This window comes from Python bivittatus, unplaced genomic scaffold, assembly GCF_059951505.1.
Source record: "Python bivittatus isolate LINGU-HERP-01145 unplaced genomic scaffold, Pbiv_v1 ctg000220_np1212, whole genome shotgun sequence".
Taxonomy (NCBI): Eukaryota; Metazoa; Chordata; class Lepidosauria; order Squamata; family Pythonidae; genus Python; species Python bivittatus.
Genome location: NW_028277048.1, coordinates 21,347,411 through 21,418,528, shown reverse-complemented (window position 1 = coordinate 21,418,528; position 71,118 = coordinate 21,347,411). Strand labels below are relative to the sequence as shown.

The following is a 71,118-nucleotide window of genomic DNA, read 5'->3' as shown; positions in this document are numbered from 1 at the left end:
CCCCCCAAAAATGCTCTTGAAAGCCAAAAAAAAAATAAATAAATGTATTTTTATGAATAGAAATACCAGTTTCCTTTCAGTACCAAAAAAAAAATAAACATCATTTTCTTGAATGCATTCAGAATTTTAGGTGTTGCTCTAAAGCTTGATAAATTCTCCAGTTTGAAGTCTTCCATTATGGACATTTTCTTCCCTTAACCACCTCCAACCATGCTCAGTAAAAATGGTAATTTGTTAGCACATCAACTTAATATAACAGAAAGAGATCAAATGTAAAAAGCAAAATCTCATAATTAAACAGAAAAATAAGCAGGGGAAAAGCTATACAGTACTCTTTTCTAGCGATGCCAAAAAAGAATGAGGGACTAGAATCCCTAAGATGATCACATCACAGTGATTTGTTGGAACTCGTTGTGTAATTTTTTTTCTTTTTTTACATCCCACCGTGGAAAACATTACATCAGTTTTTCCTTTAGAAAGGATATTCTTCCCCTCACCAGTTCCCACTTGCTTGGTTACGTGTTTGAAGAGCTGAACAGATGTTAAGGCAAGCAGAGACTTAATGACATCAATTATCACATCTTGTGCAACATAGTCACAATTTCCTCCAGCTATGGCTGGATGAAGACAGAAGAACTGTATTTAAATAAGACATCTCCATACTGCAAGGTTGTCGAGTCTGGACTTGATGCTAGCAAGCAATGGAAAAAAATCCACCCCCTTCCTTGGCAGCTTTTCCAAGTGAAATTAATCACTTTGATTGGGAAACATTTATGAGTTACGGAACATATTTGATTGAGCTTGGATTCCAGTTATTGGGAATAATAAGTTCTTTCACTAAAATTCCTAACTCTAACAAAATGAATTACAAGGAGAACTGGAGGGGTGCATCCAAACTGGAATATAAATTGAAAAGCTTCAGACAAACTTGAATTAGGATTTGCTGAATTTTGCTCTAGCACTGTTATGTACTAATCCATTTTTCCTTGTCTGCTTCAACACAGCCATATTTCTTTTGCCCCATAAGTCCAGGTGACACAGTTTTTAACTTTCTTGCAGGAATTAGCTCAAATGCAACAGCAAGTATCAGATACCTCTGTCATATTGTCCATGGACAACAACAGAAACCTGGACTTGAATAGCATAATTGCTGAGGTCAAGGCGCAGTATGAAGATATTGCCAACAGGAGCAGGACTGAGGCTGAATCATGGTATCAAAGCAAGGTGAGTAGCTAGAATAAATTCATTAAAGGCCCAGAGCAATTTTTCATAAACAGGTTGGACTACAATTCCCAGGATTTCCTGCACCAGAGGGCAGCAGGTTGTAAATGTGCTATCTTCCCATCCTGGAGAAAGTATGCCAGCATCAATTGCGCTGAGCCCCGTTCTGCCTTAGGGCCAGCGAGGGGTGCTGTCCTTCCAGCTTTAATGGGAAAATGAGCTAACGCACTCACTTGGATGCCTTTCCCCACCCTGGGTGTCTCCTGCTGGTGGGAAAATCAGCCATCAATCACTCTTCTGAGCATGTGGTGGCACAGGATTGGGTGACCATAGGCAGGTGCCTGAGACAAAGGGCTTAGTCCCCTTTCAAGTTGCCTGAGGGACAAGTCACAGGTGCACAGATGTGAGCTGTCGGGCAGGCTATTTCTGTTCCCCCTTTTTGGTTTTAGTATTTTTAGGAGTCCTTCTGCAGGAAAGCGGTGTGGAGGGGAGGGGGAGAGAGAGAGAGGGAGAAAGACCTTGCTTAAAAAAAACTGTACTGACAGGTCAGAGGCCTGGAGAAATCTGGGTGAAGTAAGAGAGAGCTCTCTGCTCCAGTGCTCTTCACCAACTCTCCTCTGGGTCTGTGATTTGCATGCTGGATGCAGAGAATGAGTCCAAAGAGCAGAGGGGGCATTCCCCCTGCTTCCCCACATCTGTTGCACAACTGACCTATCACAGGTACAAAGGAGGGGTGCATGATGGAGCAGGAGGCAGGGGAGAAGTCTGTTCCCTCCTCCTTCAACCTGTCTTTGTGACTTGTCCATCAGACTAACATCGGACATAAGTTTAGTACTTTCTCTCTCTCTCTTTCTCGCACATACACACATACACACCCACAGACTCTCTACATAAAGAACTGCAAAGAGTGCAGGAATCAACTTGGGACGATGGACAGAATGCAATCACTTTTAGCCAGCAAAACCCTACCATTAGCGTGGCTCCCTTTCTGCACATCTACTCCCGGACTGCAAGCCCTGGGCATCAGTCTCTGAGCTTGACTCTAGATGCTACATTTCCTCAACCTACAAAGAGTCCTTGAAAGACCTTTTGCTCCCACATAACAGAATGTCTTCCCCAACCTCTGGGCTGGGTGTCATTTTCCATCTCCTCTGTTTTGATGATACCTCTGTTTATTTCTGAATGTCAGTATGAAGAACTACAGGTGACTGCTGGGCGCCATGGCGATGACCTTCGCAGCACAAAGACAGAAATTTCTGAGCTTAACCGGATAGTCCAAAGACTGCGAGGTGAAATTGATGCCTTGAAGAAACAGGTGACATTTTAATGGACCTTACTGTTTAGCTTGTAGGACAGACTAAAGAATAGTTGCTCTTTGCTTTGCCAGAGCAGATCTGTACCACTAGTTCTCATTTGTAGGGAGTGACTCAACAGTCTTCCAAGCACTAATTCAGTACATTGCTTACATATAGAAATATAGAAAAGAAAGGGAGAAAATTACTTTGAATTACTTTCCATGATCCATAGTGAGTTTATCATGAGGAAACACCCCTGAAGTGGTATATTCCAAAAGAAAGAAAGAAAGAAAGAAAGAAAGAAAGAAAGAAAGAAAGAAAGAAAGAAAGAAAGAAAGAAAGAAAGAAAGAAAGAAAGAAAGAAGGAGGGAGGGAGGGAGGGAGGGAGGGAGGGAGGGAGGGAGGGAGGGAGGATGTTACTGTTCTGTTTTGGTAAGTGTATATAAAGGAGAAGTGTCTTTCAAGCCAAGCGCAATTCCTGGTTTCTTCATGAATATGTCCAGGTCACTCAGCAATAACACAGTAGTAGTTTGCCATTGTTTTCTTCTGTAATATTTTGTCAATTACTTATAGCCTTCAGCTGTAGAATTGTCTAATGATCTACCAAAATACCAACCAGATCCAACCCTGCTCAGCTTAAAAGCTAGTGCACTGCAGGAAACATATGCCAATTACATATTTCTAAATCTGGCTTTAAATGCTTCTTTGACCCCATTCCACATCCTTCCCCCTAAATACATGCCAATATTCCCTTTGACCTACTTTTTTGACTGATTGATTGATTACATGCCATCAAGTCAGTGCTGACCACATGGTTTTTCTCCAGGATAGTCTGTCCCCAACCAAGTCCTTCAGATGTTCCAATGGTCGACCCATCACCACTGTTATTGAATCCATCCACCTTGCTGCTGGTATCTCCAGTGTGCATTGCTCAAAAGCAGTTATACAAAAGAACTGAATAAATCTCCAGAGATTGTCCTCAAGTCTCTCCCAGGCATTGTGGATGTAAGCAAGAAACTCCTTTGGTTTTCCTAATTATTGTATTGTTAACCAAAGGTATCACTTCTGCTGACAAAATAGATTCTGGTCAACGAAAAATTATAATCCAGCAAATGTCAGTCTTTCATTCATATATATATGAATGTCATACTATTCATATATATATATTTGTCATACTATTCATAAAGCAAACCAAAACATTGGGATAAGGGGAACCATTTCCACTGCATTACAGAGAATGTGTATTTTCATGACATGCTAAACTTCTGTAGTTGGTTAATGGGCGTAGGCATGCTGCTATTCTTCATGCTACTTCCCTACAGAGTTCTTAAGCCATGGTTTATAAATTACCTACAGTTAAATGTGTCATCTGAACTTCAAGTAGCTGCCATTTCTGGTTAACATTGACTGGAATTAATGATTTTTGATTCCACTTGCTGCTAACCAAAAATGGTGGCCATTCAGCATTCAGATGACACAGCTGTAGAAAACTTAGGGACTGTGGTTAAACAGCTATGCAGGACAGGAAATAAATAGGAGGCATGTGGGGCGCCGTTATACATGCCAAAGACTAATACACTCAAAAAAATTTTAAACATTACATCATTCTAATCGAAACCGCATTTTATTGCTTCTTCTAGTCTGTGGGATCTTGCTAATGAATCCACAGATAATATATCTCTCATTGTACAAATGCTGCAAGGTATCCACACAGTCAAGCTGAACAAGCTGCGGTGAATTGCTTTGCAACAGTTCTTAGGCATTGCAAATTAAATCAGGAATCTCCTCCTTCACCTTACTACAGCATAGACAAGCTAGCAGACAGGCAGGTTATGATATAAATTGTTCTGCACCCTAAAGTGTTCTAAGGAAGACAGCCAGGCAACTACAGTGAGCCAGCCTTTCCATATCATTAAAATATTTCTGTTCCCCTATCATCCATCTAAAGAAAATCAGTGACATAGATCATCCGTTTCAACAGTTGCTTTTGGAATTATTCCATTTCTGTCTCTTTGAAGGAATTGTGTCCTTTGTGAGCTACCCAGAGTCTGATAAATAACAAAGGGATAGAAACTTTGTAAATAAATGCATAAATCATCATGCAGTTGCAGAGAATTCATATGAACATAACATGTTACAAGTGAAGCTTTATAGAATTCTGCTCAGTTCCATTGCATGGACAAATCTGCTGTCACAGGGGCTGGGTTCAGATATTCTGCTTTGCCATAATTGTTTAACCATGATTTTAAGTTGATTTTTGCACATTATGCTAAGGCATACACTTAGATTTGCAAACTACAGTGGTTCAGGTCACAGATCACATTAAGTCGAAACTGAACAACCCATATTATGGCTTAGTGTACCCAACCTTATATATAGTTTGTTTCCCACGTTGGAGAAAATGGACAAACTGAACAATCTGGACCAGAGCTAATGGAGTCACTCGGCCCCATCTACAGGAAATATTAGTGCAATTTTGGCACATCAGACTACAAGTATTTCTTGATTTAGATGCAGATGTGCACTCAGCACCTATATGTCTTATATATTCATAATGGTAGTATACAATGGTCTTTGAGAAGAGATTTTCAATTTTTCTGTGATTACAAGCTGGAAGATATATTCTTCTGGAAAAATTCAGAGAGAACCCATTGTAATAGTTTTCACATGGATGGACTCCAGTAATAATAACAACAATAATTGTTATACCCATTGCCAGTGTGCCAACCTTCAGGGAACCATTGCTGAGGCTGAGGATCGTGGCGAACTTGCCCTCAAGGATGCTAAACAAAAGCTGAGTGAATTGGAGGAAGCTCTACAGAGAGCCAAGCAAGAACTAGCCCGACAGCTGAAGGAATACCAGGAGCTCATGAATGTCAAGCTGTCCCTCGACATTGAGATTGCCACCTACAGGAAGTTGCTAGAAGGAGAAGAAATCAGGTCAGTTGGGAGAAACATAGCACTAATATAATGCTTTTAACTGATTGCTAAACTCATGGCTCATCTACCTATTTTCATCAGCCTTCGTTCTGACTTTCCTCAAATAAAAAAAGAGCATTCCCTCGGATGTTTCACCTGTACAGCTTGCACCTTGAAATGTAACAGTTATACTGATAAAGGCCTTTATAATAGTTCTTGGTGGTCTAACCACAGTATCTGAGGTCTTCTTTTTAAAAAAAATCTTGTTTGTGTATAGCAAGGTTAAACCAAACTGACCAGAATGCTCTTTTTCAGGACTAGTCTCACTGATTGGAGGATGTTGGAAACTGCATGTTTCTGCAATATTAAGAGCAATTTTTCTCCAAAAAGGAGACACATTGCTGTGATTCATTCTTTAATTTGGTTTGTAAGGCCCACAGAGCACAAATCTGGGGACACTTTTTTGGCCCATTCTTTTCATGTTGGGGAAATAAGATGGGAAATAAATGCATTAAGACTTTCATAGGCATCTGTAGCCAACCACAATGACCCCCCCCCCCAAAAAAGACGTACATGGGATGACCTCACAATGGAAACCCCGCCCTGCTGCACTTCTGTGCCAACATCTGACACCAATCAGTCAGTCGTGACGGTTGTGCTGTGATGTATGACGCATGTTTCATCATTTGCCCCTGACCCTGGGGACACATGTTGACTTTATATTTCTGCCATCACAACACCCCTTCTTATATTAAAACATGGTAATTTTACTGTAAGCTGAGGCATTAACTCCAATTATTATATTGTTTCTTAGGCTGGCAGAAGGTGTTGGAAATGTGAGCTATTGTAAGTATCATCTCTATTTATACATTTGTGTGCATATTTTTTAAAGGGACCCTGACATGAGTTTTTCTTTAGGAGTTACGGAAGGAGCTGAACTTTCTTTCTCCTCTGTTTTCCAGCTGTAGTCAGCAGCACCACTACCGCTGGATACGGCGGCGGAAGCGGCATTGCGTTGGGAGGAGGATTCAGTGGAGGATCTGCTGGAAGACTCGGAGGAGGATTTGGAGTTGGAGTCAGTGGTGGTGGTGGTGGTGGTGGCGGCGGCTATGTCATTAGCTCCGGCAGCAACTATGGTGGAAGTGGGTTTGGCTCCATGATCAGCTCTGGAGGTGGGAGTAGTTACGGTTCTGGAGGAGGTCGCCTTTCCTCAGGTGGAGGAGGAAGTTCCAGTGTGAAAATTGTATCAAAGACCAGTACAAGCAGGAAAACTGCCTATTAAAGTTGGGCCTCCTCCTGAATGACAATTTGTACGACCAGATGCGAGTAGAAGCTAATCAACCCCATTGTGTAAATAATGCAAAGGAAAAAAAAAAACGCTTTTCCTCTCTGACACGGTCACCTTTTCCATAAAGATCTAGGTCTAACATTAATCTGGACATTTGCACCCAAATCCAGCACACTTGATCTGTTCCACTACTGGAACCTGATCTGTCATGGCTGAAACAGTTTCTCCACCTAGAACTGCTATAGCAGGAAGACAAGAGGTTGGTTTACAGAAGGAAATGCAACCACATTAAGTGAACCATTTGTATAATCGTTTCAAGAAGGGTCTCAGAACAAGAGAGTCTGTGTAGATCAATGGGAGGGCTGTGAATATATATAGAAAAAAATGTCTATGCCATTTGTTTGAACGTTAATTCTACGATTGCAGCATCAGCCATTCTATGAATATTAGACACCTAATGGAGGACAAATATTGTGCTGAACATTTTTCTAACAAAATCAGTTTCTGCAACCTAACCATATTCAACTGCATCAATATCCTTATTGTGTGCAAGAGACATTCCAGTTTGCCAGTTCCTGTACTCCTGGACATGTGCAAAATAAATTGGTTTTAGAGGAAAAACATGCAGAAAACCAGTAATTTTAAGCTCCTTCTTGGTTTCTTCGATACAATGCTATAGCATTGGTATAAAGTAGATACAATGGGGGTTTCTAGGCTGGCAAACTTCATGGACTTGTCTCATTCCAAGCACAATTTCTGAACTCTTTTCTGTTTTTTGAGCATATTTTTGGATTTTCAGATGGAGACAATATAAAGCTACAGTATTTTAACCATGCACTCTTCTACAGGAAATTAGCTTTGAGACACAAATGATAAGATCTGTTCCCTTCCCACATCCAGTTGCAGTTCTCATTGGCATTCTTTCTCTCTTTGCTGCAAAACCTCTTGGCTGCCTTTCTTTAAAGCGAAAGCAAAGTTGGAAAAGGTGATTGTTTCTGCTGCTGCTATTTTATGAATTGTAACGCTTGATTCTGATGCCTATGAACCTATGCAAGTTTGCATGACAAATAAAGAGCAATTTTAATTTTTAAATGTGCTGTTTTCCGTCATCTTTTCCTCTGAAAATCAAGATAGTCCCCAATCTGCTAGAGGTATTTCCACACTGTATTTAGCTTTTTTAAAAAATCAAGCATTCCCTTTTAGCGTACTTGATCTAGTGCCAATCCTACCATTTCATAGATAGTAAGTGGTAAAGTTTAATTTCTTCAGGAATGGTGCTGTAAGCTCCATTAACTACACCTCATCCAAATCTCTGACTTCAAATTTTTTTTTTCCAAAATCCTTAATGGGACTGTACTCATGTGAAACACGGTTTGAAAGAAGTGCTACAGATCTCGAGCAAGCACAGCACCTCTCCGTTATTTCTTAAAGCACTCATCCTTTTTCAGATTAGGGCACGATCCTTACAAAAGATAAGGCTGCTTAAAGCAATGGATTCATTAAAGGTGCCACATTTTTTCCCTCAAACATCAGAGAAGCCTGAACAAAGTCGGGCTGACTGAATGAATAGAGAGATGCTGTGCTTATATGAGGTCTGAAGCACTTCTAACTTATTTTCAAAACATGCACAGCCCTAATTTTACTGTGTGTGTGGAGTATTTAAGCTATGATATTTGTGTGAATGACTTAAGGGTACTTAAATGGGACGATGGCAAAATTAAGTTATTCTTTACTTAAAGTACAGGCTGCCCTTTTAATGGCTTCACACATATGTGAGAGGTTAGAGGTTCTTCTAACCTCACTGCAAGTCTATTCTAGGAAAGTATACGTTGCATTTCTCCCTATTTAACTATCATGCTCTTAATATCCCAGGCAAAATAGGCAGGACTATACATTCCCAGACGAGCTAAAAATCAAAGACCTTTCTAATCTCCTTCTGCATGCCTCCTTCAGATCCTATTTTCAGCATGGTGGCATGGCCAAGGGCCATTGAATAGGATTAAGATTTATTTTTCCTTGTGTGAAAACTAGGAAACAGTGTTAAGATCTCCAGTGATATGAAGATATGAGAGGCAATGTGGTGTAGTGGTTAAGGTGCTGTACTAGAAGTGGGGGGACCTAAATTCTAGACTCCATCCTTAGGAATGGAAGCCAGCAGGGTGATCTTTTGCCAGCCGGAGTGACAAGCTGGCTAATAGACATACACCCACATATACTCCATCATATCATGCACTGATAGCTTCGCTCTATTGTTGTGAGTGCAATGCAAAAACTAGCAGACTGTGCCATCATACAGATCAAACACTAGAAAACCAACAGCATTAATATGAATAGTAGGAAGGAGGGTCTGGCAAACCACTTCCGAAAAACCTTGCCTTGAAAACTGCAAGGACTCGTCCAAGCAGTCACTGCAGAGTCGGTAACGACTGAGCGCAGATTTTTTTTAAAAAAATTGAATTTATAGGGTATAATGTAGACTGCCAGTCCTTATTTTGGACAATAATCAACCTTATGTGTTTTGCAGACATGCCAATATGAATGGCATTAATATGGGATATCCTTTTATAGCCAATCTGAAATGCTCTGTCTCTATGCAACATTCAGCCCTGCATATTTTTTAGCAAAGTAATTAAGAGGGTGACATGTTGATACAGTATAGGTGAACACATGCAAAGTAGGACAAAACTCTTCTGCCTTTTATTAGGTATGTAGAAGAGATCATTTTAGCAAGAACAGTTTGTTCTGGGAATACAGGAGCCCTGCCCTCTTTACATTTGGCGACAATTCTGGCTGATCCAGTATTGACTCCTGAGGCTTTCAAAGGAAACTTTTCTAGCCCTACCCAGAAATGCCAGGGACTGAACCAAAAATATTCTGCCTTTACTAGCTGGAAATCTCCACCTGTGTGGGCTTCAGTTCCCAGAATTCCACTGCCAAAGTAGCCATTGCTAAGAATTCTGGGAATTTAAGTCCACTGAGTAAAAAGTGCCTAACTTGGGAAAGAGCGTTCTGTATGGCCTCTCACTTTCCATCCTGATTCATGTGAAGAGAAAGTATTGAACAATCAATAAAAAATTAATTATACTTAAAGTTCTTTGCAGATAATACCTACATTGTAGTAAAATCTCAATGCCTATAAAACAGATATTTGGGTAGTTTTAAGCTTAACAGACATACATTCAAATCTTGACTCTTAATCAGGAATATCTGATTAAGGCTTTTATAACTTATAACACTTAACGGGATAAAATTATGGGGAAGAAAAGAGGCTGATAATAATTAAATTTAGAGCTATGAATTCAGTCATTGTTGCTAGACAACGTTTCAAATACTGAAGCAAAATCCCATTAAGTTAAAAATGGCCAATTCCTCATAAGAAAGTAAAAAACTGCAGTCTCAACCCCACTTCTAATTAGGAGAAGAATGGAGATTTCCGGTGGAGGGCACAGTGGATTGATTGTCTTTGAGACTCCAGAGATGGCATCTCAGCTGTTCAGTGCCCCGCGGGCATCCAGGACACTTTAACTTCCTCTGGACAAAGGAGGAAGCTTGAAATCAGCCTATCCGATCTCCAGATGGCCATTCCTCATGAGTAAATGGCAAAAATGGAAGTTTTTGCAAGCGGCTTATGAGTGGAGTGGCCGGGGAGCAAGGAATACATCATTGTTCAGGGCTGAGATGTAGCCTGTATGTGGACACTGGAACTGGCCAACCACCATTTCTACAGCACTTTTGGATTTTAATTATTCTTCAGTTTAAGCGAGAATTTCTTTTACATCAGATAAGGATTTCTCTTGATGTTTTTCTCATTTTGGGGGGACTATATAACTGTGGGAAGATCTGAGAACTTAAAGTAATTAAAGTATTTTAAACTTCACAAAAAGCGGGATAATTAAAGTGATATAAGAAAGTTAACAATGGAGAAAAGGGAAGATTTATTTTTAAATTTGTAAAAGTTTAATCTTTTATGAATCTGCACTGTTAAAATTAAAACTTTTAATGGGACTCTGTTCTTCTATGGGAATGTTTTTTGTTTTACTTTAATTGACTCGATAATTGGCTGGGATCATATATCAGAAGAACACAGTAATCTGACAGCCTATTTTTAGCAGAGACGTCTGCCTGCAATTAAAGCTTTAAAGCCACCAGAGGGAGTGAGGTGTTTGCTTTTTTCTCTGCTTTGTATTTTTACTTTTGTACTTTTACTTTTTTATTATTTTACAATGACATCACGTAGAGTGAGATTGGAAGTTAGATGAGGGTCTTCGGAACAGCTGTTACAGAAGGAAGATAAAGAGAAAGAAAATAAGGCAATTTCTTTCCGTTTACTTAAACCGATGTTTGATGAATTAAGATTTAAACTGGCTCAGTCATTGGAAGCTAAATTTATGACCCTTGAAAAAAGATTGGATAAGACGGATAACTCTGTAAAACAAATGTCTGGAGATATGAAACAAATTTCTGGAGAAATAAAACAAATTAATGATAGAATGGAAATTTTAGGCAATAAATCAAGAATCTGAGATATAGAATTTGAAAGAGGAATGGTTAATTTGGCTCTTTTGGAACTTAGAGAGAAAGAATTTTGTTTGAGATTTAGAGCCATTCCAGAAGTTCCAGATGAAGACAGTAGGAGAAAGGTGGTTCAGGCAATGTCAGATTTTTTAGGCTGGGAAGAGGATGACACTGAAGAGGAGACTGACAAGGTGTATTGGATTAATTCACATTTTGCCACAATAAGACATGTTCTACGAGATGCCTTAGTGCATTTTGTAAGGAAGAGGGCAAGAGACCGTTTTGCAACAGCATTTCAATTTAAGATTGAAAGTTGATAATGCAAATATAATCATCTTCAAATAAATTCCTATCAGAATTTTACATAAAAGAAAAGTTTACATTCATTCATTTATTTATTTATTTATTTATTTATTTATTTATTTATGACTGAGGTATTAAAGCAGAAGAAGATTCCATTTCATTGGGAGAAATTAGAGGGTGTAATTTTTACTTTTCAACAGAAAAGATTTCGATGGAATACAGTTCAAAAGGCCAGGTAATTTTTGAAAAAATTTAAAGAGACTTGGAAGAAGCTCAAATGGAGATTTCACAGAAAATTGACCAAAAATCACAATAGAAACAGGATATTGAAAAAGATTATTCGGAATTAGGTGCTACTGGTATAGAATTTTCTAAAGTATTGGCTTAATCTTGAATTATAAGTACCTAACATGGAATATAAATGGGGCAAATTCCCCCCAAAAAGAAAAAAAATATTTCTCTGTTTAAAAAATACTAAAACAAGATATAATTTGTTTACAAGAGACTCATATCAGAAATAAAGACATGAAGTATTTAACTTGTAAAAATTTGGGAGAAAAATTTATTTTGGCAGGACCAAAAAACAACAACAACAGGGAGTTAAAGTCTTTGTTTTGGGACTTTATGCTCCAAATGAAGATAAAGGGAATTTTTATAGAATTACTAATGAGAAAACTAAAAGAATTTGGTGCACTAGCTGGTTTTAAGATTAATAAACAAAAGACCAAGATGTTAACACAAAATATGAAGATACAAGATTAAACAGAATTGATGAACAAAACTGGTTTCAAGATTGAGAAAAAAGTGAAATATTTGGGTATTAATCTGATAAATATGAATTGTATGTTGTTTCAAAACAATTATGTTAAGACACAGAATTAAGTTTAAAGAGACTGGGAGAAATTACAACTGTCATTGTTGGGAAGAGTCTCTGTGATAAAAACTAATGTTTTACCTAGAGTATTATTTTTGTTTCAGACAATACCTATTTTGACTACTGATTTACCATTTAAACGATGGCAGAAAGATATATCTAAATTTGTGTGGCAAGGCAAAAAAAACCACAAGTTAAATCTAAGGTGTTGTAAGATGCTAAAGAAAGAGGAGGTTTGGCTTTACCTGATTTGAATTTGTATTTTGCAGCTTGCTGTTTAGTCTGGATGAAGGAGTGGGTGACACTGAGAAATAGAAGGTTATTGGACTTAGAAGGGCATGATTTGGGTAGCACGACTATTTATGGTATGACAAAGTTAAAGTTAATGTAGATTTCAAAAATCATTTTATTAGATGTGCCATTCTGAGAATCTGGAATAGACATTAATCTAGATTGTGTCCGAAAATACCTTTATGGCTATCACCACAGGAAGCATTTTACAGAAGAGAAATGGTAACTAAACAGAAATGGTTAACTTATGCTGCCATACTAGATTTCTCCCGGGGAGAATTTAAAATAAAATCAAGAGAAGATTTGATATTAATGGTTTTCACGTGTACAATTAGTAGAAAGATTTAAGGTGGAGAAAAGGATTTTTGGTTTTGAACATGGTAATACTGAATTTGAAATTGAGTTATGTACTAATGATGAACATCTTATTGCTAAAATGTACAAACTTTTGTTGAGATTTGAAATAGAAGATAAACAAGTTAAAGATCATATGATAAAATGGGCTAAAAATGTTGGACATAATATACAAATGGAATAATGGGAAAATATGTGGACGAAAAGGCTGAAATTTGTATTATGTTATAATCTTAAAGAGAATTTTATAAAATGATGTATTGATGGTATTTGTCATCGTAAAGATTGTCAAAAATATATAAAGGGTCTTCAAATATATGTTGGAAATGTGAACAACAAGAAGGGACTTTTTATTATCTTTGGTGGACATGTAAAAAAGCTAAAAAAAATTTGGACTCAAATACAGTACATATATTGATTCAGAAGATCAATATGCAATCGAAACCAGAGACATTTCTTTTGGGGTTGATGGTTAAACAACTGGAAAAATCTCATGGGACTTTGTTTTTATATATGATAATTGCAGCAACACTTTTATATGTTCAAAGGTGGAAAGACTTGACATTACCCACAATGGAAAATGGATGATAAAGTTGATGGAGCTGGCTGAGATGGCGAAATTGACAGCTTTGATTAGAGAAAAGACATTGACTAATTTTAATGCTAATTGGAAGCCCCTTTTGGACTTTTTACGTGAAACAGAAAAAAATGAAATTATGATATATGGATTTGATGATTAGTAATGCTAGTAGACAGTAGAAAAAATGGACCTTATGTTGTAATCTTAGAATAAGAATTTAACATAAGTTTTACTTATATCCGCTGTAAAAAGTCAGAAGTCATTCTTTTTTTGTATTTCTGCTTCTGATTTCTTTTTCGTTCTGCACTCTGTTTTCTTCTTTTTTCTATTCTTTCTTTTTTCCATTTTTTCCCTTAATTGTTAGTTCTTGTTAGATTTTATCTTTTTCTTTTAAAATTTAATAAAGTTATTACTTAAAAAAATAATTAGGAGGAAAATAATGGAAGAATCATCAAAATGACTTTGGAGAAAGTATGCGAAGACCTTTAGCAAACCATGAATTCAGCCTGGGAAGGGAAGAAGGTATTAGAAAGAAACTGAAGGATTTCACCTAGACTCTATTTGGTATAAACACTGTCAGGCTTTCAAGTTCCTGTTATTATGGCCTATATCAATAAAGTAGAATTCTACTACTTTTTGTGTTGTCTGTTTCCTGACCTGGCCTACCTCAAGGGCTAACAGGGAAGCCTATTTTAAAATATATTTTACTATCAAACTCAGTTAGGTTTGATACTGTCCTCAGAAATTCTGAAAAAAGTATAGAGAACAGTGACAAGGGTTACTGAACTGCAAAAGCATGCCTGAAAAATGTAATTCTCCAAGGAATTCCACAGGGAGGCCCTCTTTGCCCTGGATTTTTAGCAGGCTTAAGTATTATTTGTTTTGGCTTCAAAATATTGCTAGAAGAAATACTGAGGCAAGAATGACTGCTGACTGACAAAAAGGAAAGAGAAGCAAAAGAAAAAAGAAACAGAAACAAAAAGCACACCTTCATTTAAAATATTTTCAAAAATGTTGTTTTGGTACAAGGTTCTGTTAAGTTCTTTGTTTTGATACCAAAGGGAGCAGGGAATCTTTTCATGGCCAGATAAATTAAAACCTACCCTCTGTATTACAAAAAATAACAAACCTTCTTTGAACCTTCATCCAAACTTCTTATTGTCAAGACACAGTGATTCTTTGCAAATAAATGAAAGTATTTCCCTCCACCCACATTTCCCCTGAAATATAATATTATGGAAGAATTAGAGTATGTGCCACACCTTTCCCACGGTTCATGTCTGATCTTCAGTATCTAAGCAGACCAGTCCTAACTACTTCCTTGATACTCTCAACATCAAAGGCTCCAAGATTTCTAAGGACCTTGTTATTATAGACCTGCTACAGACAGAAAGATGGAGAAATATTTTATGTGGAGTTCTCACTTGATTGTTTGCTTGCAGACATTTCAATGCTATCCAGGAGTAGATTCATTCTACTCCTTATCCAGGAGTAATTCGTTCTACTCCTGGACAGCATTGAGAAGCTCCCATGGCAAAAGCTAATCTAAATCAGCAGATGGTTATTCTAATTTTCTGGCACAGTTGTTTTGTGAGACTAGGCAGAAACTGCCATAACTAAAGATGAAGCAGGCACTTAAGCAGAGAGGACAAAGAGCCAAGAATCTTGTCTAAAAGATCCCTTCAGGGAGGTAGATAAAAAGGAAACAAGTCATTAAGGAAACAAAGGAAAAAAATGTCATCTGAACCAGACAAAAGAAGTTGGGTCTCAGCACTGGAAAAAAAATCCAATCCCAGCTAATCAACAAAGCAAGAACTTTTGGGGATAAAAAGGGGTACTGAAGCCCGCCCACACCTTGAGTTGTCTTTGGATCCAGACTTGACAACTTCTGTCCCTCTAGCTAGTGCCTGGCAGCCTAGTTGAGAAGGAAGTGGGTAACCGTGGATGAGTGTGTGTACATGTGAGAAAGAGCAAATGTACATTGTAATTAGTAAAGTTTTGTTGTTACTTTAAATTCACTGGGTCTCTGTGTATTTCAAAGAACCTGCTGTGCCTCAGTGTTTGGTTGAAAGTGATGTGTGCATGTCCTGAATTATTTCCCAGCTGTTGACCAGGGCTGCATGTCTGTTTGCTCTAGCTGCACCTATCTGGAAACCCAGGTAGAGGGGCTTATAAGATCCACACGCCTCAACAAGCTGTGAGTGCATGAATAAGTGACCATAAGCAGAACTTGGGAGCGCGTGTAACAGTTTCCCTGTCTAGTCCCTTAGACACCTCTTTTTGCCTTCACGCACTCAAGTGTCCAGCACCTCCTTTGTACAGCATGCTCAGGTCTCCAGCATCAAGCAAACTAGCTTCAAGAGATGGATTGAGATGGACAAAGATTCCTGACTTTGGATTCTCACCCCCTATGGTGAGAAATCTCTTCTGAAATTTGGGAGCAGGCTTTCAAAATTATGCTAGGGTCACTTTTCAGACAAAGTTCTTTTCCTGTAAGGTTCACTGAGTATAGAGGTTATTCACTAACAGCCCGAAACAGTAGTGTTCAACAGCAGTTGCAATATGAATAAGTCAAGATGGGGCAGAAGAAGGGAAGGTTGGGCCCAAGAGACTAAACATTCCTGTGATGCAAGAAACAAAGAATCTAACCTTGGTTTCAACTTGCTATAAGAGTGAATGGTAGGTTGATGATGCTACACTGCTATAATGGAGCCATTTCAATTCCCCCAGGGCAATGGTGAGCCAATGCATTGTTTCAATGCACAATGCTTAGCCAATTTAATTTGTTACTAGCGTCTCCTTTAGCAACTCTCAAGCCTAACAATGGCATTACATCTTCAGCAACGTCTGGTAACAAGGCAACCTTATCTTCCACTGAAAGTTTAAAGAGTATAAGGTTGTCCCAACTGGGACTTGGCAGTAAGTCACAAATCTCCTTTCCCCACATTTCAGAGGGTAGCTCAGCTTCTTGGCTTGACTAGGCAGAAAACTGCCTGATGCATCTTGGCTAGGCTAAAATCTTTATTTCTGACAACTTTGAAGCCATGCAAAACAACTGACTGCCCACAGCCAGTGCCAACAAGAGGTGGCATTTATACCTTCATGGGTTTAGGGGCTTCTTTCTCCCATCCTTCAAAATTAACAGATGACTGGCACAGTGCTTGGTGGCCTCAAAGCTGAGCTATTGCTGCATTAACATTAACGGCCATCTGTGGCCTGGGAACTTTTGGTTTCTACCTTGTCCATCTCAAATCCTACGTTTCCCTTTATTTTCCCTCTTTCCTCCCCCTCTGACTGTAGAAGTGTTAGGTGCTTCTCCCAGTGCCTCCTCTTGCTTTTAGGCAGCTAGAGAGAGTTTGTCCTTCTTCTGTCACCATTTCTTCCTCCTGTAGAACTCCCCCCTCCCCAAAGAACTCCTTACTTCTTCCTTTTCCTAATTGGGGTAGCAGTGTGGGAGGGAATTTCAGGATCTCCCCACCCCCATTTCAGCACTCATTTTCATGGGGCAGTCTCTGCTGTTTCCTTGACAGTCATGAAGTTGTTACCTCCCACAAATCAAGTCCCCCATCCCTTCAGTGTCAGATTGTCTGGCAGGGGCAGATCCTTTTTTGTTCAGCCTGTTCAGCCACTTGGGCTTGTATGGACACTGCAAATATAACTGTCAAAGAAGGCCGGGTGTATGTGGGTCATCTACCACCACCCAAGAACATTCTGTGTCTGGGTAGGACACCCAATGAATCAAATCTAAATCAAGTCTTCCTCTCCTGTACAGAAAATCAAAATACCCACTACCTTGAAATCTTCCTCCGCCCCCATCCTTTGCACCAAGATGGGAGGTAGTGGGGAACAGAGGTTATTTGTGGGACTGCCTCTTCTTGACAGTATCTGCCCATCCCAACAGATTGGTTTGGGTAGGCACACACCAGGTCCCTTCCCTGAACTTTTGCCATCTAGTGGGACCTAGGAAGTGTACCTTTTCTGTAGCTCCCCCTACCTTGTGGAACATCTTTCCCACAGCAATATGGCAGGTCCCCATCACCCCCCCCCTTTTTTTGGTTCCTTCAAGTCAGTCTTGACTCCTGGCAACTGCCTGGACAAGTCCCTGCAGTTTTCTTGGCAACATTTCAGAAATGGTTTGCCCTTGCCTCCTTCCTTGGGCTGAGAGGAAGTGACTGGCCCAAGGTCACCCAGCTGGTTCTGTGCCTAAGGTGAAACTAGAACTCCCAGTCTCCTGGTTTCTAGCCTGATGCCTTAACCACGACACCAAACTGACTCTCTCCCACCCTTTTAGCCTTCCAGAAGGCCATCAAGACCTGGCTTTTCACCCAGGCACTGAGGTAGAGTGATGAGAGCCTATAGGATGATGGTTGAGGCATCCTAGGAGATAACTGAGGTGCTGGATATTTTAGTTTTTGGTTTTAGTTTTGTTTTTATGGTTTTTAGTTTTATTATTGCTGTGAGTCTCCCAAAGTTGCTTTTTCAGATGGGTGGCTGTGCAAATCTTTTAAATAGAAATGAATAAATAGAGGTACACAAGGAGCAGGGAAGGTATTCCAAAAGTAGGAAAAAACAATGGAAAATTGGATATGCTACAAGCTGCAGGTGAAGGGCCACTATCATAGGGAAAGGTTATAGCTTCTTAAATACTATGAGATCACATCTGGCTTTCTACCATATTTGCCCACTCCTCATGGTATTTAATACCTGCAGAATGCTTGTAGGAGGCCTTTGGCATTACAGTATCTAATTTATCTTTAAGGATGCTCTAAGCTCTGAGTTATTTGAGGGCCTCTGCAATTGAAAGTTGTAGCAACCAGATGTGATAGTTCATTCAGACATCTCTTCAGCCACCATACTTCTCCATGTTCTAAATTCTAGTCCAGGACTCAGCATTCTCTGAAGATCTGTTATGTTACCATATGATTTTGCATGATGATCTAGACCCTCCAAAACCCCCAATTCACACTTTGCAAGATCTCACAATCTCATGCAAGAACCATAAAAATCTCATGACTGCTCTTGCTGGATTCCAGCACTGTCCTGCAAAATTGCTGAACTCTCGTGAGATTTGACCATCTCATGCGATTTCAGCCTTCTGCATTTTTAAATTATTTTATTTGAAATAAATCTTGGAGAGCCATAGGCATGTTTCAGCAATGCAAAAGATACCTTGGTGCTTTTGGCTGAAAAATCTGGGTCCATGAAACCTTTCCTAGAGTGAAACCGTTTCAATATGGAGACGGCCCATGATCTCAGGCTTATAATTTCAAAAGCTTGGCACACAATGAAAAGGGTTGGGAAAGAAATCTCACTAAGATATTAGTTCTTATGAAAACAGTTCAGACAGTATGGTGAAATGCCTGCCGCCAGGCTGACAATCAATAAAAGCCTGAGGCAATTGGTTTCCTAGTAGATATTCGGTTTCTCTTCTCCTTTGGCTATGCAGCACGTTGAAAGGAACCAACAGTTCAGTGTTAGGAAACAAGTAATTTTTAAAACCATCCAGGTGGTAACTCTACTCTTATCATCAGTCACTCCTTAGCTTGTAAATACAACTAGTACATATTTTGCCTTTTCTTGTAAGTTTTTCTTTACTACTCCTTTTGGATTAATAAGAATCAGACTAGGCCTTCCGCCCATTAACCGTTAAAGGCAACGTTGGCTTTACATTTTAAATATAAATCAAACAAATTATCCTCCTTACTGTTGCTCCCCCCTCCCCAACTTAGTACTTAATAGCTTGCAGAAAAATGCACTTCTAGTCATTCATGCCTATAACAAAACACCCTGACTCATAGATAATACCAGAAATTAATTTTCCTGGGGAATAAAACCCCCACTGTTTATTTTGATATACTCACCAAAGTATTCCAAGAGTTTCCAAATTGCAATGATTCCCTAAATATGGATCAATGATCACTTTCTAGTTCATTCTAATTCATGCCACTTTCAATGCTACCCATAGATTTTGAATAGCAATTTCACCAAACATCGCAGCATGAAGGGCCCAGTGTCCCCACCTCCCACCCATGGTCCAGCCAGCTTCCTCCATTCCACACTCATTTCCTCTCCAATTTCCTAACTCCAACACTGAGTAACAATCAGCAAACGTGGGCCTTAAAGGATTGTCTTGGATCTCCATATGTCATTTTAGGTTCCTTCCTATCCCACCAAAAACGATATGTTTTGAACTTCTGAAAATAAGAAGATTCTTCTTCTCCCATCTCTACATTGGGAGCGGACAGCATTATTCTTTCTAGGAAAGGATCCTTGCTTAGACAAGAGCTGGGTTCAGATACTCTGTCTCTGTATCCCAATTAGGTTCTCTTTAGTTTTAGGACTTGTGTGGAGAACAGATCATATTTTAGGTCATATTTATGCAGAAATATTGAAAATTCAAAAGGGTTCACAAACTTTTAAGCACCACTGTACTTGTGGCAGCTAAAACAGAGCAAAAGTGGGACGATGTATTGCAATGGGATGATGTTGGAAACTGCATAATTTCTTTGCACCTATGAACCTATTTTGAACACTTGGAAAAGGGGCAGAGATAGATGAGGGAAAGGTCTTCAGACATTGTCCCTGTATCTGTTTCTCAACTGGCCTATTGTTGGATAAATGAGTCTCTAAGTTTAAAAGACAAAAGGAACTGTCTGTCTCTTTTTCTCCCATGTTTCCCTTTCTTCAAGAAATTGTTTAGGTAGATTTTCTGTTCAGCCATATTAAGTCCAATGTTTATGTCAAATATATTGAATGTCTGTTAGCATGCACTCTGCCTCTGAGACAAATATATTATGAGCCCTTTTTCTAAATGGGACATTCAGCTATTTTTAAAAAGAAAATTTAACCCACCTTTATTATTTTTATAAATAACTCAAGGCGGAAAACATACCTAATATTCCTTCCTCGTCCTATTTTCCCCAGAACAACCACGCTGTGAGGTGAGTTGGGCTGAGAGAGAGGGACCGGCCCACAGTCACAGCTTTCATGCCTAAGGCAGGACTAGAACTTACCATCTCTTGCTTTCTAGCCTGGTGCCTTCACCACTAGACCCACCAAACTGGCTTTCTTAGTATTTTAAATATTTAAGTATCTTATTTATTTAAGTGTTTAAGTATCTTAGTACTTAGTAAGGGGACACGGTGACGCAGCAGCTTAATGATGCTGAAAGTTGCTGGCCAGAAATGGTCGACACTTCAGCGGTTCGAGCCCAGCTCTGCACAGCAGAGCAAGCTCCTGCTTCCTCCCCAGCTCCTGCCAACCCAGCAGCTTGAAAACTTACGTGAGTAGATAAATGGGTACTCTCACCCCGGTGGGAGGAAAAATGCTGGCGGCACCTTGCAAAGGAGACGGGAGCAGTTGCCAGTAACACGGAAGCTGCACACGCCCGAAAAAGGTGCGAAGCAATGGAAACCCTGCCTCCTGCACTTGCCAGCTGGGCTCTGCTCTAGGAAGGAGGCCATGGGAAACCACTTCCGAAACACTTGCCTTGAAAACTGCAGGGACTTGTCCAGGCAGTCGCCGCAGAATCGGTAACGATTGAGTGCGGATAAAAGAAAAAGTACTTAGTATTCTTTCAGAGCTCTGCTTATGTTCAGAAGCATATACTTTAACAAGGGTTCCTGTTAAATTCAAATCTCCAAGAGGCAATGTATTTTACTTTCCTGAATACAAAAGGGGGGAGAGGAGGCATGATTAGCCACTACTGTGGACAGCAACTTCATACCACCTATTAGCGTATTTCTAGCTCATAAAATGACAACCATCCATGAGCTGAGGCTTGTCATGCAGATGGAGAAGACCTTTTTCTCTATCATCATGATGGCTTGGCAAAGGTCCTAGAACTATGGGACGAAGCTAGTCAATCCACCTGGTGAATTCTAGGACCTGGATGGCTAACCACATGGTCCACTCAGCACAAGGAGGGATTCAAAACGGCACCCACATGGCAAAAGCCACATAGGGACCAGTCTTTGGGCAATTCACTGGATTTTTTTTTTCTTTTAATATAGTGGCTGTGCTGCTTGGGAATTCTAAGAGGGCTCACTCTGTACTGGACACCATACATCTCATCTTTTAAAAAAAAAAAAAAAAGATCTGTGGTTTGAGTTGCTTACAAGTTGGTACAATAGTAGAGGGAAAGGATAACTTGGGATGGTTAGGAATAAGTGCTGTAATGTGCCCCTAGGCTGTTTAGCTAGGGATGAGATAGTCTCCAGTCTCAAGATAGTCTCAAGTCAAAATCTTCAAGGAATGGGAGATAAAGAAAACAAGATCTTTGCTGTTGCCCCATCCCAACCTTGCAACCTGCAGACACTCCAGTAGTAAACTATGGGGCTCGCCTTGTGGTATGTGTCTGGGAGACTGCTTGCATCACCCAATTCAGTCATGAATCACCTTTGCTTAATTTGGAAAGCTGCATATTGCAACTCAGACAAGAAAAGGTTCCTTCTTTCTTCTGCTTTAAGCGTACACCAGACATGTTCTTGGTGATCTGCCCATTACAAATTTCAATTTCCAAATTGCTCAATGAGAAGGTAAAGGAGAAGAGTTCTAAGCAGATTAATGCTAAGGAGTACAAAGCCATGCCCATCAAAAAGTGTGCAACTTGCACTGTTTGCCTGGAGAAACAACTCATTGCCTCCTGTTTAAGGACTGGGGCTTCTTTATTAATGTAATTGATTCAAAATAGGTTGATATCTTTTTAGCCACAACTGATCCTTTGCGTGATGCCAGCCAGCTGTGATTAATTCAGAAAAATATGGGGAAGCAACAAACTGCTGTTCAGCAAAATAAGCAAACAGATTCCCATTGTGGTTTCTTTTTTAACTACATGTGGCTTTGGAAAAGCAAAAGCTTTATGTGAACAGGGAACTTTGGGTAAGGACTGATACCCATTCCACAAGTTCTCAAAATAAGTGACATTTCATATGAAGAAAATTCTCTTAAGACTTCTAAACTGTTGGGTGAAGATTGGGGATCAGCATCCTAAAGATATATCACTTCCCTCTCTAAATTAAACCTCTTGTAAACAGGCATAATCAGAATACAGAGACAGTGAATAACTACATTTTTTCCGTTTTCTTTTTTCCATTGAATAACTACAATTCTTATATTCTGAGCTGAAACTTACAAATCCAAACATTGAATGGATAAAATTCAGTTCTCCACTCAGAATAATTTCTGCAGGTTGATGCAGTTCAGAACTGGAATAGAATGAAATTGCAACTTTCAGATTTCCAAGAACTTTTAATTTTTCAGTTCAAATTTGATATTTAATAACAGAAATAAATTTCAGCAGGCATTTGACATAGAGTCATTCATCCAGTTGAGCTTCACTTTTGGTGGTTTCATAGATATCTCCATGTACTAACCAGGTGTCCAAGCCAGTTTACCTTTGTTCAAGATCATCCAAGGTTGCTAGTTACTATAAGCTTTTTTTTTTTTTAAATCAGCCCCTCATGGGATTGTGTCTTTTGGCTGAATAAATAAAACTTCCCTAATTTGATTTAGATGTCAGGTGACAGTGACTGTCAAATTCTGACTGCTGCTACCTGTTAAGAAGATAAAAATTATCTTGAGCCAAGTTCTAGGGATTATATGATCACATCCATGTAAGTTTCTTGGCAGCAGTAAAGACATAGCTTGCCCTTGCATTTTTTTTGGGGGGGGGGGGCTTTTTATTTTTTTCTACATCCCAGACCGGTCTATAGTCCTGATATTGACTAATGGCCTCTGATTCAAGTATTAAGTAGGTGCAACCTTATTGCTAACTATCAAATATTGGCTGGTTTCATGCATCATGCTAAGCTATTTTAAACTTGATTTATTGAATATAGCCCAACTGGGTGGTTTGCACACTAAACAAAACCAGCCAAATGAAATAAAGCAAAAACTAAACAAAAGCAGCTTCTGAGAAATCATTGGATGTTGGTGGATGAGAAATATCTGGCCAGTCAGGAAAAAAAAGCTGGGGGTAGGTGGTTAGGCTATGTAAGCTAGCTGAGGAGAATTTGGGGGAAGGGGGGAACAACTTAATTTCATCCCTAAATAAAAATATATAAATATTTTTCAGATGGTTTCATATCCCTGTAACATTTGTTTATACATATACATATACATATATTAATCGGTTCTATGGAATTCAGTGGAACGTACTCAGAAGTAAATGTCTAACCGAAGCCGCACCATGCAGTCTACTCAGGAATAAATGTTAAATGGAAACTCTTCCTAATAAAGAGATCCAGTGTGGGACAATGGTTAAGATGCTGGGCTGAGAGCAGAGAGACCTGAGTTAAGTATGGAAGCTAGTTGGGTGGCTTTGGGCCAGTCACTCTCCCAACCCTGGACTGCGGAAAAAAGTAGAAAAAAATCCCCAAGATAATGGCAAACAAGTTCTGTAAAGTTGCCAAGGAAATGGCATGGAGATGTCCATAAAGATGTCAGGAGTCGGGATTGACTTGAAGCACCCACCCAAAAATTCCCAGTAAACATACAGATGATTGCAGTGTTTATTTTTTGATTACTGAATTGCTTCATATGCTGCAAGAGAGTGATAGCATCAGGCCACTTCCAACACAATTTCTGCTGTGGAGTGGCTTTTTAACAATGGTTTAGTAAATGCCTGGATATGTGGCAACCTTATGCAAGGTTGCCAGGATTCTATTGAAATTATTATTTTTTAATTGACTCTGACTCTGGGGTATGGATGGGTTCAGTGGATTATTTAACTGAGTCCACTCTCGGCAGCTTACAATTTAAATCAGAAAAACAATAAAAAGGAACTACAGTGCCTAGACGACAATATTCCACTAACAAAAGTCCAATAGGACTCCACAACCACCTTATCCAAAGACCTGGGAGAACAACCATGTTTTTAAAGACCTCCAGAACATCATTAGGGTGTGAGCCATGATAATTTCTGGCGGGATATCATTCCACAGGGCAATCACTGTGACAGAGAAGGCATGCTTCCTAGGTCCTGATTGGTGCCATTGTTTGATTGAAGGGACCTGAAGCAAACGAACTCTGCCTGCTCTTACTTGGACAGGCAGAAAGTATAGGCAGTCCCTCAGATAACCTGGCTATTTGCCAAGAAGGGCTGGCTTTATAGGTAATAGTGAGCACCTTGAATCAGTTACCAGAAGCCCACCAGTAATCAGTGCCGCTCGTAGAGCAATGGAGTTATATGGGCATGCCTGCACCACTGAATTTTGGATCAGCTGTTGCTTCCAAATGGTCTTCAAGGGCATGTAGAGTATATTACAGGAATCCAATGTGAGGTGACTAGGGTATGATTGACTGTCTAAAGGGCCGCCCAATTGAAGAATGGGTGCAACTAGCATACCAGATGAAGGTGTGCAAAGGCCTTATTGGCCACAGCTGCCACATGCTCTTCAAGCAGGAGCTGCGAGTCCAAGATTACCCCCAGACAATCTTCATCACAGGCTTGAGGAACTGATTTGGAGTAAGACCTCTCACCATCTTTTTCTCTTTCTTCCCCAGCTTGAGCACAAATCGAACTCATTTTCTGCTTCATCTCCATCATCTAGTGCATAAACTTAGGAAAGTAATCATTATTTATTTCCAATGACAACATGTCTTATCATTTAGCCTTTCTGTGGGGTGTGTACAGCAGTACAGAGTGATGTCACAATTCAAAAAAGCCTTAGGTATGCCTAGCCCCATTAATCAGAAAGATGATCAACTGTAATCATAACCAATCCCACTTTCTTGAGAATATAAATAAAAGAATAAACCTTAAAACCTAGAGATCACAAGTTCACCTGCCTCTGCTTCACAGACTGTGTCCTCGCTCTTTTTCTCTGTGCCTCTTTCTGCACCTCTGTTCTTCAGCTCCACATCAGCTAAAATGTCTCACCGAGCCAACATCAAGATTCAGAGGAGAGGCTTCAGTAACTCATCTGCCATCCTACCAAATTTGTGTCATGCCAACTGGAGCTCACAAAGTACATGCAGAGGTGGAAGATGTGGCATTGGCGGTGCTGGCTGGGGACGGGCCGGTGGGGCTGGTTTTGGCAGCCAAAGCCTTTATGGTCTTGGTGGATTCAGGAGGATCTCAGTTGGAGGCAGTTATGGCAGTGGCATCGGTGGTGCCTATGGCTATGGTGGTGGAGCCTATAATGGCTACACTGTTGGCGGTGGTATTGGTGGAGGCTATGGGCTAGTTGGACCTAGTTTTGGTGGTGGGAGAGCTGGCCCTGGCTTCCCTGTTTGTCCACCTGGCGGAATCCAAAAAGTGACCATCAATCCCCACCTGCTGGAGCCTCTCAACCTGGAGATTGACCCCACCATCGAGAAAGTCCGTAAAGAAGAGGGAGAGCAGATCAAGACCCTCAACAACAAGTTTGCCTCCTTCATTGACAAGGTGAGAATAAAGTAAATGTTTTCCCTTGTTATTTTAGGGTGCAATGAACTGGGGAAGAGCTCAAGATCCTTCCTCCAGCTCCTCTTGCAATTTTTGCTCATGTCATCATGGTTGTTATTTATCACTGGCTGGCACCAGCTAGATGAAGATTACAGACCTGCCAACGTTTTCCTGGCCTTGCTTTTGTTCTTGCAACAGCAACCTGACAAGAGAAATGCTGTAGGGATTTTTTTTTCCTGTTGCAGAAACAGAGATTGAAAAAGTTTCTAAAGCTAAGATCATATTTTCTCTCAAATGAATCTCAATAGGTCAGTAGAGTTTCTCACTATACAGTAGTGGTGGAAAAAATGAGATCTAATTGAATCAGAATTGCATCATCATTCATTCATTCATTCATTCATTCATTCATTCATTCACAGGACCTATATGGCCGCCTATCTCATATGATAACTTTAGGTGGCTCACAACCATCCATAAGAAACATAGTTAAAAACAAAAGTACTCTTTCCCCCAGCTCAATCATCCTCACAGCTCAACCCCCATCCTAGCCCAATGCTTGAAGGAAGACCAGGTCTTCACAGCTCTCCAGAAGGCTAAAAGTGTAAAGTGTAAAAGATAAAGGGGACCTCGGATGCATGCCTTCTTGGTGACCACCCCAGCCCTCAGAACTCAGGTGCCAAGAAGGCATGCATCCGAGGTCCCCTTTATCCTTTAAAGCATAAATTGTATTTTTAAAGATAGTGGAATTTGAAGTGTGAACTACAGAACTGTTTTCTTGGCTAATAACCATGCATCAAGCTGCTTTAACGCACATGACTATAACCCTTTAACCTAGAAATACAGAATATGCAGATATGATGTAGCTCCTGCTCAGAAAGCTTTACCTTTGATGGACAAAGCAGAGTTGGAGGAAGAATTGAGTCATGATGAATAATGATGGGATATGGAGGAGGCAGATATCACACTCAAAGTACATGCAAGATGATGCTTGAGTAGGGTTAGAGTTCATTCACTCACCCATCCATTCACTCACTCACTCATCTAAAATTGCAATTTGCCTCATCTCAAAATGTGTATTAGAATGGTGGGGTTCTATGTCTCTCTTTTTGAGATGAGACTTGCATCACAACTTTGGTGAAGTACAGAATTTGAAGGGTAGCCATAGTCCCTTCCACAGAATACACTAGAGGAATATGCAGCAACACTGGCTGTAACCATTAAGTAGAATAAGGGAGTGCTCTCACAAGCTGATGTGGAGCTATGACAGTTCCCTCTTCATGTCTGACTGGTGTACTGAGATCTGAAGACCATGTAGCCCTACTTGATAGCAATTTTGGGGTCTACTTTTTCCTTTGGCAACAGGAACCATACAAACCCCATGACAAAGTTGCTGAAAATTCTGGTATTGAAGCCCTAATATATCTAGAGAGCACTAGGTACAGGAAGGTTAGATTTCAGAAAGAGAGGGAAAGAGGAAGGAAGGAAGGAAGGAAGGAAGGAAGGAAGGAAGGAAGGAAGGAAGGAAGGAAGGAAGGAAGGAAGGAAGGAAGGAAGGAAGGAAGGAAGGAAGGAAGGAAGGAAGGAAGGAAGGCAGGCAGGCAGGCAGGCAGGCAGGCAGGCAGGCAGGCGGGCGCTAGATATTAAGAAAAGAAAAAGTAGACTTTATTGTACAATCTACTCAAGAACAAGTCAAGACAATTTGAGAAACATGCCAGGGACTTTAAAAAGACTGACTTTTTAAAAATATTTGTCTTTTCCTCCTTCCCCTACCTCTCACTCCAAATCTGGGTCTTTCTGCTTCCAGGTGCGTTTCCTTGAACAACAGAATAAAGTGCTGGAAACAAAATGGGCTCTGCTCCAGGAACAGGGCCAGAAAACCGTGAAGAGTAACACTGAGTCACTTTTTGATGCTTACATTAACGATCTCAGGAAACAGCAGAATGACCTGGAGAATGAGAAAGTAAGGCTGGATGGAGAACTAAATAACACCCAAAAGCTTGTTGAGGACTACAAGAGCAAGTAAGGCTTCCAGACCTTCAGCTTTGCTCCCTCTTTTATGTATGCGTGCCATCAAGTTAGGCTTTTTTACTTCTGGCGGCTGCCAGGACTGGTCCCTGCAGTTTTCCTGGCAAGGTTTTTCAGAAGTGGTTTGCCATTGCCTGCTTCCTAGCGGTGAGAGAGAGGGATGGGCCCGAGGCCACCGAGCTGGCTTTTTGCCCAAGATGGGACTAGGACTCCCAGTCTCCCGGTTTCTAGCCTGATGCCTTAACCACTACACCAAGCTGCCTCTTAAGGCTTCCAGCCCTTCATCTTTCCTCCAAATTTCATACCCTTTGCTTATACTGCGGCTAATGCTACGATCTCACACAGCCAGCTCGTGGCTCTGGTAAAGTCAAATGCCCAGAAGTGCTTTACCAGCTAGGTGCTCTGCGGAAATGTGGATTTCAGCTTCAGCCACATTTGAGAATCACCTCTGGGATATCGTCAGACTTTTTCAAAAAGCCTTTAAGCAGTACAGCAACTTTACTAGATTTCTCTAAGCAGACGCTCTTTTTCTCCTCCCCTGGCCCGAATAGGTATGAAGATGAGGTCAATAAGCGTACCGGAGCAGAGAATGACTTTGTAATCCTCAAGAAGGTGAGAGGCTGTATGCCGTGTAGCTATCTTGCTATGATGTTAAAAGGTGGGACCATCTCAGAAACAAGTACATTTACCTCAAACAGGGCATTTGTGTGTGTATACTGTATATATTTTTATACCAAATAAAAATAATCAGGAATTAATAACTGATTAATAACCCTGCAGTTCTTTCACTTCTCACCATTAAATTCAGTGTCTCTTTTTTAGGAAGTGGATGCTGCTTACATGGCCAAGACAGACCTAGAAGCTAATCTACAAGCTTTAATGGATGAGATTGATTTCCTCAAGGTCCTATATGACATGGTAAGAATCAATATTATTTTCTTTGAATTCTGTTCTATCGCATGAATATATGGACTGCCAGAAACAGCTATTCATCTATCTTCCTGAATTAGTTTCAGTGTGGGAACACCCTCCCCCAACACTGGATAACATGTTGCCACAATGATGTTAAAACAGAATTTTGTAGCATCTTTTATTCTAAACTGGGATGGATGGATGGATGGATGGATGGAAGGAAGGAAGGAAGGAAGGAAGGAAGGAAGGAAGGAAGGAAGGAAGGAAGGAAGGAAGGAAGGAAGGAAGATTCAATTGTATTTTCCATCAAAAACCTGAAAGTAATTTGGGAAGCAAAAGGAAGTATGCAGAATGAACAACCCTGCCAATTTCCATTCTTACCTAACAGAAAGGTTTGCACGCTGTAAATTTTGAATTGGGCATTTGCCAAAGATCAATCATTTCATGTAGGTAGTCATCATTTAGTGACTGCCTCATACAGTGACTGTTTGCAATTACGATCCTGATGAAAAAGTAACTTTGCGACCAATCCTTGCATTTATGACCTTCGCAGGTCTCTAAAGCAAAGAAAAGATGAAGTAAGATCGTAAGCGTAGTCACAGTTTCACTTAATGAACACTTCACTTAATGATCGAGTTGCCAGTCCCATCTGTGGTCGCTAAACAAGGACTACCTGCATAATATATTTTCTGAGTGGACTATTGCTGTGTCATGTACAGGAGCTCACAGAACTACAGACGCAAATCTCTGAAACTTCTGTGATTTTGTCCATGGACAACAATCGCAACCTGGACCTCAACAGCATCATTGATGAAGTCAAAGCCCAGTATGAAGAGATTGCAAAGAGAAGCAGGGCTGAGGCTGAAGCGTGGTACCAAAGCAAGGTAAATCATCATCAAGAAAGTCGAGTGGCTTACACTGGACTAGCTGTAAGAGGCAGCCCAATTGTTTCTTCTAAAATTGGAATTAGCCAAGCCAAGCCAAGCCAAGAGGGGGGACATTACCTCTTCTTCTTTCTGATTTTCCCACCAACCATTCACTGCAAATCCCTTACTAGTCAGGGAAGCAGCACCCCACGCTGGCCTTGGAGAACAGAAGGGAGGAAAATCTGATTCCCCACTAGTTCCTTTTCAGTTTGTTGCAGTGCTTACCTGCCTGTTGCACTTTTGGAAACGTACTTTCCCCAAAGGGGATTACAGTAAAAGTGTATACGCAGCTTTCCCAGCCTGGTGTACTCAAGTGCAACCTCTCTACTTCTCAGCTAGCATTGCCAGTGACCTGTGGGCTGGGAGTGATAAGATTTGCAACTCAAAGCCCCTTGAAGCACCAGACTGAGAAAGGCTGGTACGCAAACAGATATATGCACGCTCACAAAGGAATAAAACTGATTCACTCAAATAATTAAACTGCAGTAGCTACTTTCCTCCTTTTTTTTTTTTTTTTTTTTTTTAGTACGAAGAACTCCAGAATACTGCTGGAAGACACAGTGATGATCTTCGCAACACCAAGCATGAGATTTCAGATCTTAACCGACAAGTCCAGAGACTCAAGGCTGAAATTGAAAGTGTGAAGAAGCAGGTAGGTTATTGCATTCTCCCAAAGTTATCATCATACTGTGGTACTGTTCAGCCACGTTTCTGGCCTGAAAGAACATCAGTGTTAGGATATTAACGTTCCCATTCTTTTCTGTAGTGCAGATTATTCCCCAGTTGAAATACTTTACTTTTTGACCTTAATATAGTGCTACTTTTTACATATATTTAACCTCAGTATCAGCGATACATATATATATATGAAAGAGTAGTACAAACCCATAGTCAATCCACACAATAGTACACACAAACCAGTCAATCCTGAAAGAAATCAACCCTGAGTGCTCATTGGAAGGATTGATAATGAAGCTCAAGCTCAGATACTTGGGTCACCTGATGCGAAAAGAGGACTCTCTGGAAAAGACCCTGAAGCTGGGAAAGATTGAAGGCAAAAGGAGAAGGGGATGGCAGAGGATGAGATGGTTAGATAGCATCACTGAAGCAATGAGCATGAAACTGAGCAAACTCAGGGAGGCAGTGAAGGACAGGAAGGCCTGGCGCGATGTGGTTCATGGGGTTACAAAGAGTCCGACACGACTTAATGACTGAACAACAACAGTACACATTCACAGACAATCTTTACATTACCTGCCTGCAAAACTAAGTACAGCACAGCATCTATGGTGCCCATCCACGTAACTTTCCCATAACCAATTCTTCTTTTACAATCAGCTGTAACTCACCTGGCCAGCGTACAGCTGCAAGCAGTCATCTTCTCCCTGGTCTCTGTACTTCTCCTTTCCTTTCAATTATCCATTTACACCACACCCCATCCTGTCTCAGCAAAGAGCAGCAGCAACATGGCTCATCCTACTACTGCACTAACTAGCCTAGAAAAATGTTGGGAGAAACACAATCCCATCACTAGTCACGAAACAACAGACCAATTGCTGCACACGGGACACTGAAAATGTTCCATTTCGCCGCAAGCTCGAATCCTCGAAATGGCTCTTCCAAAGTTGGAATATTTTGCACATAGCCGTATGATTTCCTTAATACCATCCGCGCTTATGATGTTTGTAACAGGTGGCCCTTGGCACTCGGGGAGTGGTCTCAGAGATCCAGCAAAACACCACGGATGGTCTCGGCCCAATATAAGCTGTCCAACCCTGCTTATGGGATAATATATCTGAAGATCTCTTTGGTCTGTTCTAAGGGGAAGATCTACACTAATCTCTCTTTCCTTCCTCCTGTAAGTGTGCCAAACTACAGGCAGCTATTGCTGAAGCGGAAGACCGTGGTGAACTGGCGCTCAAAGACGCAAGGCAGAAACTGGCTGAACTTGAGGATGCCCTTCAGAAAGCCAAGCAAGACATGGCCAAACAACTCAAGGAGTACCAACATCTGCTGAATTTGAAGCTCACCCTGGATATTGAGATTGCCACCTACAGAAAGCTTCTGGAAGGAGAAGAATTTCGGTCAGTGACAGCCTATCTACGTAGAACTGCACAGGTCTCGACCTTATCACTGTGCAAGTCTTTGTACTCAAAGTCTATCCTTTTACTATTATTACTTGAATAGTGAAATAATATGCAGGGTATATAACCTGTGGCCTCCGGAGGCCTTGCGTTCAGCCCTCAAACTCCCTCAGAAAATTCCATACCCACCAACATCTACTTCTGAGGGCATAGGGAGACTCTTTCCCTTGAAGTCCATCCTTTGTATCCTTCAGCTTCCTGGGGACTTGAAGACTTTGCAATTGGAACAATAGTCATAGAACACTGGTTTTCTTTCAATCAGCTCCAGATGTTTAGAACGTGCTTCAATTTTTACCCATCTTTTGTTTCTTGATAGGTTGGCTAATGATGCAGCAGACGCAGTGAACATCTGTAAGTATAGTGAAGAATATTCATATTCGAGGACCATTGCTTTGCAGTGGCATTTAAGGGGCTATGGGGTAAAAATCCTGTCTTCTATTTGCCCCTTGGAGAATGCCATAGGACAGAATTCAACCGTTTTTTCAGGCTTCAACATGCAATGCTCTAGGAGCCCTGATCCATCACCAAATCTCATAAGATGTTAGGAATTTCATGCTGAGATTTCATATGACTTTGGAATTATTGCATGTCGTCTCAAACAAGATCATCATATTCTCTCACTTGATCTTCGGCACCATCGAGAATAACGGGTTTTTAAAAGCATTTCATTTTGAAGGAAAAATTGAAGGCCCCACTTTAGGGCCGAGGGGTGGCAGATGTCTTGACTGACCCCACAGTGCTAACCCTTCCTGTAATTTCCACGAGGTAGCTGCCTTCCTTTGGACCAACTGCCTAGGGCCTTCTCTAAGCCCATCTCTTCTTTTCGCAGCTGTTATCTCTTCCAACATTTCACGAGGAGCTGTTGCTGGCAGCGCTCTTGGCTATGGAAGTGGCCTTAGCCTGGGCGGAGGTAGCTGTTTTGCAGGAGGCAGCACCAGCATCGGAGGGGCAGACCTTGGAGATGGAAGCTGCTCTAGCACAAAGTTGGTCTCCTCTCCGGAGACAAGTTACATAAGCTAAAGTTCCCATCCCTTGTACTTTTGAAAATGAAACATGTGAACCGTGACTCGCCTGGACCTCTCTCTGTGCAGTATTCATACATCTCTCTTTTGCTCTGGGTTCAGCTTTTGTAAAACAGGCCATTTCTTTGACTGTATGTAGAGAGCGTTCTGCGTTGCAAATGATCCAGACTATATCGCACACAGGCTTGTGTTCTTACTTTTCCTTCTTTCATCCAAGTCAGATTTCTATATTTTTCAGAGTTTCCATAAACTAGATAATCTTCTCTTTCGTTTTTGATGCTTGAAACCCGTAGTTTGAAACCCGGCTTTACTTTTCGGTGTGTGTATCCAATAAAATGCACGTTGTAATTTATAAAAACATCTACCTGTTTCATATACCTAAGATAAACATCAATATGAATCAATGCATTAAAAAAAAAGTCTTAGCACTATTGCCATGTTGTCAGGATGCAAGCTAGAATCATAACGATACTGCAGATGGCTGAGTTCTGATACCTATGATCTTCAAGGTAATATATTTTGGGAAGATCTAAACAAGCGTCTTCTTAGACTTGGCCAGTTCTTGGCCATCAGAAGCCTTTTTTTTTTTTTTTTTTTGATGCCTTCAAAGTTGACTCCTGGCAACTGCCTGCACTCTTCTTAGCACTATTTCAGAAGTGTTTTGCCCGTGCCTCCTTCCTAGGGCTGAGAGAGGGGGACTGGCCTAGGGTCACTCAGTTGGCTTCGTGCCTAAGGCAGGACTAGAATTTACAGTCTCCCATCTTCTAGTCTGGTGCCCTAAGCACTACGCCAAACTGGTTCTTGGAAAACTAGCAGTGCTGGTTTTTAATTTGAAAAATTTAGTCCAACTGTTTACCTAGAATCACCTGGGGCAAAATATTTTGCATTATATGTAAGAAGCATGACTTACTGCAACCACATAAGGATCTGGAGGAATCAAGTAACTCTTGGAGATTCTTGTAACACCCCCCACAATAAACATCTTACAGCGTGAGAAGCTTCTGCTACTTTTTGCAAATCTATCAGAGGACATACATCATTCTGGAGCATGGAATACTTCAGATAAGTGAAAGTGATCTGGTCTCTGTTGGAAGAGTACACCAATTTGTTGGTGACTTCCTAAGCTGTTTCTGTGCAGAGGCTAAGCCTTTTAGACAAATCCTTCCAGATTCCTCGTGGAGGAAGCTTATAAAGTAAGTAGGTTTCAAACAGTGTAGTGTCAATGTTGGTTATAACAAACACAGGACAGTATATGGATTCTACTTTCTTTTCTCACAGTAGCTGATCAAATTCCTCTGGGATGCTCATAAATATTTCCCAGCAAAAATTTATTGCCTCTGATTTTATTTATTTTATATTTCAAATTTAGATACCGCCCATCTCACAAAAAGTGACTCTGGGCGGTTCACAGTAAAACAGCAATAAATATTAAAATACAATACAAACAATACAAAATACAATAAAAATAGAATAAAAACCAAACACATACAGAAATAATATCTTCCAGGATGTTGATGGTCAGTAAGATGTTAACATATGGGAGTCTCTTCAAGGTGCTAGTGTTACACACGCTGCTCCCAGGTTCGGCTTATGGTCACTCACTCACACACTCACAGCCTGTTGAGGCACACGGATCTTGTCAGCCCCCCTTGCTTTCTACCTGGGTTTCCAGATAGGTGCAGCTGGAGCAGACAGACACACAGCCCTGGTCAACAGCGGGGAAATAATTAGGGATACATACAAATCACTTCCAACCAAACACTGAGGCACGAGAGGTTCTTTGTAATACACAGAGACCCAGTGAATTTAAAGTAACAGCAAAACTTTACTGGTTGCAAGGTACATTTGCTCTTCCTCATACACACACACACTTACCCACGTCCTTCCCAACTAGGCTGCCAGGCACTAGCTAGAGGGACGGAAGCTGCCAAGTCTGGATGACTCAGATGACTCAGACGACTCAGAGTGGGCGGGCTTTGGGACCCCTTTTATCCCCAAAAGGACAAGTTGATGGGATTGGGGTGAGGGCCTCCATGTGCTCAGACCCAACCTCCTCTTTCTGGTTCAAGTCCTTTGTTTTTTCCTTAATTTTCCTTAACGACTTGCTTCCTTCTTATCTACCTCCCTGAAGGGATCTCATAGGTAAGTTTCCTGGCTTTTGTGCTCTCTGCTTACGTGCCTGCTTCATCTTTAGGTTATGGCAGCTTCAGCCTAGTCTCACACTAGCCCCCCCCAGGGTTCGTTGCCCTTTTTTTCGCCCCATGCCAGTTGGCAGAGCCAGGTCTTGACTGCTTTCCAGAAGGATAAGAGAGTTGGGGTCTGCCTCACCTCTGGGGGGAGAGTATTCCATAGGGCGGGGGCCATGGCCAAGAAGGCTTTCTTTCTGGACCCCGCCAGTCGACATTCTTTTGTTGATGGGGTCCGCAGCATATCCTCCCTGCCTACCGGGTGGGACGGGTGGATATAATGGGGGTGAGATGGTCCCTCAGGTAACCAGGTCCCATGACATGTAGGGCTTTAAAGGTGATAACCAACACCTTGAATTGGACCCGTAAGCAAACTGGGACCCAATGCAGCTCATGTAGCAAAGGTGTTACATGTGCCATTCTTGGGGCATCTAAAATTGTCCGTGTGGCTGTGCTTTGAACCAGCTGAAGCTTCTGGATACTTTTCAAGGGTAGCCCCATGTAGAGCGTATTGCAATTGTCTATACAGGAGATGACTAGGGCATGAGTGACTGACTGGAGGGACTCCCGATCCAGATAAGGGCGTAACTGGTTGAGCACGTAATTGAGCAAAGGCCCTCTTCGAGCAGGAGTCGTGAGTCCAGGAGGACCCCCAAGTTACACATCAGGTCTCTCTGGGGTAGTGCAACCCCATCCAGAACCAAAGGTGGTAAAATTCTGGATACAGAGGAGCCCCCAACCCATAGCCACTCCGTCTTACCAGGATTCAGCTGAAGCCTGTTGTTCCACATCCAGACCCCCACAGCCTCCAGGCACTGCGAAAGGGTAGCCACAGCATCACTCAAATCACCTGGGATGGAGATATATAACTGGGTATCATCTGCATATTGATGATACCTCATCCCATGGTGGTGGATGATCTCACCCAGCGGTTTCACGTAGTTGTTAAAAAGGAGCGGGTAAAGTACTGAACCCCACAGCACCCACAAAGGAGGTGGACCTCTCGCTCCCTATCAACCATGACTGGAACCGGCCTTGGAGGAAGGAGGTGAACCAGCACAAAACTGTGCCACCCACCCCCAATTCCCCAAGCCGACCCAAAAGGATACCATGGTTGATGGTATCGAAAGCCGCTGAGAGGTCAAGAAGAGCAAGGATGGATGCACTACCCCCATCCCATTCCCGCCAGAGATCATCCAAGAGTGTGACCAATGCTGTTTCAGTCCCAAATCCAGGCCTGAAACCCGACTGGAAAGGGGCCAGAAAATCCATTTCATCCAGGATCCTCTGAAGCTGCAATGCCACCACCTTCTCAACTACCTTCCCTAAAAAGGGAAGGTAGGAGACTGGACAAAAATTGTCCAGTACGGTGAGATCCAGTGATGGTTTCTTGAGGAGAGGGTGCACCAGCGCTTCTTTAAAGGCCACTGGAAACACTCCCTCTCTCAAGGATGAATTCACCATCGCCTGGAGCCACCCACATGTCACCTCCCAGGCTGCCTTAACCACCCAGAAGGGGCATGGATCTAATTGACAGGTGGTGGCATTTACAGCCTGGAGTATCCTTCCTTTGACCCTGTTGGACTTCCTTAGGTCCAACAGGGTCAAACTGTTCCCAGATAAAAGGGTAAGTACGTACCCCTGGCATCTCCACAGGCCATGGCCCATGCTTGGCATCCAACTGGGAACGTATCCGAGCAATTTTATCCACCAGATGCCCAGAAAACTCCCCGCACGGCCCTGTAGGTGGGTCACTGGGCCCACCTTTCCCAAAAGAGATCGAGAGATCTTAAACAGGGCCGCCAGATTCAATAGAGTGGAGAAATGTTGACATTTTACCGCTCTTACCGCCACAAGGTAGGCCTTAATAGCAGCTCTAGCCTGTGTTCGGTCGGATTCAGTCCTTGTTTTCCTCCAGCGGTGCTCTAGGTGTCTCTTAATCCTTTTCAGAACCCTCAACTCCTCCATAAACCATGGGGAGTATCGGGCTTGATGGGTCAAGAGAGGTCGCACGGGTAAGATCTTGTCCAAGGCCTCAGCCACCTTCCTATTCCAGGTGGTGGCCAGGGCCTCTGCTGGATCGTGCAGCAGATCCTCGGGTATAACCCCCAGCTCCCTCTGGAACCCCATTGGGTCCATCAGTCGCCGGGAGCGGACCAATCAAATGGGTCCTGCCTCCCTGCAGAGGGGGATGGCATAGGAGAATCTCAAGGCCACCAGGGCATGATCAGACCATGACAGGGGGGACAGATGTAATTCCCCCTTCAGATCACATTGCCACTGCTCAGGCAAAAAACCCAAGTCTGCTGTGAGGCCACTGTCAGGTCACGAATAATCTGGGACAGGCCCATGGCTGCCATGGTAACCATGAACTCCCGGGCTGCCTCCAAGGCACGTCCCAGGGATGGCAGATTAAAATCCCCCAGAACCATAAGTCTGGGGAACTCCACCGCCAGCCCCAAGACTGCCTCCAGCAGCTCAGGCAGGGAGGTTGCCATGCAGCAGGGAGGCTGGTACAGAAGCAACAGTCCCAACTGTTCTCATGAACCCAGCTTTAGGAACAGGGTCTCACAACTGGCCACTCATGGAGCAGCACCCCTGAAGGCCACAAGAGAGTCCCGAATGACAACCGCTATCCCTCTTCCCCTGCCCTGGAGTCTCGGCTGGTGCCAAACTTGACAAAATTCTAATATGTCACAATAAGTTAGCCATTTATGTTTACTTATCATTTCTCTTCTATAAAATGTTTCTTGTGCTGGGGGCCACAAACATGTTTTCGGGCACAACCTGGGTCTGTATCTATTCCATATTCTCAGTATGGCACATCTAATAAAATGATTTTTAAAATCTACATTAATCTGAGCTTTGTAATACCACAGATACCCAGGGCACCCAAATCTCAGGTCCTGTTCTTCTAACTCCAAAAGCCTTCTATTTCTCAGCAACATCCACTCTTTAATCTAAACTAAAAAACAAGCTGCAAAGTATAATTTCAAGCCCTAGGAAGCACTTCTGAAAAACTTTGCCAAGAAAACTGCAGGGACTAATCCCGGTAGTCACCAGGAGTGAAAAACTGAATCAAATGAACTATTTATATATAATCTAAATCAATTCTTTCTCAAAATAGGATGTTATTTCTTTAATTTATTTATTTTACTGGACATATAGGCTATTCCAATCACAAACAAATCCATGCCAAAGCAACTATAAAATGCCAAATTTATACTGTTGCACCTTAGGAAGATCGTTACCTGAGGAGCAGTTTGATTAACAATTTCTGAGATCTCAGTTGTATGCCCACCAGTCATCAGTTTCTTATGATTGTTGCCTAAAAGAAGAAGGAAGTACTGAATCAGGCTTTTCAACCTTAAAAGCAGGCCAAGATTGGTAAATGTGTAAGCACAGTGTTTCCCAATGTAGGAGTTCATTCAATCATAATAATAAAACCTAATTCTGGCTTATCAGTGTGTAGACTTGCTGACATTTACTCCCCAAAACATGGATATTTTTACATGTTTACACTCTCCTTTCAGTTGAACCTATAACTACTCTGCAGATGATACAATCAGCTTAAAACAAACTCCAGACAGCTGTGCATTCTAATCATCTTGCTCAGGGAGTGGAAACCACAGGTGTAAATAGACAGGCATACCATGTAAAGTGATTGAAAACTGAAATATCTACTACAGAATGGATACTGACATTAAAAATAAGTTATTAAAAACATCTCTGTGCCATCTTTTAAGCCACAGGATCTTCCCATTCCACGGGAAGTGAGATCAGAGATTTGATTCCCATTTTTACTTCCAGCCCCACAATCTCAACTCAGGAACCAGGTTACTGGGCACTCTGGGCTCAGGATGATGCTATTGAATGCCAGGTCTGACTGCAGTAAAACCAGCCTCACCACAGAACTGGCATGTATTATTATGGAGGACCACATTGATGACCTTGGAAAAGCTATCCAGAGACAGGTACAAAAACCTGTAGAAAAATATGGTTTGATCTCAAGAAACAAAGAAAATATTAGAAAGAAACTTAGCATGGCTCTGCCCTAACTCCCTGGGATGTAAGAATGAGAGAAGGAAAAATGCATTCAGGCTTTCAAGATTCTGTTACTACAGCCAGTGTCAACATAATTGACATCATTCCAATCAAACCTGTGGAGTCATTTTCCTGGTCTGGTCTATCTCAAAGGGTTCACAATACTAAGACTTGCCTAAAGAGTCTCTCCAGCCTGGTTCCATTTCTTGCAGGAGAGAGGACATGTTATGACAATTGTATACTGTAAGACAGTAGCTGTTGTGAAAAGCACTCTTCCACAGGTGACCAGATGTGGTCTGGTTCTGCAGGATTTTTCCATCCATATCATGGACAGAACACTTCCTCACGACAATGGTGTTAACTGAAGCCATCAATCTCTGCAGGAAGGAGGAACTTATTAAGGAGGTCCACCCCAAGCATCTAATGATCCAGCAGATTTCCTGCTGGGGCTTGGAAAATTTCTCAGCAATTTGGAAGATGTTGCTGTGGGGTACCTTGCTGACCACTGGAATACAGAAGCAATTAGGGCACCCAACAGGATTGCCCCTGACCAGTCTCTCCTCATCCGCTGATCCCATGCAGTTCTTTGGTTTACTGAAGAGCTCCATGAAATGAAGTAGGTGAACAGATGTCTGAAGTGATGCTGGCATAAAACAAAAAGCAAGTGCAGCCTGACTAGATTAAGAGCCCAGATGCAAGCTTATTCTGGGGCAATAAAGGTGATGAAATATAACTACCTTTCTGTCCTTACTGCATCTGCAGAATGCCAACGGGCTGCACTATTCAAGGTGTCCATGAACCTTTCGGAGAAGGATCAGCCAGAAAATTCAGTAAGTTGAGATTGCCTGGTCGGACCATTTCATGGATAACCAGATGGATAGGATCTACTGAGATGATAAAGATGACATTCAGTAGTGCTACTTGGGAGGCTTTTGAACCTGTGGACTGTGAAGAACTGCACAGAATCCACTGTGCTAGTTTAGCTCCATCACTTGTGGCTTGGCCTCCTGCCCCACCTAGCTAATTAAAGCAGACAGTAGTAGTGAGAATGAGGTGTAGTTGTAGTTGTAGTTGCAGAGCACTCTGGAGGATCTAGATTATCTGGACCTTTGGCAGTCTGTGGTCAGAGCTGGTAATGGGATGGAAATTACACTGGTTGTGCTCATGGATGACCAATGGCAGGGCATGGAGCTGTTCATAAAATTGCTGGGAGTCAAGACTGACTCATATGCTCTCCCCCCAAATCCCAGTAAACATACAGATGATTGCAGTGTTTATTTTTTGATTATTGAATTGCTTCATATGCTGCAAGAGAGTGATGGCATCAGGCCACTTCCAATACAATTTCTGCTGAGGAGTGCCTTTTTCAAAATGATCTCATAAATGCCTGGATATGTGGCAATTTTATGTGGGGTTGCCAGGATTCTACTGAAATTATTATTTTTTAATTGATCTCTGGGGCTGGCAGCTTGAGAAAATTAAAAAGATAGGCTAGAAGCAATTTAAATGAGTCAAACAGAACATCCACTTCTGATTAAATTCACAAATGGCATTAAATCAAGATTTGCTTGAGTATAGTTTATTCAATAAGCTACAACTGGCTGTGTTCAGCAGTATTCTCTTTAATTCAGATTTATAAATTTATAAGTATTTTCTAATCTTTGAAAGATATGTGATATGGATAGAATAGTTTATAAACACTTTGTTGTTTTTCTCTTTTTCTCTAGTTTGTTTTGGATTTTATCTGCTTTCCTTTTGTTTCTTCTTCTCGTGTGTGTGTGTTGTAAAACTTGTTAAAATAAATTTAAAAGCAACAACTGGTAGGTTCACCCATAATGGCAAGTCTGTACACATGGTATGTAACTCATAGGGTGGGTTTATACTATACACTAAGCCATAAATAAAGGTTTGCAAAGTATTCATGATTCTCAATTCAAAAGCATGCTAGTTCAAGACAAACAAATCACATAATGGTTTAGCGGGTTGCAGGAACCTAGGCTGCATCTATAGGGAACAGGCTGTAGACCTGCCATTTTGCTTTACCATTCTAGAGAGTTCAGAAGCCCAGTCTCTCCCCCCACCCTCAACTTGCAATATCCAAGCTATCCAATAATGAATGCAATGCAAGTGAAGGAACAGGCAGAATACAGTTGTTGCATCCCACCAACTCTTCTTTAAGGACAAGCCTTTCAATGGCCTTGTTGTCTAGTATTACAAACCTTGTTTTTGTTTTTATCAAGTTCGGAAAAGCACCCATAGCTTGGGGAAGATAAGATTCCAGAGCCAGTTTTCCTCCTACTGTTCTGAATCCTTATTCTGCTTTCAGTTTAGACACCAAAGGTGGGTTGTCTCCATCCCTGTTATAAATTCTTTTCCTTGAAGGAAAGTGACAGAAGACCATCATCCTCACAAGCATGAGTTACTGATTTGGAACAGAACTTCTCACCAGCTTCTTGTCTTCTTGTTCCCCAGGTTGATCACAAACTGAACTCATTTCCCTGGCCCATACTCATCAACTAGGGCAAAATCTGAGGAAATTATTATTCCCAAATGACAACTAACTATGGCTTAGATCAGTGGTTCTCAAGGTAGGCCATATTTCTAAGCAATCAGAGTAAATTTCTGAGGGGGCCACCCAAACTTAACTGCCAGGCATATAATCAATTGATCATTTTCCTCACATCTCACTATCTGTGCTAATCTCAGCAGCATAAATATTGAAAATTACTACACCTTACAATAAATAAAAGTAACAGTGAGGGGGCCCCAGAAGTAAATGAAGCTCAGAATTGGGCCATGAGCAAGAAAAGGCTGAGAACCTCTGGCTTAGACGATTGCACTGCCATTTAGCCTTTGTGTGGGTGTGTATGGTAAAACAGAGCTATGACACCATTCAGAAAAGCCTTAGGGCATACCCAGCAACTTAATCAGAAAGATGATCAAATATAAACACAACCAAGCCCATGTCCTTGAGAATATAAATAAAAGAATAAATCTTAAAACCTAGAGATCACAAGTCCACCTGCCTCTGCTTCAGACTGTGCCCTCTTTTTCTCTGTGCCTTTCTGCACCTCTGTTCTTCAGCTCCACATCAACTAAAATGTCTCACCGAGCCAACATCAAGATTCAGAGGAGAGGCTTCAGTAACTCATCTGCCATCCTACCAAATTTGTGTCATGCCAACTGGAGCTCACAAAGTGCATGCAGAGGTGGAAGATGTGGCATTGGCGGTGCTGGCTGGGGACGGGCCGGTGGGGCTGGTTTTGGCAGCCAAAGCCTTTATGGTCTTGGTGGATTCAGGAGGATCTCAGTTGGAGGCAGTTATGGCAGTGGCATCGGTGGTGCCTATGGCTATGGTGGTGGAGCCTATAATGGCTACACTGTTGGCGGTGGTATTGGTGGAGGCTATGGGCTAGTTGGACCTAGTTTTGGTGGTGGGAGAGCTGGCCCTGGCTTCCCTGTTTGTCCACCTGGCGGAATCCAAAAAGTGACCATCAATCCCCACCTGCTGGAGCCTCTCAACCTGGAGATTGACCCCACCATCGAGAAAGTCCGTAAAGAAGAGGGAGAGCAGATCAAGACCCTCAACAACAAGTTTGCCTCCTTCATTGACAAGGTGAGAATAAAGTAAATTTTTTCCTTGATATTTCAGGGTGCAATGAACTGGGGAAGAGCTCAAGATCCTTCCTCCAGCTCCTCTTGCAATTTTTGCTCATGTCATCATGGTTGTTATTTATCACTGGCTGGCACCAGCTAGATGAAGATTACAGACCTGCCAACGTTTTCCTGGCCTTGCTTTTATTCTTGCAACAGCAACCTGACAAGAGAAATGCTGTAGGGATTTTTTTTCCTGTTGCAGAAACAGAGATTGGAAAAGTTTCTAAAGCTAAGATCATATTTTCTCTCAAATGAATCTCAGTAGGTCAACAGAGTTTCTCACTAAACAGTAGTGATGGGAAAAATGAGAGCTAACAGAATGGCTTCATCTTTATAATTTATACCTAAATTGTATTCTTAAGGATAGTGGAATTTGAAGTCCATCAAACTGCTTTGGCACACATGATTATGACCCTTTCTCCTAAAGATATAGAACATGTAGATATGATGTAATTGGAGGAGGAACTGAGTGTTGATGAGGAATATGAGATATGAAGAGGCAGGTATCACATTCCAAGTGCACACAGGATGAGGCTTGAGAGGTTATACACCATCAAGCTAAGGTTGACTCTTAGCAACTACATACAAAGATTTTCTCCCAGTTGAACTGTCCCTAACCTGATCCTTCAGATCTTCCAATGGGTGTATCCATCACCACTCTAACTGAATCCATATACCATATTTTTCCGACTATAAGACAATACTTTTTTCTAAAATCCTTACCCTAAAAATTGAAGGGCGTCTTATTCAAGGAAGTCAGCCGAGAATCGCACGGTTGCAAAATTGCCCATACTTTGTGTCTGCAGAGAGGCTTCCTCCTATTGCTAGCCTCCAGTCACGAGTGAAATAGCTTGTCTCCCAAACAGATTTCCTCCAATCATGAGCCTGATGTAACTGACGTCAGCTGATGCTGAACAAACCAATTAGAGGAAGGCTGTTTGCAGAGACAAGCTATCGGCAGTTTCACTCGTGCTTGAATGTAATCAGTTATGCAGAAGAGCCTGGAAATAGAGCTGCAGAGAGACGGTTTGGACCTCCTCCCACCGAGTGTATCAGGTAAATGTTAACTAATTACTAAATAAAAATGTGTTCTGCACTATCTTTAAAATATTGATTTCTTAATTTTGGGTTGGAAAAGTGGGGGTCGTCTTGTACATGGGGGTATCTTATTGTCGGAAAAATACGGTACTTGGCTGCTGGTCATCCTCTTCTCTTTCCCTTCACCTTTCCCAACATTACAGCCTTCTCCAGAGAGCTGGGTCTTTGCATAATGTGTCCAAAGTAGGAAAATTTCAGCCTGGTTATTTGTCTCTTGAATGAAAAATTTCGGTTGATTCATTTGATGATCCATTGGTTTGTTTTCTTAGCTGTCCATGGTATTTTCAGGAGTTTTCTCCAATACCAAATTTCAAAAGGGGCAATACACTTTTTCTATCTTTCTTCAAAGTCCAATTTTTGCCTCAAGAGTGTTGCATGGAATACCATGGCTTGCACTAATGTGATCTTTGTAGGTATAGACGTAATACAGCTACTGAATAACAATTCCAAGCCCTTCATGGCTACTCTACCAATTACTAGTCTGCAGCGTATTTCTTGACTTTATTGATGGTTGATTCTAAGAGGTAGAAGCTATCCACTACTTTACTATCCTCACTGGGACTTTAAGGCTACTTCTGGAACCAGTTTTATTCATTTGGCCATCATTATATTTCATTTTAGTCCCATTTTTTACTGTGCTCCTTGACATTTCTTAAGATATTGGAGATCCTTTGCATTTTTGGCCATCTGAGAAGCGTCATCAGCATAGCATATGTTATTGATGTTTCTTCCTCCAGTTTTAAAACCATGCTCATCTTCGTCCAATCCAGCTTCCCTTAATATATAGCAGCAAAAACCCAGGATATTAAAGAGAGAAAGTGTTGCTTTTACTTTATAATATGCTCAAGGACAAATCAAGATAAACTGAGAAACATTCCAGCAGATTTGTCTTGTTAATTCCTCACCACCACCAAATCTGACTCTTTCTGCTTCCAGGTGCGTTTCCTTGAACAACAGAATAAAGTGCTGGAAACAAAATGGGCTCTGCTCCAGGAACAGGGCCAGAAAACCGTGAAGAGTAACACTGAGTCACTTTTTGATGCTTACATTAACGATCTCAGGAAACAGCAGAATGACCTGGAGAATGAGAAAGTAAGGCTGGATGGAGAACTAAATAACACCCAAAAGCTTGTTGAGGACTACAAGAGCAAGTAAGGCTTCCAGACCTTCAGCTTTGCTCCCTCTTTTATGTATGCGTGCCATCAAGTTAGGCTTTTTTACTTCTGGCGGCTGCCAGGACTGGTCCCTGCAGTTTTCCTGGCAAGGTTTTTCAGAAGTGGTTTGCCATTGCCTGCTTCCTAGCGGTGAGAGAGAGGGATGGGCCCGAGGCCACCGAGCTGGCTTTTTGCCCAAGATGGGACTAGGACTCCCAGTCTCCCGGTTTCTAGCCTGATGCCTTAACCACTACACCAAGCTGCCTCTTAAGGCTTCCAGCCCTTCACCTTTCCTCCAAATTTCATACCCTTTGCTTATACTGCGGCTAATGCTACGATCTCACACAGCCAGCTCGTGGCTCTGGTAAAGTCAAATGCCCAGAAGTGCTTTACCAGCTAGGTGCTCTGCGGAAATGTGGATTTCAGCTTCAGCCACATTTGAGAATCACCTCTGGGATATCGTCAGACTTTTTCAAAAAGCCTTTAAGCAGTACAGCAACTTTACTAGATTTCTCTAAGCAGACGCTCTTTTTCTCCTCCCCTGGCCCGAATAGGTATGAAGATGAGGTCAATAAGCGTACCGGAGCAGAGAATGACTTTGTAATCCTCAAGAAGGTGAGAGGCTGTATGCCGTGTAGCTATCTTGCTATGATGTTAAAAGGTGGGACCATCTCAGAAACAAGTACATTTACCTCAAACAGGGCATTTGTGTGTGTATACTGTATATATTTTTATACCAAATAAAAATAATCAGGAATTAATAACTGATTAATAACCCTGCAGTTCTTTCACTTCTCACCATTAAATTCAGTGTCTCTTTTTTAGGAAGTGGATGCTGCTTACATGGCCAAGACAGACCTAGAAGCTAATCTACAAGCTTTAATGGATGAGATTGATTTCCTCAAGGTCCTATATGACATGGTAAGAATCAATATTATTTTCTTTGAATTCTGTTCTATCGCATGAATATATGGACTGCCAGAAACAGCTATTCATCTATCTTCCTGAATTAGTTTCAGTGTGGGAACACCCTCCCCCAACACTGGATAACATGTTGCCACAATGATGTTAAAACAGAATTTTGTAGCATCTTTTATTCTAAACTGGGATGGATGGATGGATGGATGGATGGATGGAAGGAAGGAAGGAAGGAAGGAAGGAAGGAAGGAAGGAAGGAAGGAAGATTCAATTGTATTTTCCATCAAAAACCTGAAAGTAATTTGGGAAGCAAAAGGAAGTATGCAGAATGAACAACCCTGCCAATTTCCATTCTTACCTAACAGAAAGGTTTGCACGCTGTAAATTTTGAATTGGGCATTTGCCAAAGATCAATCATTTCATGTAGGTAGTCATCATTTAGTGACTGCCTCATACAGTGACTGTTTGCAATTACGATCCTGATGAAAAAGTAACTTTGCGACCAATCCTTGCATTTATGACCTTCGCAGGTCTCTAAAGCAAAGAAAAGATGAAGTAAGATCGTAAGCGTAGTCACAGTTTCACTTAATGAACACTTCACTTAATGATCGAGTTGCCAGTCCCATCTGTGGTCGCTAAACAAGGACTACCTGCATAATATATTTTCTGAGTGGACTATTGCTGTGTCATGTACAGGAGCTCACAGAACTACAGACGCAAATCTCTGAAACTTCTGTGATTTTGTCCATGGACAACAATCGCAACCTGGACCTCAACAGCATCATTGATGAAGTCAAAGCCCAGTATGAAGAGATTGCAAAGAGAAGCAGGGCTGAGGCTGAAGCGTGGTACCAAAGCAAGGTAAATCATCATCAAGAAAGTCGAGTGGCTTACACTGGACTAGCTGTAAGAGGCAGCCCAATTGTTTCTTCTAAAATTGGAATTAGCCAAGCCAAGCCAAGCCAAGAGGGGGGACATTACCTCTTCTTCTTTCTGATTTTCCCACCAACCATTCACTGCAAATCCCTTACTAGTCAGGGAAGCAGCACCCCACGCTGGCCTTGGAGAACAGAAGGGAGGAAAATCTGATTCCCCACTAGTTCCTTTTCAGTTTGTTGCAGTGCTTACCTGCCTGTTGCACTTTTGGAAACGTACTTTCCCCAAAGGGGATTACAGTAAAAGTGTATACGCAGCTTTCCCAGCCTGGTGTACTCAAGTGCAACCTCTCTACTTCTCAGCTAGCATTGCCAGTGACCTGTGGGCTGGGAGTGATAAGATTTGCAACTCAAAGCCCCTTGAAGCACCAGACTGAGAAAGGCTGGTACGCAAACAGATATATGCACGCTCACAAAGGAATAAAACTGATTCACTCAAATAATTAAACTGCAGTAGCTACTTTCCTCCTTTTTTTTTTTTTTTTTTTTTAGTACGAAGAACTCCAGAATACTGCTGGAAGACACAGTGATGATCTTCGCAACACCAAGCATGAGATTTCAGATCTTAACCGACAAGTCCAGAGACTCAAGGCTGAAATTGAAAGTGTGAAGAAGCAGGTAGGTTATTGCATTCTCCCAAAGTTATCATCATACTGTGGTACTGTTCAGCCACGTTTCTGGCCTGAAAGAACATCAGTGTTAGGATATTAACGTTCCCATTCTTTTCTGTAGTGCAGATTATTCCCCAGTTGAAATACTTTACTTTTTGACCTTAATATAGTGCTACTTTTTACATATATTTAACCTCAGTATCAGCGATACATATATATATATGAAAGAGTAGTACAAACCCATAGTCAATCCACACAATAGTACACACAAACCAGTCAATCCTGAAAGAAATCAACCCTGAGTGCTCATTGGAAGGATTGATAATGAAGCTCAAGCTCAGATACTTGGGTCACCTGATGCGAAAAGAGGACTCTCTGGAAAAGACCCTGAAGCTGGGAAAGATTGAAGGCAAAAGGAGAAGGGGATGGCAGAGGATGAGATGGTTAGATAGCATCACTGAAGCAATGAGCATGAAACTGAGCAAACTCAGGGAGGCAGTGAAGGACAGGAAGGCCTGGCGCGATGTGGTTCATGGGGTTACAAAGAGTCCGACACGACTTAATGACTGAACAACAACAGTACACATTCACAGACAATCTTTACATTACCTGCCTGCAAAACTAAGTACAGCACAGCATCTATGGTGCCCATCCACGTAACTTTCCCATAACCAATTCTTCTTTTACAATCAGCTGTAACTCACCTGGCCAGCGTACAGCTGCAAGCAGTCATCTTCTCCCTGGTCTCTGTACTTCTCCTTTCCTTTCAATTATCCATTTACACCACACCCCATCCTGTCTCAGCAAAGAGCAGCAGCAACATGGCTCATCCTACTACTGCACTAACTAGCCTAGAAAAATGTTGGGAGAAACACAATCCCATCACTAGTCACGAAACAACAGACCAATTGCTGCACACGGGACACTGAAAATGTTCCATTTCGCCGCAAGCTCGAATCCTCGAAATGGCTCTTCCAAAGTTGGAATATTTTGCACATAGCCGTATGATTTCCTTAATACCATCCGCGCTTATGATGTTTGTAACAGGTGGCCCTTGGCACTCGGGGAGTGGTCTCAGAGATCCAGCAAAACACCACGGATGGTCTCGGCCCAATATAAGCTGTCCAACCCTGCTTATGGGATAATATATCTGAAGATCTCTTTGGTCTGTTCTAAGGGGAAGATCTACACTAATCTCTCTTTCCTTCCTCCTGTAAGTGTGCCAAACTACAGGCAGCTATTGCTGAAGCGGAAGACCGTGGTGAACTGGCGCTCAAAGACGCAAGGCAGAAACTGGCTGAACTTGAGGATGCCCTTCAGAAAGCCAAGCAAGACATGGCCAAACAACTCAAGGAGTACCAACATCTGCTGAATTTGAAGCTCACCCTGGATATTGAGATTGCCACCTACAGAAAGCTTCTGGAAGGAGAAGAATTTCGGTCAGTGACAGCCTATCTACGTAGAACTGCACAGGTCTCGACCTTATCACTGTGCAAGTCTTTGTACTCAAAGTCTATCCTTTTACTATTATTACTTGAATAGTGAAATAATATGCAGGGTATATAACCTGTGGCCTCCGGAGGCCTTGCGTTCAGCCCTCAAACTCCCTCAGAAAATTCCATACCCACCAACATCTACTTCTGAGGGCATAGGGAGACTCTTTCCCTTGAAGTCCATCCTTTGTATCCTTCAGCTTCCTGGGGACTTGAAGACTTTGCAATTGGAACAATAGTCATAGAACACTGGTTTTCTTTCAATCAGCTCCAGATGTTTAGAACGTGCTTCAATTTTTACCCATCTTTTGTTTCTTGATAGGTTGGCTAATGATGCAGCAGACGCAGTGAACATCTGTAAGTATAGTGAAGAATATTCATATTCGAGGACCATTGCTTTGCAGTGGCATTTAAGGGGCTATGGGGTAAAAATCCTGTCTTCTATTTGCCCCTTGGAGAATGCCATAGGACAGAATTCAACCGTTTTTTCAGGCTTCAACATGCAATGCTCTAGGAGCCCTGATCCATCACCAAATCTCATAAGATGTTAGGAATTTCATGCTGAGATTTCATATGACTTTGGAATTATTGCATGTCGTCTCAAACAAGATCATCATATTCTCTCACTTGATCTTCGGCACCATCGAGAATAACGGGTTTTTAAAAGCATTTCATTTTGAAGGAAAAATTGAAGGCCCCACTTTAGGGCCGAGGGGTGGCAGATGTCTTGACTGACCCCACAGTGCTAACCCTTCCTGTAATTTCCACGAGGTAGCTGCCTTCCTTTGGACCAACTGCTTAGGGCCTTCTCTAAGCCCGTCTCTTCTTTTCGCAGCTGTTATCTCTTCCAACATTTCACGAGGAGCTGTTGCTGGCAGCGCTCTTGGCTATGGAAGTGGCCTTAGCCTGGGCGGAGGTAGCTGTTTTGCAGTAGGAGGCGGCACCAGCATCGGAGGGGCGGACCTTGGAGATGGAAGCTGCTCTAGCACAAAGTTGGTCTCCTCTCCGGAGACAAGTTACATAAGCTAAAGTTCCCATCCCTTGTACTTTTGAAAATGAAACATGTGAACCGTGACTCGCCTGGACCTCTCTCTGTGCAGTATTCATACATCTCTCTTTTGCTCTGGGTTCAGCTTTTGTAAAACAGGCCATTTCTTTGACTGTATGTAGAGAGCGTTCTGCGTTGCAAATGATCCAGACTGTACAGCACACAGGCTTGTGTTCTTATTTTTCCTTCTTTCATCCAAGTCAGATTTCTATATTTTGCAGAGTTTGCATAAACTAGATAACCTTCTCTTTCGTTTTTGATGCTTGAAACCCGTAGTTTGAAACCCGGCTTTACTTTTCGGTGTGTGTATCCAATAAAATGCACGTTATAATTTATAAAAACATCTAGCTGTTTCATATACCTAAGATAAACATCAATATGAGTCAATGCATTAAAAAAAAAGTCTTAGCACTATTGCCATGTTGTCAGGATGCAAGCTAGAATCATAACGATACTGCAGATGGCTGAGTTCTGATACCTATGATCTTCAAGGTAATATATTTTGGGAAGATCTAAACAAGCGTCTTCTTAGACTTGGCCAGTTCTTGGCCATCAGAAGCCTTTTTTTTTTTTTTGATGCCTTCAAAGTTGACTCCTGGCAACTGCCTGCACTCTTCTTAGCACTATTTCAGAAGTGTTTTGCCCGTGCCTCCTTCCTAGGGCTGAGAGGGGGACTGGCCTAGGGTCACCCAGTTGGCGTTGTGCCTAAGGCAGGAGCAGAATTTACAGTCTCCCGTCTTCTAGTCTGGCGCCCTAAGCACTATGCCAAACTGGTTCTTGGAAAACTAGCATTACTGGTTTTTAATTTGAAAAATTTAGTCCAGCTGTTTACCTAGAATCACCTGGGGCAAAATATTTTGCATTATATGTAAGATGCATGACCTACTGCAACCACATAAGGATCTGGAGGAATCAAGTAACTCTTGGAGATTCTTGTAACACCCCCCACACACACACAATAAACATCTTACAGTGTGAGAAGCTTCTGCTACTTTTTGCAAATCTATCAGAGGACATACATCATTCTGGAGCATGGAATACTTCAGATAAGTGAAAGTGATCTGCTCTCTGTTGGAAGAGTGCACCAATTTGTTGGTGACTTCCTAAGCTGTTTCTGTGCAGAGGCTAAGCCTTTTAGACAAACCCTTCCAGATTCCTCGTGGAGGAAGCTTATAAAGCAAGTAGGTTTCAAACAGTGTAGTGTCAATGTTGGTTATAACAAACACAGGACAGTATATGGATTCTACTTTCTTTTCTCACAGTAGCTGATCAAATTCCTCTGGGATGCCTGCAGAGCATATTTCCCTGCAAAAATTTATTGCCTTTGATTTTGGAGCTAATTTACAGCCACCAATTACTAATGATACTTTTGTAATCTATGGATTTGTCTAATCCCCTTTTCAAAGTTCATTATACAATCAATTCTATAACATAACTGTTTTGTTTGAAAAAGTTCAAAAATGAGAGAATGCTTTTTTTCTTTCCCATCTATTTTCTCCAGATAACATGTAAGTATAGCTTTCTTGCCTTCCACTTTCAAGCCCCACATTCAAGAAGGTAGTTACTCTAGACCTTTGTGACTGCCTTTTCTGTAACTTGTCAATCTCTACCAGATCCCTTTTGATGTGTTGTAGGCAACCATTTGTATAACTTTGTTGTGAACAAATGATACAAGATCCCTTCTGATGTATTGTAACTATTGTATGCAAGGCTGTTAAAGTTGGCAATTTCCACAACACCTTTACTTTCCCTGATTCCATTTTGTAGTTCAACTTAATAAACAGTGGTCAGGGAGATGAAAGCACTGACATCTAGTACTAATGTTATGGGGCCTAATGGGCTCCAATAAGAAGAAATGGTTGCAGTCTTATTTCTGGATGAAAAGCAGGGTATGAGAAGCCAAGGAGCTGGGGACTGAGCATCATGCACTATTGTCCTAGAAGCAATACATATCTTAATGTTGCATTCTGGGATGCCTGCAGAGCATAAATATTTCCTAGCAAAAATTTACAGCTACCAATAACCACTGATATCTTTGTAGTTTATGGATTTTTGTAATCCCCTTTAAAAGTCTATTATATAATGAATTCTATAACATAACTTTTTTCTGTTTGAAGAAGTTCAAAAATGAGAGAGCAATTTCTTCAAGGCAATGACTTGAATGAGGGTCTGAGACTAAGCCAGCTCTTGCATTAGAAGACCAGCATTGCCAATTTTTAACTTGAAACATTTCATCCAACTATTTACCTAGAAATCCATAGGAAAATATATTTTGTGTTATGTATAGTATAAGACATGTTACTTGCGGCAATCATATATGAATCTAGAGGAATGAGGTTCCTCATAACACCTCCTCACAACAGACATCCTACAGCGTGAGAAGTTGCTTTCTGAAAATCTATCAGAAGACATGCATTGCTTCTAAGTCAGTAGTGCATGATACTCAGTCCTCAACTCTGTGGCTTATGATGCAGAAATAACAATACATTTTCTTCTTACTGAAGGTGAATAGGGCCCATAACATTAGTACTAGGGACCAGCTATCAGATCCCTGACCACTGTTTATTATGTTGAGCTACAGAACGGAATCTGCACAGAAACAGCCTGAGAAGTCACCAACACACTGATGCATACTTCCAACAGAGACCAGATCACTTTCACTTATGTGAAGAGGTAAGAATCCTACTATGGTTAGGTTCTAATTACAGATTAGAAAAGAGCATAATCAGAGAAACTGCCATCTGTTTAATCACAATTTACAGCATGCACATAATTTACAGTGATAAATAAATGATAGGAAACTTTCACGTTTTTGCTACAGAATTGGTCCTCTGTAATGCAGTGATGAAACAAAATTAAAATAGGTCCAAGCTATGTATTACATTCAAGGCTCACTATTGAAGTTTTACATTCATTCTATAGATACACACTTTAAAGCTTGGAATGTTATTTATGACCTTGGAATAAACAATATGTTTGTTGCAAATTTTAAAGAACCACGTTACATGGGAAAATGGACTAAATGACCAATATATCATTAAACTGAGATATCTGTCTTCTCAAATATTCCAAAGTAAGAATTGACACATTATTATGTTTCCTGGGGAATAACAGATGCCAATTGCATCGTTTAATCACAAAAGAACTGATATCAGTAAAACAGCTGCTGACCTAATACCCCAAGATTAGGTAAACAGTTTATAAAAATTCACAATTGTAACCAACAGTGTTTCCAAAAAGGACGGAAGGAAGAAAACAAACGAAAGCAATTAATACTGGTATTCTGCAGAAGAATAAAGATAGTACTAGGTGAAGGAGTTGGCAATACTGTACAATATAGATATATATTTTACAGTGACAATGATTCCACTGCCCACCTGCCAGTAATTCTGCTGTACTGAAATATATTCAAGTAGGTGCAGCATTTTTGAACGATGCTTCCATTTTACATTTTCTTCGCTCTAGAGCTTCTTGCTTTTTCTTTGCAATTTCTTCTTGAGAACACCTCCTACTTTTATGTTCTGCAAAGAGAAGACAAACAGTTTGATATAGCCAGATGTATCCGGTACCTTATATTCTACCGATCAGGAGAGAGAGGAACCTTATTAATAATATGTTAGAATAACTCTTGCCCTCTAATTCTTGCAAAAATATCCACCAAGTAAAAGGGGAGGGGGTCACTTGTATCAAGGGCACTTTAAAATCTTGCCCTCTTCAAGAACCAACTTATAGTATCCTAGGAATTTGAATAAGAAAACAATTAATTAAAAGTACAACTATGAATTATAAGTACAACTTGCAATAGTCTCTTTTCTAAACATGGATTTTGGCAATCCTGTTAAAAAACTGATACCATCCTGAGACTGATAAAAAAAAGGCAGTACGAAACTAACTCTAGGCAGATCCAAAGATCAGAACAGGTGGCATTAATGTCAGGCAGAGAAATCACAAAAGAAAAATACAATATTAAGAAAGCAAAGGGGCTATAGGGAGGAACTGGCCCATGCAGCACAAATAAACTTGAACCCACATTGTTCTGATCCAGAATTCCCATATTCTGTTGTTAAGGATTTTATTTTAAAATGTAAAGCATTATTTATACCAAAGTGCCCTTCCCTTGTAAGAAATCACTGTATTCATGCCCCAGCGATGGGTGCCCCAGGGAGTCAAACTGATGGATTTAAGAACAGAAAGATGGATGAAAGGCATCCTTAATCTCATCTAACATGCCTTTTTTCAGATACAGTGCTTTATTTATGACAGAACAAACTTCCAGGTTTAACTAACACTGCAGTGCTAAAGTGCACTTTATAAAGATCCAGAGATCCCCAGAGAAGGATTCCATGGGTGAAGATGGCTTACTTATAAAATTACATTATTTTGAGAAGAATCCAGCAACACCTACCTTTTTCAGATGGTGCAAAATCAATGGAGAGGTGCCTCTTAAAAACTGGCTTGCCATTCATGACTTTGTGAAACGGAATATTTGGTGCATTCTTGCTTTCCCACAACCCCATGTTAGTTCCAGAAAGATTGCCTACATTCACATTTTTATAGTCCAAAACAAGGGCTTGAGAACTATTGGTCTTCTTGAACATATATTTTGATTTTTCAGACAAGGATAACTGATTGCAGTTAGACTGGATCTTGCCCGTATTGTGGTCATTCTGCCATTGCCTATTATTAATATTTAGCTGCATGCTGGAGGCAGTAGCTGTGCCAGTTCCAGATGCAAAACTGCCTTCAAACATTGCAGACCTATTTGCAGAATTCTCATTCTTCCTTGTTGCAACGGGCGGATCCAATGAAAACGTCTTCCTGCCCGCATGGTTCTTCTCAGCCTGCAGGCAAATGGAAAGCCCTTGATTGGGCCCTGGCTGACAAAGGCTCTGCTCCAAATTGGAAGTACTCCTTTCTGTTGATTTAGCTTTTCCAGTCTCTTTCATACCTATCTGGCTCAGTGTTTTTCTTTCCACATCATCACAAACTTGATAAAGCAAATCATCATCGTCACAGTGTGTCCCCCAAAAGGTATTAGATTCACAAAACAACTCTAGAACTTCATCTGAAAACTTGGGCTCACTCCAATCATCAAATGAAAATGTGCCTTTCTTTGCCATGGAGGTCTGTTTTGGATAACCAGAGCTTCCCTGGTTACCTGCTGTCTTTAGATCATGAGGCTTTTTATTGGTAGAAACAACTGATGCCTGATGGCTTGTGCCATGCATGTGGCTTTTGAATTTCCCAGTTGGTAGTTTAGTGAGATCAGAATATAATGAAATAGAAGCAGTTCTTTTTTCAGAAGAACTAGTATTAGTCGCACTTTTAAGCTGGGTAAGGCCATGCAGCATACTCTTATTTTCAGATTTCACTGCAGTAAAATTATAGTCCAGAGTGTTGTTTTGCCTGTTTTTAAAAGATGAGTCCACCTTGTTGGTTTTTAACAAACTATCTTCATGGAAAGGAATAACCTTGGCTTTTTCTGTCCAGATGTTTTGGTTTGGCACAGAAACACATGTTACTGGTACAGTATTGGAAGAAGTAAAAACTCCAGCCTGGGCAATAGAAGGCTTCTTGGAATGTACAGTTCTTTTTTTTGATTCTCCCTTTTCCTCAGAAATATGAGCATCTTCTGCACTGCTCATCAATTCAGGTTCCTGAGTAATTTGCATGAGAAGTGAATCATCAGGGAACAAATCTGCACCCCAGTCATAGTTGCCATCAACAATAGCCTTGTCAGGATTATTATTAGAAAGCTCTACACCTGAAATCGCTTGTACAGAAGTTGTTTTAGCTCTTTCAGCCAGAAGGGATTCTGAATGCTGTTTAAGAAGCATGGCACTTTGCCCCTGAGGTCCATCGCCAACCAAAGGGTGCTCTGCCTCCAACAAAGTATCCTGTACAGCAGAGATCAAGGAACAGTTTAACAGACCTTGGCTCAGCTGACCACTACACTTTTGGGTAGGGCAATCAAAAAGGTCATTAAGAGCTCCTTCAGCATCTAGATCTATGGATTTCTGACTGCTGCTCTTAGGATTCTTAGCTGTCCCGGTATTCTCCTTAAGTATTCCAAGGGACAAAGTAGTGTTAATTGTGGGATGTTCATTCAGCAATTGCCACTCATCTTCTGTCTGGACGTTGATATGATGGTCAGTTGACAGTTTTGCTGCCGATGAAACATGGACAGTATTTGGTTGCAGAATGTATCGTTCCTGGACTGCATCAATCAGATTTTTATCAAATTGTTTTGCTAACTTCATAAGTTCCTCTTCTCCGTGTTTTAATTGACGATCTCTACATGAAAAGCATCAGAAAAAAATATTACCAACATAAGGTATTTGGAAATGGCTTACCTATTTTATAATTATTGGAAGATGGGTCAATCATTTCACAATACGATTCAACTCCAGCAAAACTTTAACCTTTTAAAATAGTTCTTTTCTACAAAGAGCATGCAAAGCATTTTACATATAAATATCAGAATTATACAACAACATTTATGTTTAAATACAAAATATTTAACATAAAGCAAAGCATTTTTAAAAAGTAAGCAACCACAGTTTAAATGCTAACAATATAACTTAAAGCCTACAACATATTCTAAAAAGCTGTCTGAAACAGAAAGACTGTAATGCTGTTCTAAATTATGAAATTCAGCATTGCCCAGAATTAGGATTAGCCTGAGTCTTCAGATTCAGAAGCTGAAGAGCTTGACCAGCCTGCACCAAAGGAATTAGCAGAAGAGAGCACCCCGAGGGACACAGGGCCAATTGAGTCAGCTGATCCAGAGCCTGAGCTTGGCAAAATCCCAAGCCCAGCAGCACCTCACCAATTAAAAGAGCAATGGAAATCAGGTCATCTACTTGCAAGTAAGAAGTGTGACTCAGCAAATTAGTCAAGCGGATAACAAGGGAAACGGTGGCTTGAGTGGCTCTTTGTGGCAATCGGTGTTCCAGTCACCCCCTCATCAACTCTTTGCTGGGTTGGGTTTCTGGATTACCCAGCTGAACTCTGGACCTGGAACCAGAGCACTCTTAAATCATTTCTGAATTGGTGCTTTGTCTCTCTGGGTTGTCCGAAAAGTAAGCTTTCGTATTTAACTTTTAAGCAGAAAGTTTGCAGTTTGCAATGTCTTGATGTTACTACAGTTCAGGATTTATCACTGAAATAAACACTTTGAGTTTGTATCAGAAGCTGGTTGTGTGTAAATAATTGGTAGCACTGAACACACAGGTTTTATTTTATTTATTTGACTTTTATCCCACCTTTACTTTGGTCAGCTTGAGGCAATGTACATACCTAATGCTCCTGACTCCTATTTTCCCCACAAAAACTACCCTGTGAGTTAGGCTGCGAGAGAGTGACTGTACCAAGGTCACCCAGGTAGCTTTCATGCCTAAAGGAGGACTAGAACTCACAGTCTTCTGGTTTGTAGCTTAGCACCTTTGCCACTACATCAAACTGTTCTAGATACTATTTTGTATGTAGGAAAACTGGAGAAGTTTCGTGATGATTCTGAAAACCAAATAGCAGTTTCCCAACATACCTTGCAGTATTTATTTTTGTTCTAGATCGTACTTTTGTTATTCCAGGAGTACAAGGAATTGCATCCTCACCAATCCATAGCCTAAGAAGAGATCCTTCACAACAGGCAGGCTTTTCATCCTAAACAATAATAAACATTATCGATTTGATTAAATGGACATACTTATCCAATTTACCTCAGTGTTATGAATTCTAAAACTATTTTTTAACTTTCTAACAGAGTGAGAGTGCCCTCAGGATGGCGGATGACAAAATATGCATGATGACATTACCACACAAATGCTGTGATTTACATATTTGTATCAGGTGTTGGGATACATAATCATGGCATTTATACTGCACGTGTATAATTACTGTGGTGTTATTGTGTTCTTTTGTGGATACCACTATTTTCGAACATTTGTATCTGGATTTTCTGTCAAACGTAATCTCAGAGTAGGCTGAGCAATTAGCTATATTATTATTACATATACTTAGGTGTAATATTATTCAAATGCTGTAAGTTAGACAATGTAAAAAAAGATGGACAGCTAAGTAGACAGGACAGATCTCATATAAAGAACAAAAGCTCAGCTACTTTCTTGGATGAAAATTGTTCTGTGCATCTGGGATGGAAATATCTGCCACCAGGTCTGAAGCTCCTGGGAATTCTTAGGCTACTTTGGGTCCAACAGCGAGGGACTGGCACTGGGCCCCCTTGGGGACAAGGGTTTTACAGATCTTACTGGATAGGAAACAGGAGTCATTTCAAAGGACCACTTCATAATCTTCCTCCTCCAATGGCTCTCCCTTCAATCAGTTTAAAGGTCTGGAAGAAAGAGAGCTACGGGATAAGCCAGTGCCCAGGAAACCTGTGCCTCATGTCCAAGAAGATATCCCTCCCCATTGCAACTGACCACTCATATTGAGCAATCCATCCTGGGAATAAGAATGAAGATCCAGAGGAGTGCCAGCATTTTCACTGTTTCTGAAAGTCCCTCATACAGTCAGAATGTATTTTCATCTCTTGAACCTCTCCATGATAGTAGCCACTATGTGCTCGACCAGCTGGCCAGCTTTCCTGGGGTACAGAGTAACCCTTCAGGGCCCCAGGTGATTAAGAAGCACTGGGATCTGAGGGGGAAAGCTTACCAAGAACGTTTGCCATGCTGTATTATTGATAGATAATAAAACACCACATGGAAGGTGGCCCGTGGGTCACTGGGAAAAGAAAAAACAAATCTTCCATCCTTCTGCTTCATCTCCTCCAAGCCAGTGGTCCTTGGTCCTAAAGGCATGGGGGATGACTTCACTACCTCTGCAGAAGGGGCACAGTCAGTCTCTCTCCCTCTGAGATCAGTGGGGAACAGAGCTCCCCACCTGTATTTCTGGGGAGGTCCATGCACAATTGGCAGAGGCCATAAAATGGCAGACACAGCCAGCCAAAAAGTCTCCTCATGTGTCCAAAGAAGGACTTCTTGGGCCTTCAGAGGCGACAGTGTTTCCCACAATGAAGGATGGCTAGGTAAAAGGCAGGATCAGAGAACTGGGAAGTTGGCCTCTGCTGTCTTTGGGGATCACAGAACAAAAGAAAATGGTTCCACTGGCCACAACTGTCCTATGGCAGAAGCAATCCTCCAGCCACAGTATCAAAAAGCCCTCTTATATTTCCACATCCCATAATTCAGTTGAAAAGGGTAACTGGTATCCCCTGTTGCTGATCACAGAGTGTCGAAACACGCAGAGCTGGGCCACTGTTGAGGACCACAATAGCATGGAAACGTCTACTGCCACGCTGGAACAGCATCATCCAATGAACGCTCTTTTTTTTAATGTTAGCAGAGACTGGGAAAAGAGGAACATGTCAAGCACAGTTGTACTACTACCCTGGATTGGTATGGCCTATTTTCTGTATTCATACATGGGAAATTAAGTCCCAAGGTGTTCAAGTGGATGCCTTTTCTTAGAAGTCAAGTACCCTCATTCAGGACAATCAGGAGGTTAATTTGTCATCTGATAATCTAAATCAGTAGTTTGGGCATATCCTTGGGCTAATGAAGCAATTTATAATTGCTTGTTTGTGAGTCAAGAATGCAGTTTGAGACTTCCACTGCTGAGAAGCTTGTGTAAAACAAGAGAATCTGCTTGAATGACATTATTTGAGTCCATAAAAAGGACTAATCGGGTGAAATAGTTTAAGAACCTCTGATCTAGATAAATTCTTTCTCAAAATAGGCTGTTTATTTCTTTATTTTTTTACTGGAATTATAGGCTACTCCAATCATAAACAACCCTGTGTTAAAGGAAGTACAAAATGCCAAATTTATACTGTTACATCTTTGGAAGAATATTACCTGAGGAGCAATTCGATTAACAATTTCTGAGATCTCAACTGCATGTCCACCAATTGTCAGTTTCTTCTGATTGTTACCTAAAAGAAGAAGAAAGTGCTGAATTGGAGTAAGAACAAGAGCTTCTCAACCTTAAAAGCAGGCCAAGATCAGCAAATGTGTAAGCACAGTATTTCCCAATGTAAGAGTGCATTCAATCATAATAAGACCACCTAATTCTGGCTTATTAGTGTATAGGCTTGCTGACTGAATTGTCTCAAGGTACCTTCAGGACTACAATAAACAATCCACAAGAAACAAAAGGAACACTCTCCTTTTAGTTGTGCCAAGAACTACTCTGCAGATAACACAATAAGCTTAAAACAAACTCCAGACAGCTGTGCATTCTAATAATCTTGCTCAGGGAGTGGAAACCGTGGCTGTAAGTAGAGAGGCGTACCATGTAAACTGATATATCTACTACAGAATGGATACAGTCAAAATAAGTTATTAAAAACATTTATATCCCGTTTTTTAAGTCACAGGTCTTCCTGTTCCAGGGGAAGAGAGATGAGAAATTTGATTCCCATCTTTATTTCCAACCCCACAATTGCTACTCAGGAACCAAGTAATCAGAATACTGGGCACTCTGGGCTCAGGATGATACAAGTGTTTGCTACGTCTGTCTGCAATAAAACTGGCATCTTTCAGATTGGGCACATATTATTGAGATCTGGCTGGATGAAGTGGGGGGTTGCCTCCTCATGGAGATTTCTGTTATGCAGATGGCCAGATGTGAGGCCTTGTTTGTGGTGCAGGATCAAAGGGGCAAACTGAGGGTACTGCTACTACATAGTAGCATCCTTCACCAAGATGCTCAATCTCACTGTAGGGCTAGTTGTGGTTTGTCTAGAATGCTAATACTGGGTGAGTTCAACCTCCCAACATAGGATCAAAGATGGTTCAGGAATTCATGGCCACTCTGACACCATGGGCTTGCTCCAGATCATCACTGGCCCAATTCATGTTGCTAGCCACGCTTTAGATTTGGTATTCACCTTGGAGCAGATGTGCTGTGACCTGATTCTGGGGGACTTTTCCATCAGTCCATTATCATGGACAGATCATTTCCTTGTGACAATAGGGTTAACTTGAGCCACCAATCTGCAGAAAAGGGGAACCTCTTAATATGGTCTGCACTGAACATCTAATAGATCCAGCAGATCTCCTGATGGTGCTTGGGGATTTTCCCAGCAATTTTAAGGGTGTTTCTATTGGGCCACCACTCTAATAGCTGAAAATGCAAAGAATCTGCAAAGTTTAGTAATAAAAGTCAAGGAGCATAGCGAAAAATAGGACTAAAATTAAATATAAAGACAGCCAAATTAATGACAACAGGAACAACAACCAGTCTTAGAAGTGATAATGAAGACATCAACATAAAGGACCAAGCAGTCAAGAAATATGCTGTAGACTAGCGTAACATAGAGTAGCCATGAAGGGCTTGGAAACAATATTCAGATGCCATGATGTGTCTATGTCTACAAAGATCAGAATAGTGGAAGCCATGGTATTCCCTGTGACGCTCTATGGAAGCGAAAGTTGGATTTTGAAGGAGCAGGATAGGAAGAGTATTGATGTCTTTGAACTTTGGTGTTGAAGACTCCTGAGAATACTGTGGACAGCCAAGAAAACAAACTGATGAATCATTAAACAAATCAATCCAGATTTTTTTTGGTTTTAGTTATTTTAATTGTGTGTGCCACCCAGAGTCAGAAATGTGAGATGGGCAGCTATATAAATTAAACAAACAAATAAAAAAATCAATACAACATAGAAATCCCATCTACTATTATAAACCCATTGGACAAAGGACAAAAACAAAACAGCACAAAGACAGCAAAAATCCAAAAGGAAAGAGAAGTCTGTTTCTATGTGGCAAACTTAACAAGCTAAGTTCCTGGCAGGACAAGCTGGGCAGGACATTTGCTCTGTAATTAGGTTCTTCCGCAAATTTAATTCACTTCACCTTGGAAGGTAGGAGCCCAAGAGTAAAGCAGTAAAGTCTTTAAAAGACTCCACAAGCATATTAAGTTGCAGACAGTTTTTTAGACAACCTGCTCCTAGACAATAAACAGCATAGACATTATCAAATTATAACTATACAGTTATACCGTCTTGGAAATGCTTTAATAGAAAATGGGCTCAAGTATTCATAAATAAATAAAAGAACTACCTCCTGAGCAACTATTTTTAATGGATACTGGGTACTATCCCCTTCATGGATCACTGCCTTGTCATGGCGAAGGGGCTTGTGTAACTCAGTGAAGCCATGAGCTATACCATGCAGGGCCACCCAAGACGGACAGGTCATGACAGAGAGTTCTGACAAAATGTGGTCCACTGGAGAAGGAAATAGCAACCCACTCCAGTATCCTTGCCAAGAAAACCCCATGGACAATGTCAAAAGGCTAAAAGATATGACACCAGAAGATGAGCCCCTCAGGTCAGAAGGTGTCCAATATGCTACTGGGGAAGAGCGGAGGGCAATTCCAAGTAGCTCCAGAAAGAGTGAAGCGGCTGGCCAAAGCCGAAAGGACGTTCAGCTGTGGATGTATCTGGAAGCAAAAAGAAGGTCCGATACTGTAAAGAACAATATTGTATAGGTACCTGGAATGTAAGATCTATAAACCAAGGCAAGCTGGATGTGGTCAAACATGAGATGACAAGATTGAACGTCGACATCTTGGGAATCAGCGAATTAAAATGGATGGAAATGGGTGAATTTAATTCAGGTGACCATTATATCTACTACTGTGGGCAAGAAACCCTTAGAAGAAATGGAGTAGCACTCATAGTCAATAAGAGAGTGGGAAAGGCAGTAATGGGGTACACCTCAAAAACAACAGAATGATCTCAGTGCAAATCCAAGGCAAACCATTCAACATCACAGTAATCCAAGTCTATGCCCCAACCATTGATGCTGAAGAAGCTGAAGTTGACCGGTTCTATGAAGACCTACAACACCTTCTAGAACTAGCACCAAAAAAAAGATGTCCTTTTCTGTCTCCTGAGAAATCTGTATGCGGGCCAAGAAGCAACAGTTAGAACCGGTCATGGAACAACCGATTGGTTCAAAATAGGGAAAGGAGTACGACAAGGCTGTATACTGTCACCCTGCTTATTTAACTTATATGCAGATTACATCATGAGAAATGCCAGGCTGGAAGAATCACAAGCTGGAATTAAGATTGCAGGGAGAAACATCAACAACCTCAGATATGCAGACGATACCACCCTAACGGCAGAAAGTGAAGAAGAACTAAAGAGCCTCTTGATGAGGGTGAAAGAGGAGAGTACGAAAGCTGGCTTGAAACTCAACATTAAAAAAACTAAGATCATGGCATCTGGACCCATCAATTCCTGGCAAATAGAAGGGGTAGAAATGGAAGCAGTAACAGACTTCATTTATTTGGGCTCCAAGATCACCGCAGACGGAGACTGCAGCCATGAAATTAAAAGACGCTTGGTCCTTGGGAGGAAAGCTATGGCAAACCTAGACAGCATATTAAAAACCAGAGACATCACCTTGCCAACAAAGATCCGCATAATCAACGCTATGGTTTTTCCAGTAGCAATGTATGACTTGGAGAGCTGGACCATAAAGAAGGCTGAGCACCAAAGAATTGATGCCTTTGAACTGTGGTGCTGGAGAAGACTCTTGAGAGTCCCCTGGACTGCTAGGAGGTCAAACCTGTCAATCTTAAAGGAAATCAACCCTGACTGCTCATTGGAAGGACTGATAATGAAGCTCAAGCTCAGATACTTTGGTCACCTAATGCAGAGAGAGGACTCTTTGGAAAAGACCCTGATGCTGGGAAAGATTGAAGGCAAAAGGAGAAGAGGACGGCAGAGGATGAGATGGTTAGATAGCATCACTGAAGCAATGAGCATGAAACTGAGCAAACTCAGGAAGGCAGTGAAGGACAGGAAGGCCTGAAGCGATATGGTTCCTGGGGTCACGAAGAGTCAGACACAACTTAACGACTGAAGAACAACAACTGGGTTCAGCAACATGCATAGAGTCAGGATATTCTAGGGCTTGTTAACACACATTTTGAAAAATAAATCACTGCTTAGAAAACATTTTAAATATGAATAACAATAGTTACCTAGTTTATATGTTGTAGGTGACTGAGGATCCCAAAAGATCTCTTGCTGCATGTCAATTTCATTTGTAGGAGAACTGAAAGTTGGCAACCGCGATCTGCTCGCCTGAGTTCTCTTTGGTGTCTTATACAAAGACCTTTCTATGAAAAAACATAAGAAAGCCCAAGATTATACTATCAAACAAGCAAAACTCCTACCTAAAATGGACATTTGATGAGCTTTGGTAAAATGAAACTGTTTGAGGAAGCTGTGAGGAATTACCTAGGCAACCGGTGGTCAAACTTGCTCACACCTGCTTGGATGCCAGCCAGGCAAGTCCTGATGAGAAAGGCTTGCCTGGTTACCAAGGATGAGTTAAAGTGGACAGAGTTCTGTGCAAAATCAGCTCTCCCACCTACAATCAGGATCCCTACCCTTCCTGGTTGGTGAAAGCTTCTAGGAAGGTGACTAGGTGCTTGCGTCAAGGTGCTGGAAAATAAATCCCTAGGGGAGCAGATTATGTATCCTGCCTTGCTTGATCCAGCAATTCAGGATAATTATTAAACCTGTTCCAAACATTCCCTTTCTTGTGAAGATTGTTAAAAAGGTGATGGAGCTCCAGTTGCAGAGAGTCCTGGAGGAAATGGATTGAGCCCATTTCATTTACATTTCAGGCCTGGGCATGGCACTGAGGTGACATTAATCATGCTTGTAGATAACCTCTGGCAAGACCAGGAGAGAGGTAGTATGATTTTCCCGGAGCTGCTTGATCTCTCAGTGGCCTTTGATACCACTGATCACGAAATCCTTTTGAACTGGCTCTGAGGGTTGGGAACAAAGAGCACTGTTTTGCTGTTGTACTCTTCCTTCTTAAAGTGGCAGTTCTAATCAATGGTAGTGGGAGATACAGGTCAAGCCCAAGATCTCTCAATTGTATGATACTACAGGACTTAGTGCTCTCCCCACTCCTATTGAACATCTATGTGAAGCTGCTGGATAAGGTCACTCATTGATGCAGGGTCAGGTATCATCATAAGACAGATGATACCCAACTTTACATCTTGGATTGGAATTCCCAGAAGAACAGGATAAAAGTAGAGCTCATCAATCCCTGCAGCATGAACAATAAAGATTATATGATTCAGCGTCCACAGTGCTTTACCCATAGGGGCACAGGTAGTGTGAAATAGGTATCTTTTGAAATCTACCAAATAGTGCTATAGATAAAACATTAAATATTGTCAAAGTAAAGGTTCAACAATGTTTCAGAACAATAATGCCAGGTTTGCTGTCTGATAATTCTTTTAGCACTGTCAAATCTTAAAGGAAGAATGCTATTTGGGGAGAATCTCACAAATAGAAAGTAATAGAAAAACTAAGCTTTTCCATCATGTGTTTTAGCCAACCCAATTTAAAATGATATAAAGAATCACTGGGATGAGACCTATTGGGAAAAAATAATTTTAGCCATAGACTAAGAACATGACCCCCTTCATGGATCACTGCCTTGTTGTGGCGAAGGGGCTTGCGTAACTCAGTGAAGCCATGAGCTATACCGTGCAGGGCCACCCAAGACGGACAGGTCATGACAGAGAGTTCTGACAAAATGTGGTCCACTGGAGAAGGAAATGGCAACCCACTCCAGTATCCTTGCCAAGAAAACCCCATGGACAATGTTAAAAGGCTAAAAGATATGACGCCGGAAGATGAGCCCCTCAGGTCAGAAGGTGTCCAATATGCTACTGGGGAAAAGCGGAGGGCAATTCCAAGTAGCTCCAGAAAGAGTGAAGCGGCTGGGCCAAAGCCGAAAGGACGTTCAGCTGTGGATGTATCTGGAAGCGAACAGAAGGTCCGATGCTGTAAAGAACAATATTGTATAGGTACCTGGAATATCACAACAAACTCTGGCAAATTCTTAAAGAGATGGGAGTACCAGACCACCTTACCTGTCTCCTGAGAAATCTGTATGCGGGCCAAGAAGCAACAGTCAGAACCGGTCATGGAACAACCGATTGGTTCAAAATAGGGAAAGGTGTACGACAAGGCTGTATACTGTCACCCTGCTTATTTAACCTATATGCAGAGTACATCATGAGAAATGCCAGGCTGGAAGAATCACAAGCCGGAATTAAGATTGCAGGGAGAATCATCAACAACCTCAGATATGCGGACGATACCACCCTAATGGCAGAAAGTGAAGAAGAACTAAAGAGCCTCTTGATGAGGGTGAAAGAGGAGAGTGCAAAAGCTGGCTTGAAACTCAACATTAAAAAAACTAAGATCATGGCATCTGGACCCATCAATTCCTGGCAAATAGAAGGGGTAGAAATGGAAGCAGTAACAGACTTCATTTATTTGGGCTCCAAGATCACCGCAGACGGAGACTGCAGCCATGAAATTAAAAGACGCTTGCTCCTTGGGAGGAAAGCTATGGCAAGCCTAGATAGCATATTAAAAAGCAGAGACGTCACCTTGCCGACAAAGATCCACATAGTCAAAGCTATGGTTTTTCCAGTAGTAATGTATGGCTGTGAGAGCTGGACCATAAAAAAGGCCGAGCGCCGAAGAATTGATGCCTTTGAACTGTGGTGCTGGAGAAGACTCTTGAGAGTCCCCTGGACTGCTAGGAGGTCAAACCAGTCAATCTTAAAGGAAATCAACCCTGATTGCTCATTGGAAGGATCGATAATGAAGCTCAAGCTCAGATATTTTGGTCACCTAATGCGAAGAGAGATCTCTTTGGAGAAGACCCTGATGCTGGGAAAGATTGAAGGCAAAAGGAGAAGAGGACGGCAGAGGATGAGATGGTTAGATAGCATCACTGAAGCAATGAGCATGAAACTGAGCAAACTCAGGGAGGCAGTGAAGGACAGGAAGGCCTGGCGCAATATGGTTCCTGGGGTCACGAAGAGTCGGACACGACGTAACGACTAAACAACAACAAAGAACATGACAAAAGGATCTGGCCTCCAGAGACATTAGCCCTACCACAAAGCAAGGGACTACATTTCTGATACAGCTGGAGACAGCTATGATAAATCTGAGGAACTTTGAATGTATAGTTTCTAGTACAGACAGCTTTGTAAGTAAGTATGTATGTGTGTGTGTGTGTGTGTGTACACGTATGTATGTATGTATGTGTATCCATAAAGAATAAAGCTGAGGGATAATTTTAATTTCAAATGCCTTAACAGGTTTCCATATGATGATCCATACCTCTTGAATGAAAAAATTAAGGATTGCAAGAGGCAGAATACTTAAAGAGCTCAATTTATGACAGCAAGGTCTAAAAGAGAATTCCAAGAAATGTGTAAACAAGTATCTCCTCAATCTGTGCACTTTTTGACTTTTTTGTGTAGAACTTAGCACTTTGGTTTAGGTTTTTTTGGGGGGAGGCGTGTAGCCAACAATTTGCAATTTGGCTTCACAAGACAGCTGAAGACCTTCCTCAGCCAATCTGTAAGACTGGCATGGTTTGCTGCATTGTCAGCATACACTTAAATTGGAACCACTCTACTCATCAAAAGGATGAAGATTTAGGCCAGACAGGTCTGCACAACTGAGTTATTATACAGATTGAAAAGAAGAGGGTTAAAGAACATCCCATGCTTACCTCTCTTAGTGGAGATGTGCCCCAACAAATGAAGAGTACCCCTAATTCTGAAGCTGTTAACATGTAGCATTTTGATAAACATTAATGCCATCTTATTTACAATATTCCTAATTTCTTCCATGGTCTATCCCTAGGGATCAAATTAAAGATGGGCTTTAAATCTACAAAGGCTTCATACAGAGCTCCCCTGGGGCACATCTTCTGTGATAGATAATTAAGAACCAGGCATTGGTTGACAGGTATACATTCCCCACTAAACCCCACCTGCTCCTTTGCAAGAATACAAATGAGAAACAAGGGCATTTTTTTTTCATCTTCAAGGAACTAGTTCCCAGGATCTCTCAAGGACCAATTTCTAAAACAACACTGGATGTATTATCCCTTTAATGTTTATGAATGTTACATGTGCACACAGTCAGCATTATACAGTACACAATGGGCCATTTAAAACACAGGGAGGCTAGTTTTGAAGTGTTCGATAATATGCATAAAACAGTTGTACTTTTCTAAGTTATAAAATATGTATTTAAATTGTTTTATTACATGCAAATTCAATGTATGTCTCCAGGATATAAAGTACTACCCTCCTTTTTTATCCTCCCAACAATCCAGTTATGTACGTTAGACTGATGACCAGTAAGTGGTCCAAGATAACCAAAAACTAAAAGAGTGGGGATCGTTTGCTGGCACACCGTAGGAAGCAAAATGTCGTGGTCCAGTCCTAAACATATGGAAGTCTTTGTTGTTTCTAAGGCAATATATTGTTCAATTTTCCTTAACTTGTGGTTGTTCAAGAATTCCTATGTTTCTTTCCTAACTCTGTAAAAAATAAAGTGGGAGATGAGAAATTCAGTTTATATTGTAGTTTTCTATTAGTATACCTTCTAAGATTTCATTGGAAATGGTTCTCATAATAAAAACAAATTGGTTAAAACTATTTTTTATTGGTGTCATTCATAAAATGTGTAACAGTTAAGTAGAACTTGGGTTTATCTTCATCTCAACCTAGATCTGACTCAGAGACCTTTGCAGGATTACAGGATAGCTTTGGGATAACTGCAAAGTATGACCTTAAAAATTCATTTTAATTGACTTGTGAGTATTCTGAAATGTTTATATGATCAAGATGAGAACTTTTTTTTTCTTTGAGAAGAAAAAAAACCTTCAGCTTTTAGTTCACACAGAGATATAATATTCTTGGAGATCCTTGCAGATTCACAGGACAAGTTTATTTTATCAGAAGCTATAATAAATTCATCAGTGTTTAAGTGCAATGTATTTGCTTATCTCAAATTCGCTAAACTGCCCTATTTGCAGATCCACTAGAAGAAAAAGTACCAAGATCCTAGAAATAAAACATCTAATGGGAAAAAACCATTATAAATTAGGAAAAGATCTTCTAACGCATGCTACCAGGAGGTGGGGCGGGAACTCTGGATTTTAATAATATGGTACCCGATCCACCAACCTTCCGGTTACGTCCAGATGCTTCTGATTACAGTTCCCATCAGTCCCAGCCGGCATGGGATAGTGGGAGCTGTATTCCAAGCTCGCTACCATTCCTTAGGAATAAACCTCACAGAATTCAGTGCAAATTACTTTTGCACAGGATAAAGCTAAAGTGATGCGCAGGCAGTTGAGCCACATTGCCCAAGGCTGGCTGAAAGGGGCAAATACCAAGAAGAAACAGGGGGGCCCCGCAGGCTTCTCACCCTCCGCTTTGTTTTCGCTGCAGGGACTCTCGCCATGTTGGGCACGCTCAACAGCAGCTCTTCGTCTATTGCTCCGCCTCGCCGGGCTCGTTAGGAGCAGCTTTTCAGCTCCCATTACTGACGCCGCTGGCCGCCCTTTGCTTGCCATGAAGGAGTCCAGCCGCTGCCTCCATCCCCTCCTAAACCGTTCGCAAGGTCGCCATCTTCCTCAGGGCCGGAGAAGTGGTCGCTGATTGGCCGAATCTGATCCTGCAGAAGCGGTGATTGGCCACACTCACTTTAAGCAGAAGAAAAAAGAAAGGGGGCGCGGCCTTAAAGTGCGCGCGGTTTAGTTTTAAATAAAGTTCCGGCCCTAGTTTTCCACGTTGGTTAAAGAAACGATTCCCCCTTAGAGGATTACATGTGAATTATTAGAGGCTTTAAAATCAACTGCAGGTGAAACTGCTTGTCAGCCACGAGAACTTCGCATTTAAGCCTTTGGGACTTGCATGGTTAGAATATCTTCTTACCTGAGAAAGGAAGGATGAGGATGTTGAAACTATCTCACATGTATTATTACGCTGTAAATTTTACAGGGACATTAGGTCAATCTACATCTTGCCCCTAATAGATAAATTTCCCAAGAATCCAGATAACTGTAATGTGAATCTTCTTTTTCAAGATTAAAACCATTTATTACATGTGCAGCAGCTAAATTTTGTGTCACTGCAATGAAAGTAAGATGAAACTGGTTAAAGATGTAATTACCCTTGATCTAAATATTATTTCTGGTTTGATAGATCTTAATAAATTGTTAGGGGATACATATCTTTTATTTTATACTTATTGTTTTATATTACCAAGCTAATAAATGTACTAATGTAGTAATAGAGGAGTGAATGCTATACTATTGTGCCGTTTATTTTGTTAGCTGTTAGTATATTATTGTATCCATTTGCTTCACTCTGTTTCTGTCTTTTTTAAAAATTTTTGCTGGTCATTGATTGATTGATTGGTTGGTTCTTAACATGAGAAAAATAACAGAGGAAGGCAACATCCTTCATACTCAGACTGAGTGGTGCTGCTGTAAAGCCCTAACCATATTTGAAAAGTAGTTGCTGGGCTAGAAGGATGCAACACAAATGAATTTTTGTAAGCACCATCCAGCCATTGTTATGGTGATATATCAGTAATTAACTGGATTTATATTATCGTAGTTCCAGTTTAGATGTTGTATAAAATGTTAGAGTAGATATTATACTCCCAGGAGATTTGATTCAGTTTGTATCTCGGTGAAATTAAGGGGCTTAATGTTCGAATTACCTTATATGGAATTGCACAGTTAAATCAACAAATCTACACAGGATTTTAATCCAATGACCTTTTCTATGCATATTTCCTCAAAAGTACAATTAATTTAAATAGCAACCACTGCCTATGAAGTTTATGCATTATTGCCCTCATAGTTATTAGCCTTCTCCATTCTCTATTGTTCACCTTTTTCCAGTGAGTTTATTCCACCAGCTACAGCCCTTTTTTGAGTTTACAGCACATCATGCTGTGTAGATGGGAGTAGCCTTCCAGTAACACTGAGAGATAAGCTGGTTTTC

The 71,118-nt window shown here is 41.2% G+C and overlaps 4 protein-coding genes across 8 annotated transcripts in view; 3 read left to right on the top strand and 1 right to left on the bottom strand.

Moving 5' to 3' along the window:
* LOC103056429 (keratin, type II cytoskeletal cochleal-like) overlaps positions 1-6,717 on the top strand; it is an 11,571-nt gene extending 4,854 nt beyond the window's left edge. The window contains exons 5-9 of the mRNA XM_088138527.1: positions 1,060-1,224; positions 2,411-2,536; positions 5,236-5,456; positions 6,250-6,281; positions 6,398-6,717. Of these exons, the coding sequence (XP_087994653.1) occupies positions 1,060-1,224; positions 2,411-2,536; positions 5,236-5,456; positions 6,250-6,281; positions 6,398-6,717 (864 nt within the window). The remainder of the gene's footprint in view (positions 1-1,059; positions 1,225-2,410; positions 2,537-5,235; positions 5,457-6,249; positions 6,282-6,397) is intronic.
* A 16,604-nt stretch (positions 6,718-23,321) lies between these two features.
* Positions 23,322-33,055, top strand: LOC103064510 (keratin, type II cytoskeletal cochleal-like). Its single transcript, XM_088138489.1, has 9 exons — positions 23,322-26,028; positions 27,833-28,047; positions 28,605-28,665; positions 28,876-28,971; positions 29,685-29,849; positions 30,418-30,543; positions 31,755-31,975; positions 32,352-32,386; positions 32,865-33,055. The coding sequence occupies exons 1-9, from the start codon at positions 25,513-25,515 to the stop codon at positions 33,053-33,055; spliced, it is 1,626 nt and encodes a 541-aa protein (XP_087994615.1). The 5' UTR covers positions 23,322-25,512.
* A 1,323-nt stretch (positions 33,056-34,378) lies between these two features.
* On the bottom strand, positions 34,379-69,752 carry ETAA1 (ETAA1 activator of ATR kinase). 5 transcript variants are annotated; one of them, XR_015795692.1, is made up of 8 exons: positions 69,530-69,752; positions 64,228-64,365; positions 60,080-60,156; positions 57,748-57,866; positions 54,607-56,495; positions 53,579-53,722; positions 38,495-38,571; positions 34,379-36,093 (listed from the first exon to the last, which is right to left on the bottom strand). XR_015795692.1 is itself a non-coding variant. In XM_088138092.1 (7 exons), exons 1-6 carry the CDS (start codon positions 69,675-69,677, stop codon positions 53,610-53,612), a joined length of 2,484 nt encoding a protein of 827 aa, XP_087994218.1. In that variant the 5' UTR covers positions 69,678-69,752; the 3' UTR covers positions 38,065-38,571; positions 53,579-53,609. The 5 variants fall into 5 exon arrangements, 4 of the variants coding, with proteins under 4 accessions (XP_087994218.1, XP_087994217.1, XP_087994221.1 ...); XM_088138092.1 differs by lacking the exon at positions 34,379-36,093 and having other exon boundaries at positions 38,065-38,571; XM_088138091.1 differs by lacking the exons at positions 34,379-36,093; positions 38,495-38,571 and having other exon boundaries at positions 52,942-53,722.
* On the top strand, positions 39,937-50,361 carry LOC148216293 (keratin, type II cytoskeletal 6B-like). Its single transcript, XM_088138090.1, has 9 exons — positions 39,937-42,903; positions 44,979-45,193; positions 45,751-45,811; positions 46,022-46,117; positions 46,811-46,975; positions 47,542-47,667; positions 48,879-49,099; positions 49,476-49,510; positions 49,989-50,361. The coding sequence occupies exons 1-9, from the start codon at positions 42,388-42,390 to the stop codon at positions 50,180-50,182; spliced, it is 1,629 nt and encodes a 542-aa protein (XP_087994216.1). The 5' UTR covers positions 39,937-42,387; the 3' UTR covers positions 50,183-50,361.
* Positions 69,753-71,118: the final 1,366 nt, after the last annotated feature.

Excerpts from the sequence above, each read along its gene's own strand:
- ETAA1 (XM_088138092.1), bottom strand. The coding sequence starts at position 69,677 with ATGGCAAGCAAAGGGCGGCCAGCGGCGTCAGTAATGGGAGCTGAAAAG. Across the intron at positions 57,867-60,079 it reads TTAATCGAATTGCTCCTCAG|GATGAAAAGCCTGCCTGTTG; the intron begins GTAATATTCTTC and ends ATTATTGTTTAG. Across the intron at positions 53,723-54,606 it reads TTTTGCACCATCTGAAAAAG|AACATAAAAGTAGGAGGTGT; the intron begins GTAGGTGTTGCT and ends TTCTCTTTGCAG.
- LOC103064510 (XM_088138489.1), top strand. The coding sequence starts at position 25,513 with ATGTCTCACCGAGCCAACATCAAGATTCAGAGGAGAGGCTTCAGTAAC. Across the intron at positions 28,048-28,604 it reads GTTGAGGACTACAAGAGCAA|GTATGAAGATGAGGTCAATA; the intron begins GTAAGGCTTCCA and ends TGGCCCGAATAG. Across the intron at positions 31,976-32,351 it reads CTGGAAGGAGAAGAATTTCG|GTTGGCTAATGATGCAGCAG; the intron begins GTCAGTGACAGC and ends GTTTCTTGATAG.
- LOC148216293 (XM_088138090.1), top strand. The coding sequence starts at position 42,388 with ATGTCTCACCGAGCCAACATCAAGATTCAGAGGAGAGGCTTCAGTAAC. Across the intron at positions 45,812-46,021 it reads ACTTTGTAATCCTCAAGAAG|GAAGTGGATGCTGCTTACAT; the intron begins GTGAGAGGCTGT and ends TCTCTTTTTTAG. Across the intron at positions 49,511-49,988 it reads AGCAGACGCAGTGAACATCT|CTGTTATCTCTTCCAACATT; the intron begins GTAAGTATAGTG and ends TTCTTTTCGCAG.